The sequence below is a fragment of the Schistocerca gregaria genome, chromosome X, assembly GCF_023897955.1.
Source record: "Schistocerca gregaria isolate iqSchGreg1 chromosome X, iqSchGreg1.2, whole genome shotgun sequence".
Taxonomy (NCBI): Eukaryota; Metazoa; Arthropoda; class Insecta; order Orthoptera; family Acrididae; genus Schistocerca; species Schistocerca gregaria.
Window position 1 is genome coordinate 712,320,850 of NC_064931.1, and position 72,089 is coordinate 712,392,938.

Genomic DNA, 72,089 nt, shown 5'->3' on the forward strand with positions numbered 1-72,089 from the left:
TATTAATTCACACTTGTGCCGTTTGCATCGTCTGGCTTTGTAAAGATCGCTGATAAAAATTGAAGTTCAGTCAACCAACTGTTTCCTTAGTTAAAAGAACGAGTTTACCTGTTTCCTACACAGTCCTTGTTGGTGCGTCGAATATTATCGTTTTGTGAGGTCGATTCGTCCCTTGTAATAGGTTCGATGTGTGGAATCTTCGACGCAGGGAACGGAAGATTATGTATACGATATTCTGCTGAACCTTCACTTCTTGAATCTTATCTCTTACTTCTGCTTTCTCTTTTGTCTTCTCTTCTCTTCTGATAATGTCAAAGAAATCGCGTCTTCTTTGAAAAAATAGTTATTTCACTGTAACCATGCTGCTATGATAATTAGCCGGAAACTTTTTCGTTTCACATGTCTCTGCACGCTCAATGCTTCCATGGTCACCGTACTGAAATTCTCTTCTCCACACCACACATTCCAATTATTTACTACACAGAATACTACCTCATTTCTATAAAATTATCACTTTCTTCACCAATAAACAAACACGTCCCTTTGCCCGTCCTTAAAATGCCACTTTGGACCTTCAACTGTCTCTCTCATTTCTCACTTGCAATGTAATTAAAGTTCGTTCAGATGCGCCTAAGTAATCACGTTTGTATATATTCGTGTATCTCTACCTCTGGCGCAAATATACGGTCACGAATATTTTTCTTCAGGATCCCGAAAATGTGGAAATATCAAGGGCAGAGGTTGGGGCTGTATTGAGGATTTGTAATGGCTTACCAAGGAACTTCCTCAGTGTACTCGAAATAACTATTACAAATGCCAGTCTATATACTGGTAAGCTTGTTGTGAATACGTTACACAAATTTCGCTGAAAGTCCTAACTTATCCTCCACTCGATCCCGATATCTACCCACGTGATTTTCATGTTTTTGAAATACTGAAGAAAGACATTCATAACCATCGAATTGTTTTGGGCAACCGTAAACACATTTCCATAAGAGTACTGACAGACTCGTCTCACAGCAGGATAAATGTTTCAACAGTTACGGAATTTACTCTTGAAATAATAAAATGTTTACTTAATTTTTCCTCAACTGTCTTGATTTCATGGGCTGCCTCTTATGAAACAGCCTCAATGCCACTGAGTATAAACATCCTCAGACAGGTGTAGTCCATTTACTGTCATTACATCCAATGTTTATCCATCACGAGCGGCCTTCCGAACTATCTTAAGTAGGTTCCTATTAGAAAAGGCATTTAGCAATGTTCAGCGAGGTATCTTACCTTGAGTAACTCTTACAAATTATTAATTACTCCTATCGATATCTGTATGATTATCATCTTCTCCAAATACACTCCTGGAAATGGAAAAAAGAACACATTGACACCGGTGTGTCAGACCCACCATACTTGCTCCGGACACTGCGAGAGGGCTGTACAAGCAATGATCACACGCACAGCACAGAGGACACACCAGGAACCGTGGTGTTGGCCGTCGAATGGCGTTAGCTGCGCAGCATTTGTGCACCGCCGCCGTCAGTGTCAGCCAGTTTGCCGTGGCATACGGAGCTCCATCGCAGTCTTTAACACTGGTAGCATGCCGCGACAGCGTGGACGTGAACCGTATGTGCAGTTGACGGACTTTGAGCGAGGGCGTATAGTGGGCATGCGGGAGGCCGGGTGGACGTACCGCCGAATGGCTCAACACGTGGGGCGTGAGGTCTCCACAGTACATCGATGTTGTCGCCAGTGGTCGGCGGAAGGTGCACGTGCCCGTCGACCTGGGACCGGACCGCAGCGACGCACGGATGCACGCCAAGACCGTAGGATCCTACGCAGTGCCGTAGGGGACCGCACCGCCACTTCCCAGCAAATTAGGGACACTGTTGTTCCTGGGGTATCGGCGAGGACCATTCGCAACCGTCTCCATGAAGCTGGGCTACGGTCCCGCACACCGTTAGGCCGTCTTCCGCTCACGCCCCAACATCGTGCAGCCCGCCTCCAGTGGTGTCGCGACAGGCGTGAATGGAGGGATGAATGGAGACGTGTCGTCTTCAGCGATGAGAGTCGCTTCTGCCTTGGTGCCAATGATGGTTGTATGCGTGTTTGGCGCCGTGCAGGTGAGTGCCACAATCAGGACTGCATACGACCGAGGCACACAGGGCCAATACCCGGCATCATGGTGTGGGGAGCGATCTCCTACACTGGCCGTACACCTCTGTTGATCGTCGAGGGGACACTGAATAGTGCACGTTACATCCAAACCGTCATCGAACCCATCGTTCTATCATTCCTAGACCGGCAAGGGAACTTGCTGTTCCAACAGGACAATGCACGTCCGCATGTATCCCGTGCCACCCAACATGCTCTAGAAGGTGTAAGTCAACTACCCTGGCCAGCAAGATCTCCGGATCTGTCCCCCATTGAGCATGTTTGGGACTGGATGAAGCGTGGTCTCACGCGGTCTGCACGCCCAGCACGAATGCTGGTCCAACTGAGGCGCCAGGCTGAAATGGCATGGCAAGCCGTTCCACAGGACTACATCCAGCATCTCTACGATCGTCTCCATGGGAGAATAGCAGCCTGCATTGCTGCGAAAGGTAGATATACACTGTACTAGTGCCGACATTGTTCATGCTCTGTTGCCTGTGTCCATGTGCCTGTGGTTCTGTCAGTGTGATCATGTGATGTATCTGACCCCAGGAATGTGTCAATAAAGTTTCCCCTTCCTGGGACAATGAATTCACGGTGTTCGTATTTCAATTTCCAGGAGTGTATTACGGTATGAATAGGGAACAGTTTTCGGTCACATCTGGGAGTGAGTCCGGTGGTTAATAGATAGATCCAGTTGTAAAATTATGTCCACACTTGATAGTCAGTCTTGCCTAAATAATCTGGCATGCTGCTTCAATTTGTACCTAAGCTGATCCGAGTTTGTTGTCTCTTGCGACAAATACAGTACTTCAGTTTCCCATGCGCTTATACTTTCGATGTACACTTGCATTTACCACAAAAATTCTCATCGCTGTAAATTTCAATGTTTACCTAAATTTCTGTACCTGGAATCGCGTGAAATCCTTCCATTTTTACAAGCGCTTCCTATCATTGCACGTTTTTGTGAATGCTTCGGTAGCTGATCAGGGTAAAGTGGGTGGAATGTCGCCTAGGCTTAAATCCGTCATAAGTATCCAGCTCACCGTCAGCTAGATGGATCTGATTTCGGTTTGTAGTGCGCCAGTGACGCATTTACGGAAGCCCTACAGATTTCGAAACTACAGCGCTAATCTATTAAGTCCCAGTACCTTTCAGCTTGACACGCAAACAAGTCTTTGGTTGACGCCACGCACTCGTCTCAGAACAAGGAGTCCGCGATCAGTCCTGCCGAGAATGCTGCATATTGTAAGCTTCGTTGAAACTCTGTGAGCAAGAGCGTGGATTTAGACCCCTGCAGCTCTTCTTCATCGATTTTTTTTTTATATTTCGTCTTCTACTCGGCAAACACTCACTGCTCCACAAACGACTTGCTTGTTTGCCAGTTATGCCTCTATCACTTGTGTTTATTGCTTATGATTCCGTCAGTCACTGGATGAACATGCTGAATTTTACTTTCAAATGGAATGCAGGATTAAAATGCCGTTTGGCTAAACCGTGAAGAATACTATGTCATGAAATCCCTGTGTGAAGTAATAGGACTTCATTTCAATATTTACTTGGTTCACATTCCACAGGAACCACTAATCATATTCTGATTCCAGTACAAACTCAAAACGACAAATACAAAATGGCTTACGTAGGAGGCAGCAATAATTGCTATGTATGAACTCAGGAACATGTTTAGAGGAATAATCTCAGAGACAACCCGACAAGACATGAACAGTGAACGTCAAGAACACTGAGTACAAGTTCTCAACACAACAAAAGTGGTGAATATCTTCTAACTGTACTAATTTAACATGCTGTGGGAATATATAATACAGATTAAAATATTCATACTTTAACATTCTCTGTAGTCTTACTGAAGCACATTTTAATATTACTCGATAGATGTCACTGTCAATGGACAATCACTAAATAGCACCAACAAACCTGCTACTTTTTTCGCGAATATAATCAATTGCTACACAAATACTATCGTTTAACGTACACGACCCCTCCTCTCCAAACATCCCACCCACCATGAACCATAGACCTTGCCGTGGTAGAGAGGCTTGCGTGTCTAAGTGATACAGATAGCCGTACTGTAGGTGCAACCACAACTGACAGGTGTGTGTTGAAAGGCCACACAAGCAAGCGGTTCCTTAAGACAGGCAGTAGCCTTTTAAGTAGTTGCGTTGGCAACAGTCTCGGTGATTATGATCTGGACTTGTGTGCTGGTCTTGGTGTGCTGGTACTGCGAACGGCTGAAAGCGAGGGGAAATTACAGCCTTAATTTTTCCGCAGGTCATGCATTTCTACTGTATGGTTAAATGATGAAGGCACCCTCTTGTGTAAAATATTCCGGAGGTAAAATAGTTCCCCATTCGCATCTCCGGGCTGGGACTACTCAGGAGGACGTCGTTATCAGGAGCAAGGAAACAGCGAAACAGGCGTTCTACGGATCGGAGAGTAAAATGGCATATCCCTTAATCGGGCAGGTAGGTTAGAAAATTTAAAGAGGGAAATGGATAGGTTTAAGTTAGATACAGTGGAAATTAATGAAGTTCTGTGGCAGGAGAAACTGGACTTCTGGTCAGTTGAATACAAGGTTGTAAATACAAAATGAAATAGGGGTAACGCAAGAGTAGGTTTAATAATGAGTAAAAAAAGTAAGAACACGGATAAGCTACTATGAACAGCAGAACGCATTATTAAAGCCAAGATAGACACGAAGCCACACTCATAACAGCAGTACTAGTTTATATGTCAACTAGCTACGCTAGTGAGGCGACTGAGGCAGTATATGATGATATAAAAGAGATTATTCAGATGAGATTAGATTACATTCAGTTTTCGTTCTATAGTCCCAAAAATGAGATGATTCTCGTGGGTGTGGGACATGTGGGAAAGAATATCGTAAAAACATAAAACATTTGAATGCACTACTTACTGTCCTCATCATTTGTCAGGAGATTTACAGAATTAATATGCTGTCAAAATGATACATTGTTGTGCACTCTTAATAAATTTATCATACACAAAGTACCTAATCTTGACTGTTGTGACCAAGTGCTGTCAAAACTGAAATCTTATAAACATTTTTACTTACGCTGAGCTCGCAGTCCGTGTTAAGATATTCATCTATAGAGGAAAAGGACCTGCCTATCAAAGTCTTTCAAACTCTGATTAAATCGTGCTTTATCTGATACCAAGTTTTTAATCTTTACTGGCAATTTATTGAAAAATTTGTTCCTGAATATTGGAACCCTTTTTGGACGAACGTAGGTGTTTTAGGTTTTATGTAGATTATTCATTTTCCTAGTGTCGATTCTATGTATTGGAAACAGATATATATTACTTGCAACAAATTTCATTAAGGAATATACTGAGAAGCAGTGGTTAGAAAGTAAAGTTCCTTGAACAGATTTATACATGATGTTCTTGAATTTACGCCACAACTGATTCTTATTACAAGCTTTTGCACGCTATAAATTTCTTCTCGGTCTGATCAGTTACCCCAGAATATGATCCCGTATGATATAATAGAATACAAGTTAAGCAAAATATGCAAGTTTATTTATATTTACATCTCCTACATTTGACATCATTCTCACTGTAAATATAAACATTTTTAGGCGTTTCAGAAATTCTGTGGTATGAATTTATTATCGAGATGTAACCCCATAAATTTAACACTGTCAACCTCTTCGATCTCCATGTCTTCGTATGTTATACACAGGTCTTACAGGTTCTGAAGTGCATATAGTGGGTCTTTTCAAAGTTGAATGGCATTGGATTAGCTTTAAACCATTTATCAATGTCAGTGAAAATTTGATTAGCAGCTATTTGTAAATCTGTACTTGACTTCCTACTTCTTATAGACAAGAGGTCATTAACATACACAAGAAAAAGTAATGAACCCAAGATGGAACCTTGAGGAACACCCCATGTAATTAATTCCCAGTCAGATGAAGACTGACTGCTTACTGCACAGGTATTTCTCAATGACACCCTTTGTTTCCTGTTAATTAGGTAAGACTCAAACCATGTCGCAGCATTGCTGGTGACACCATAATTTTATAATGTACATAAGAGAATGCTGTGTTTCACACAGTCAAAGTCTTTTCATAGGTTACAGAAAATGCCAGAAGCCTCTGAGTTATTATCTAATAAATAAATCACGTTCTTACTGCAAGTGTAAATACGTTTCTCTGTATCAGAACCCTTAAGAAACCCAATCTCTGACATGGAAAATATATTATTTGCAGTCAGAAAATTAAGGAGACGCTTGAAAACTACCTTTCCCAATATTTTCGAAATATCCGGCAAAAGTGAAGTAGATCGATAGTTTGATAGTATCTCTTTATCCCTCATATAGTAAAGAGGCTTAACTTCAGCGTATTTTAGCCAGTCTAGAAATGTTCCGCTGATATGACATTAATTACACAAGTAAGTTAAGAGAGAACTCAACTCGTATGAGTACTCTTTCATTAACTCCGTTGATGTGTGATCATATCCACTAGAATACTTAGATTTAAAGGATTTTATAACGCATGCCATTTATTCAGGAAACATGAGTGTGTTTTCCATTTTACTGAAGTTATTTTCAAAGACTAGCCCCACCTGTCTCTGTCTTCACTATATCCCATACAGTTTTTATTTTATTGCCGAATGTAATTCACATAGATACGAGAGCCAAAAATTTAATAGGCATGGAAACTTTAAAGAGGTAGGAATTTAAGGAGATGAGACTTGGATAAACTGCAAGAACCGGAGGTTATGAAAGGAGAAAATATAAAAATACAGTAAATGAAGCAAGCGAAAAGGAATATAAACGTCTAACAAAATGAGATCGACATGAAGTGGAAAATAGCTAAGCAGGGATGGCTAGAGGGCAAATGTAAGCATGTAGGGGCATACATCACTAGAGGTAAGATGGATAATGTCTACAGGAAAATGAAAGAGTCTTTTGGAGAAAAGAGAAATACCTGTATGAATATCAAGAGCTCAGATGCATAACAAGTCCTAAGCAAAGAAGGGAAAGCTGAAAGTTAGAAGGTGTATATAGAGAGTCCATACAAGGGCGATGTACTTGAGGGCAATACTATGGAAATGGAGGGGGACGTAGATGAAGATAAAATGGGAGATATGATACCGCGTGAAGAAATTGACAGAGCGCTAAAAGACTTAAGTCGAAACAAGGAACCGGAAGTAGACAATATTCCATTAGAACAACTGATACCCTTGGGAAAGCCAGCCATGACAAAACTCTACCATCTGGTCAGCAAGATGTATGAGACAGGCGAAATACCCTCAGACGTCATGAAAAATATAATAATTCCAACCCAAAGAAAGTAGGTGTTGACAGGTACGAAAGCCGGGTGCTGTGACCGAGTGGTTTTAGGCGCTTCAGTCTGAAACCGCGCAACCGCTACGGTCGCAGGTTCGAATCTTGCCTCGTGCAGGGGTGTGTGTGATGTCCTTAGGTTAATTACGCTTAAGTAGTTCTAAGTTCTAGGGGACTGATGACCTCATATGCTAAGTCCCATAGCGCTCAGAGCCATTTTTTTAACAGGTACGGAAATTACCCAACTATCATTTTAATAAATCACGGCTGCAAAATACTAACACAAATTCTTTAAAGTAGAATGGAGAAACCGGTAGAAGCTGGCCTCATGGAAAATGAGTTTGGATTCCGGAGAAATGTAGGAACACGCGAGGCAATACTGACCCTTCGTATTCTCATGAAAGATAGTTTAAGGAAAGGCAAACCTATGTTTATATCATTTGAAGACATATAGAAAGCTTCTTACACTCTCTCTCAAATTCAAAAGGCGGCTGGGATAAAATACAGGCAGCGAACGGCCATTTATAATTTGTATAAAAGCCTGATGGCAGTTATAAAAGTAAACGGTCACGAAAGGGAAACTGTGGTAGAGAAGGGAGTGAGACGGGGTTGTAGCCTACCCTCGATGTAATTCAATCTGTATATTGAGCAAGCAGTAAAGAAAACAAAAGAAAAATTTGGAGTAGGAATTAAAGTCCAGGGAGAAGAAATAAAAACTTTGAAGTTTGCTGATGACATATTAATTCTCTTAGAGACAGCAAAGCGCTTGGAAGAGCAGTTGAAGGAACTGGACAGTATCTTGGAAGGAGGGTATAACATGAACAACAACAAAATCAAAACAAGGATAATGGAACATAGTCGAATTAAATCAGGTGATGCAAAGTGTATCAGATTAGGAGATCAGACACTGAAAGTAATCGATGAGTTTTGCTGTTTGGGAAGCAAAATAATTGATGATGGCCGAAGTAGGGAGGATATAAAATGTAGACTGTCAATGGCAAGAAAAGCGTTTCTGAAGAAGAGAAATTTGTTAACATGAAGTATAGATATGTGTCAGGAAGTCCTTTCTGAAAGTATTTGTATGATGTGTCACCATGTATAGAAGTGAAACATGGAAGATAAATACTTGAGATAGGAAGAGAATAGAAGTTTTTGAGATGTAGTGCTACAGAATAATCCTGCTCGTTAGGTGGACCAATCACATAGCTAAGGTAGAGGATAGAGTAGCATGGAGAGCTGCATCAAACCAGTCTTTGGACTGAAGAACACCATGCCAACAACAACTTACACGTGGGTAGCCCCCCTTCTGCTCCAGGCTATGTAATATGTCTTGAACTCACATAGGGATATACACGCATAATCGCATAAAGCAGGTACAGATACACAATGGTACAATATTCATGTAGGTATTCAGATGGATAAATAATTTCTCTGTTTCGACTACTGAACTTCGGTGTGTCAACACAATTTACTTCATTGTTAATAAGTAGAGCTAAGAAATTATAAATTAACACGAATTACAGAAATTATTGAACAAACTAAATTAAAATGTCAATTACAGTGAAACCTGCGTCGTGAAGAGTTTATCAAAAGAATATGGCTGCAGAGTATGGAATCTTGTTAGTTAAGTTTAGTTTTGAAAATACAGTTTGATGTGAAACTATAAAATGAACGAAGTTTACCAAACAAACTGCTTATAGCAGCTGATGGAAACAGTAGTGATTCATTTAACACTTTTATCCCGTGAAAGCATGCTTCCGCTGCTTTATTTAAATAGTGGAATGAAGAATTTGATGAGATAAAATAATGCGTGTTACCTAAAACTCGAATAAATTAGCGTTTCTTGCTCTTGTTCTGAACTATCTCATTCAGTTTCATTACTCTTCATTGTCATTTATCCCTACGTGAAGTGTGCTACATAATGTTTGGGACGAATGTAAATAACCACTGATGTGTCGTATATAATGGCTACCAGTAGGGAAATATAGTTGCTCTCTCACCTGAGATGTACCTACTGCAGCAGCTGAATAATGCGGGAGCCATAATACAATTTTTGTTCACGGGAGTACGATAAGCTCATGACGAGTCTTATCGAAAACGAATAGATTAACTCATATAAAAGCTATTAATTCACACTGTTGCTCCTGTGCATTGCCTTGTTTTGAAAAATTCTGTGATAAGAATTGTACTCCATCCAATCTCCTGTTTCCTTAGTTAAAATAACAGATTTTTCAGTTTCGTACACAGTCTCTGTCTGTGCAGCGTATATTTGTGATGACGATTGGTCCCTTCTCACACATCCGATGTCTGGAGTTATCGACGCAGGAAAGAGAAGATTATCGAAACGATGTTCTGCTGAATCTTCAGTTCTTGCAACTTATCTCTTACGTCTACTTTCTCTTTTGTCTTGTCTTCTCTGTTAGTAATTTAGAAAAAATCGTGTCTCCTCGTTTTTTTTCTATTTCACTGTAAAGTTGCTGCTATGATAATTAGCTAGAAACTACTTCGTTTCACCCCTCATTTCATGCTCAGACTACTTCCATTCTCACCTTACTGTATTCTTCTTCTCCGCTGGACACATTCCAAATATTTGTTTCACAGAATACTACCTCATTTCCGTAAAATTACCGCTTTCTTAACTAATAAAAAGGTATGTCCCTCTGCCCATCTTTTACCGCTTTCCAGCTTCAACTGCCATTCGCATTTATCATTTGCCTAGTAATCAAAATTTGAGCAGATTTGCTTGATAAATCATGTTTGTACCCAGGCCTGTATCTCCATGTCAGGAGCAAATGTATGGTGACGAATATCTTTCTGCAGGGCCACGAAGATATGGAAATCGTAAGGATAGAGATTGGGGATTTATGGGGGATGAGGAGGGACTTACCAAGGAACGTCTTCTGCGTAGTCCTATTACATCACACGCAAAGTTGATGACATTTATTCTACTACAGATTATCGAACGGCAGTTATCGACAAGCACTTGTCGTGGACGACAAACAGCATTTTAACCCCGCTGTACATCTGAAAGTAACATGCGCAGTTTCATCCAGCGACATAGAGACAATGACTGAATCATAACTAATGACCGCAGCTTACCTGGCAGAATTGGTATTTCGTTTATGGCGAAGAGAGGGTTGTGCCGAGTGGAAGACGAAACTGAAAAAAATTGAAGAATAGTAGATGTAGCAGTCTTAATCGACGCTATTGCTCACGGAATTTCGTCGAAGCTTACAATATGCAGGATTCTCCGCGGAACTGATCGCGAACGCCTTGTTCCAAGACGAGTGGTCGGTGACAATAAGGGACTTCGAAGATTCTGCGACAAGCTGGACAGGGCTAGGAGCTCCTAGATTAGAGCTATAGGTTCGAAAACGGTTGAGTCTCCGTAAATGGGACATGGCGCACTGCAAGCAGAGATGAAATCCGCCTAGGTGATGGTGTGTCGGATCCATACAATGGTTTTTCATCCTATGAGCATTCGTCAAAATGTCTGGAGGTCACACGATACAAGGTACAGAAATTTAGGCAAAAATCAAAATTTACAGCGGTGAGAATTTTTGTGGTATAAGCAAGTGTACACCGGAGGCGTTAGCGTATGGGAAACGCAAGTAGTGTATTTATCGCAAAGGGTAACCAGCTCGGACCATTTCTGATACAAACTGAAGCTGCATTTCAGACTATTTGGGCAAAAGTCAGTATCAAGTGTGAGTACAATCAAATAAAATGATCTATTTATTTACTACCGGGATTATGAACAAATGTAACCGAAAACCTTAAAGATAAATTCATCTCGTGAGCATGTATGTTGCTCATTCATAGTGTCATGATTTGAGATGATTTTAATCATAAAAGTATCGATAGGAATAATAAAATATTTCTATGTGTTGGTCACGGTTAGACACCTCGCTGAAATGCCTTACCTAATAAGTAGCTTATTTAGATAGCTCGGAAGCGCATTCTTGAAGGAAATTTATTGGATATAATGGCAATAAATGGGATAGACCTATCTGAGTACGTTCATACTCACAATGGTATCAGTGACTTTGACCCGGTTGTAAAAAAGGTGAAGCCCACGAAAACAGCGTTGGGGAAACCGTAAGTAATCCGAGAGTATTTGGCGTAACTGTTTAAACATGTATCCTGCTGTGATACAACACTTCGAGGCCATTACGGAAAACTGTTTGTGGATACCTATGGTGCCATAAATGTAGCAAGGCGGACTCTTCCTCATCCAAAGGATATCAATGTCCACGAATGTCTTTCTTGTGTACTACAAGAACATGTATATCACATGGGGAGAGATCGGGGTCGTATGGCGAATGTGTAAAAGCTCTCAGCGAAACTTCTGCAGCGTGGGCAAAACTAGCTGAGCAATATGTGGCCGGACATTTTGTTGCGAAAGCTCTTTCGACTACACCGATAAGATTTTTTGTAAGTCCGTACTCATCTTCCATACAGACCCGAAATCTTTCCTTCCGATTTACCTGTTTTCGGGGCTTGAAATAAGATATTCGTATCCACAGATTTGTTCCAGATGTAGTGATGCAGGTCTAGGTTCAGTCAGTTGTGAATTTGCGCAAATTTTTATTTCGCGACAAGTGATAGAAGAGAATGGCAGCTTAAGATAGTAAGTGGCAGCTTAAGGATGCGCAAAGGGACTTGTCCGTTTATTAGTGCACAAAGTGGTTATTTTTCAGAGAAGAGGTAGTATTGTATGTGAGTAAATAGTTTAGAAGCCTAACGGGGAGAAGAAAATTGCAGCCCTAGCGTTTATTGCCTATTAATCCGTCCTTGTCTGCAAGTCGCTGGATGAGCCTGTTGAAATTTGCTATGAGATGGAATCTCATTCGTTGTACACGACAAGTGCTGGTAGATAACTGACATTTACCAAACCGTAGGAGAATACTATGTCACCAAATTCCCGTGCTAAGTAGTAGGTCTTCATTTCACTGTTCACCGTTCAATTTGATTCGACACGTGCATATACACACGTAAGCTCATAAAGCAAGTAAAAATATAAGATCGTAGTAGTGTTTATGTACCTTTGTACGTAGATAAATAATTTCTCTGTCTTGACGATTGAAGCACTGTGTGGAAACACAGTTTGATTCACTTTTAATAAGAAGAGCAGTGAAGTTACAAATTCCTACGAATTACTGAAAAATATTGAGCAATGTCAACACCACTATGTATAGATCTGTGCCGAAGCAACTGAAGTGGTGCATATCTTAAAACAGTAATAATTCAATATGCCGTAGGAATATGTAACACTGATAAAATTATTAAACCTGGAATACTTTCTGTAGTACTAGTGAACCACGCTTTTATACTACTCGATAGAGGTCACTATCAATCAACGCTCCCGAAATCACACCACCAAGCCTGACACTGTTTCGCCAAAATAATTCAGTACAACACAAATCTGTACTTTCGCCTAACCTAAATGTGTCTAGCCTTCCTTCTGATATTGACTAAGACAGATGACTTGGTTCCACACATGCGTATTTTCGGTTACATCTGGGCGTGAGTCTGGTGGTTGATGGTTAGATCCTATTCCAAGATTATGCCCAAACGTGATAATGCGTCTTCGTCTAATCATCTGGCTTGCAGCACCAAATTCTACTTCAGCTCAAAAATGTTTCAAATGCTCTGAGCACTATTGGACTTAACTTCTGAGGTCATCAGTCCCCTAGAACTTAGAACTACTTAAACCTAACTAACCTAAGGACATCACACACATCCATGCCCGAGGCAGGATTCGAACCTGCGACCGTAGCAGTCGCGCGATTCCAGACTGAAGCGCCTAGAACCGCTCGGTCACACCGGCCGGCCTACTCCAGCTGATCTGCATTTTTGTCTCTTGCGATAAATAAACCACTTCTATTTCCTATACGCTTATGTTTTCGATATACGCTTTCATTTACCACAAAAATTCTCGCCGCAGTTAATTTCGATTTTTACCTACATTTCTGTACCTTTTATTGTGCGAACTCCACGCCTCCTTACAAGTGCTTCCAACTCTACGTTGTTGCGAATGTTTCGTTAGCTGATCAGGGTGAAGTGGATTTAAAGTCCGTAGGACAAAAAACCATTCTCAGTATCCCATACACCATCATCTAGACGGCTCTCATCTGGGTTTGTATTGCGCCACTGACCCATTAACGGAGACCCTACAGTTTTCGAACCCACAGTATTAATCTAGGTACTCCGACACAGTCTTCAAAGTCTCTCTGAATCACACCGCCCACTGGTCTCAGAACAAGAGTTCCGCGATCAGGTTCTGTGAGAACGCTGAATATTTCAAGTTTCGTTGAAATTCCATAAATAAGGATGTGCATTTAGACTTTTGCAGCTCCTATTCATAAAATATTTTATTTTCAATTTCGTCTTTTCTACGTAACACTCACAGCTCCATAAGCGACATGAACATTCTTCGAGGTAAAATATCAGTTGTGTTTGCTGCCTATCTTTCAGTCAGTGTCTGCAAGTCGATGGATGAATCTGCCGAACTTTACTTTCAGATGGTATGGGATTAAAATGTAATTTCTCCTCCATGACAAATGCTTGTCGATAACTACCGTCGGCGAAACCGTATTAGAATCCTGTATGAATTTTTTTGCCGTGAGAAGTGATAGGACTTCATATCACTTTTCACTTGGTTTACACTCCAGTGCAATCACGAATTCTGTTCTGATTCCATCACAAACTCAAAATTAAGTATTCGAGATGACTTAGGTAGGAGACAGCAGTAGCTGCTACATATCAAGGCAGAAACATGTTCAGAGGAATAACCTCACAGATATTCCGATAAGATATGAGCAATGAACGTCAACCCCACTATGTATAGACCTGTCTTGGTGCATATATTAACACAGTAATAATTCTGTAAGCTGTCGGAATAGGTAACACTGATAAAATTATTAATACTGGAATACTCGCTGTAGTACTATTGAACCACACTTCAATATTACTCGGTAGAGGCCACTGTCAATGAACACTCACGAAATCGCACCACCACACTTGACAGTGTTTCGCCAAAATAATTCAGTACTACACGAATAGTACAAGGGGCTAGTCTATCTTCTGCTCTTGACTATGACAGAAGACTTGATTCCACACACGCACATACACACATAATGACGTCAAGCAGTTGCAGATATAGAATCGTAGTAGTATTTACGTAGCTGTTTAGATAGATAATTAATTTCAAGGTTTCGATGACTCAGGTGGTGTGTGTCGACACAGTTTGCTTCACTTTTTAGAAGGAGCGCTATGAATTTACAAATTAATAGGAATTATTGAAAACCATTGAGCACTTTGATTTAAAATGACAGTCAGAGTGAAACTTGCGACATGAAATGTTTATCGAAAGCTTATGGCTGCAAAGTATGGAACCATGTTAGTTAACTTTTGTGTGATATGAAATAAGAGAATAAAAGAATTTTTACAAAACAAACATAAACTTCCAATCTGTTTATGGCAGCTGCTGGAAGCGTTAATGATTTATGTTACGCTTTGGTCTTAAGCTAACATGATTTCACTGTTGGAATTAAATACTGGGATATGAAATATGACTGAGAGAAAATTATCGAATATATTTTCGTTCTAAGATAACTTATTCAGTTTCATTGTTCTTCGTTGTCATCTATCTCAAGGTGATGTCTGCTACATTATGTTTCGTCGAATGTAAATAGCCATAGATGTGTCGAAGATAATGGCTTCTAGCAGGAAATTGTAGTTGCTCCCTCACCTGAGATGTATGCTCTGTTGTAGGTGAATATTTCAGGAGCCATAGTAAATCAGATGTCCGCCGTAGAACGATAAGTTGGCGATGGGTCGAATCAAAAGCGAATAAATTAATTGAGAAAAATGCTATTCATTCACGCTGTTCCTCTCACACATCGTCCAGCTTTGTTACGTTCGCTGATTCAGTCAACCTCCACATTTAAAATAACGTGTTGCCTGTTTCATACACAGTCTCTGATGGTGCAACGTACATTCTCGTATTGTGTTGACGGTTAGTACTTGCTTACACTGTCGATCTGGGGAATCTTCGAAGCAAAACTAAGAAGATAATCGAGACGATGTTCTGCTGAATCTTCAGTTCTTGTAACTTGTCCCTTACTCCTGCTTTATCTTTTATGTTCTCTTCTCTGATGACAATTTCGAAAAAAATCGAGTCTCATAAAGTTGGCTATTTCACTGCACGATGCTGCTAGGATAATTAGCTAGAAACTTTTTCCATACACCCATCTATGTGTGCTTAAACTGCTTCCATTGTCACCGTCCTCCAATTCTCTTGTCCACGTTTCACAATCCAGCTATCTACTACACGGAATACTGCCTCATTTCCGAAAAAGAAACTGCGATTTCCTAGCCTCAAATATCTTTTTCATTCATCACTTGCTTCTTAATAAAAATTTGCCCAGATTTTCCTCAGAATCATGCTTGTACCGAGGCCTGTATTTCCGCGTGTGGGGCAAATCTACGGCCATGAATATTTTTCTTCGGGGCCCCGAAAATACGGAAATCGTGAGGCGAGAGTTCGGTGCTGTATAATGGATGTGTAAGGGTTTACCAAGTATCTTCCCCAGCCTAGTCGAAATAACTTTGGCAACAAAATGCCCGTACACATATTGCTAAGCTTGTTTTGAGTATGCTGAAAAAGTTTCTCTGGAAGCTCTTACACATCCTCCACACGATCCCGATCTCTCCACATACGATTTCCATGTTTTTCTGGACTCAAGAAATATATTCGTGCCATCGATTGCTTCAAACAAAGAGGACCATGCTCTGCTACAATCAAGGTACTATAGGCCACCGCAAATGTTTTTGCGAAATGGTACTGACAGTTTTATCTCACAGCAGGATTAATTTATTAACAGTTATGGACATTATTACTCTTGAAATATTAAACTGTTTACGTACCTTTTACCCAACTGCCTTGTTTTCACGGGCTACCTCTTATACAGCCGCCTCAAAGTCGCTGATACCGTTCTGAGTTTGAACATCCTAAGGCAGGTGTAGTCCATTTATCCCCAGTAGATCCAATGTATTTACAACACGAATGGGATTCCGAACAATGTAAAGTAGGCACTTTATGGATAAGACGTTAAGCAACGTTTAGCGAGGTGTCTTACCGTTACCAGTTTTAAAAAATGTTTAATTTTTCCTATCGATATCTGTATAATTAAAGTCTTCCCCAGTCATGATAGCAGGAATGGGGAACGTACATTTTAGTGAGATTAATTTTTCTTTAAAGTTTCCGGTAACATCTGGGCATGAGTCCGGTGATTACTAGATGGATCCAGTTATAAGATTATGCCCACACTTGATACCGAATCTTGCCCATACTGAGTATTTCTCAAATAATGTGGCATGCAGCTTCAATTTGTATCTCTGCTCATCCGAGTTTGTTATCTATTGCGATTAAAACACTACTTCCATTTTCCATACGCTTATGCCATCAATATACACTTCGATTCACCAAAAAAATTCACACCGCTGTCAAATTCAATTTCTGCCTAAATTTCTGTACTCTGTGTCGTGTGAACTCCACACCCTTTCACGAGTGCTTACAGGCCTTGGACTTCTTGTGAATGCTTCGGCAGTTGTTCAGCGTGAAGTGAATGGAATGTGGCCGCAGCCAAAAAATTCTCGTAAGTTCAAAATAATGGCTCTGAGCACTATGGGACTTAACATCTATGGTCATCACTCCCCTTGAACTACTTAAACCTAACGGCAACACACAACACCCAGCCATCACGAGGCAGAGAAAATCCTTGACCCCGCCGGGAATCGAACCCGGGAACCCGTGCGCGGGAAGCGAGAACGCTACCGCACGACCACAAGATGCGGGCTTCTCGAAAGTATCTCACACCATCATCTACATGGATATGATCTTAGTTTGCAGGAAGCCACTGACAAATTTACGGAGACTACAGTTTCGCAGCCAACAGAGCAAGTCTGGGAACTCCCAGCGATGTCCAGCTTGCGATGTATTACAATGTGTCACTTCGAAGTCTCTAGTCTACGCCACCCTCTCGTTTCAGAACAAGGTGTTCGCGATCAGTTCTGGAGCATAATGCAGCATTTTCCAAGCTTCGTTGACATTCCGTGAGCGACGACGTGGATTAACACTTCTACAGTTCGTATTCATCAAATATTTTTTTTCAATTTTGTCTTCTGTTCGGTACAACACTCAGTGCTCCATAAACCACATGCACATTCTTGGAGGTCTCATTTGTGTCTGTTGCTTACGAATTCGGCAGTCTCTTCGGGTCGCTGGATGAACGTGCTGAACATTACTTTCAGATGGAATGCGTGGTTAAAATTTCGTTTCCAATGCTTGTAGATAACTTCCATTGGCTAAACCTTAGTCGAATGCTATGTCATCGAATTCCCGTGTGAAGTAATATGACTTCATTTCACAGTTCATTTGGTTCACACTCCACAGGAATCACGAATCCTGTTCTGATTTCGTCACAAATTAAAAACAACAAATACGTAATGGATAACGTAGAAGGCAGCGGTAAGTACTATATATGAAAGCAGAAGCGTGTCCAGAGGAATAAACTCGAATACAAGCCTAGAAGATGCGACCAACGAACGTCAGCACCACACAGCGCAGAACGTTCTCGATACAACTAATGTCGTGCATATCTTAAAACAGCAATAATGTAATATGCTGTCGGAATAAGCAACACTGACAAAAGTATTAATATTGGACTATTCGATGTGGTACTACTCAAAGACTTCAATATTACGCTCACGAAATATATATATAAAGGGTGAATCACCTAACATTACCGCTGGATATATTTCGTAAACCACATCAAATACTGACGAATCGAACCACATCAAATACTGGCGAATCGATTACACGGACCGAACGTGAGGAGAGGGGCTAGTGTAATTGGTTAATACGAACCATAAAAAAATGCACGGAAGTATGTTTTTTTAACACAAACCTACGTTTTTTTAAATGGAACCCCGTTAGCTTTGTTAGCACATCTCAACATATAACCAAATACGTTATCAGTACCGTTTGTTGCATTGTAAAATGTTAATTACATCCGGAGATATTGTAACCTAAAGTTGACGCTTGAGTACCACTCCTCCGCTGTTCGATCGTGTGTATCGGAGAGCACCGAATTACGTAAGGATCCAAAGGGAAGGACCTTAGGTACAGAAGAGACTGGAACCTGGAATAGAGTGTGTCCCAACATGTCAGGCCAATAGATGTTCAATGTGGTGGCCATCATTTGCTGCACACAACTGCAATCTCTGGCGTAATGAATGTCGTACATGCCGCAGTACATCTGGTGTAATGTCGTCGCAGGCTGCCACAATACGTTGTTTCATATCCTCTGGGGTTGTAGGCACATCACGGTACATATTCTCCTTTAACGTACCCCACAGAAAGAAGTCCAGAGGTGTAAGATCAGCAGAACGGGCTGGCCAATTTATGCGTCCTCCATATCCTATGAAACGCCCGTCGAACATCCTGTCAAGGGACAGTCTAGTGTTAATTGCGGAATGTGCAGGTGCACCATCATGCTGATACCACATACGTCGACGCGTTTCCAGTGGGACATTTTCGAGCAACGTTGGCAGATAATTCTGTAGAAACGCGATGTATGTTGCAGTTGTCTGGGCCCCTGCAATGAAGTGAGGACCAATGAGGTGGTCGCCAATGATTCCGCACCATACATTTACAGTCCACGGTCGCTGTCGAGGATTGTCCACGGACCAGTAATGCGTGTTCCGTAGATTCACTGCCCCGTGGTTTGCGAAACCCGCTTCATCCGTAAACAGGTAGAACTGCAACGCATTCTCTGTTAATGCCCATTGACAGAATTGCACTCGATGATTAAAGTCATCACCATGTAATTGCTGATGTAGCGACACATGAAACGGGTGAGAGCGGTGACGATGCAGTATGCGCATGACACTACTTTGACTCAGTCCACCAGCTCTCGCTATGTCCCGTGTACTCATGTGTGGATTCATAGCAACAGCTGCTAACACACCAACTGCACCCGCTTGTCCTATTACGGGCCTGTTACGGACCCGTTTGCGTGCTACGACCATACCTGTTGCATACAGTTGGCGGTAGATGTTTTGCAATGTGTTGCACGTTGGATGCTCTCTGTCCGGGTACCGTTCTGCATACGCCCTGCAGACTTCAGCTGCATTTCGTCGACACTCGCCATAGATGATTTCAAATGGTTCAAATGGCTCTGAGCACTATGGGACTCAACTGCTATGGTCATCAGTCCGATAGAACTTAGAACTACTTAAACCTAACTAACCTAAGGACATCACACACATCCATGCCCAAGGCAGGATTCGAACCTGCGACCGTAGCAGTCGCGAGGTTCCGGACTGAGCGCCTAGAACCGCGCCTAGAACCGCGAGACCACCGTGAGTATCAACTCCGCCTTTTCAGAGTTCGAATACACCATGGTCACAGTTCCCACAATACTACACTACCACAGACGTCTGGTAACACGCTGTACTACAGTTGGTGTGCGTGTGGAGACGAATACAGAATAACAATAGCATCAAGCGCTACATGCGGACACTGTGACAGCTAGACCAAACCACAACAGTGCACTACAGCCACACTCGTAAACACGGTCGTCATCGTAAACATGTCCCTGCAGATGCTGCTCGCCGACCGTGGCCCTTGTTTGTTACAACACGCAACTGAACGTCGGAGGTTTCAAGCGTCAACTTTAGGTTACAATATCTCCGGATGTAATTAACATTTTACAATGCAACACACGGCACTGATTACGTATTTGTTTATATATTCAGATGTGCTAACAAAACTAACATGGTTACATTTTAAAAAAACCTAGGTTTGTGTTAAAAAACATATTTCCGTGTATTTTTGTCTGGGTTGTATTAAACAGTTACACTAGCCCCTCTCCTCACGTTCGGTCTGTGGAATCGGTTCGTCAGTATTTGATGTGGTTTACGAAATATATCCATCGGTAACGTTAGGTGACTCACCCTGTATATATAATCCAATATACACGTACACTGAAGATCCAAAGAGACTGGTACACATACCCCATATCGTGAAGAGCCCCCGTCGAGCACGCACAAGTGCCACAACACATGTGCCATAGACTCGACTAGTGTCTGAAGTAGTCCTGGAGGGAAGGGACACCATGAATACTGCAGGACCTTCCATAAATCTCTAAGAGTATGAGGGGATGGAAATCTCTTCTGAACAGCACGTTGGAAGGCATCCGAGAAATACTCAATAATGATCGTGTCTGGGGAGTTTGGTGGCCAGCGGCATTGTTTAAACTCAGAAGAGTGTTCCTAGAGCCACTCTGGACGTGTGGGCTGACGTATTGTCCTACCGGAATTTCCCAAGCCCCTCGGAAAGCCCAATGGACGTGAATGCACGCAGGTGATCGGACAGGATTCTTACGTACGTGTCACCTGTCAGAATCGTATCTAGACGTATCAGGGTTCACATGACACTGCAACTGCACACGCCCCACACCATTACAGAGCCTCCACCAGCTTCAGCAATCCCCTATGGATACGCAGGGTCCATGGATTCATGCGTCCATCAACTTGAAACAATTTGAAACGAGACTCGTCCTAACAGGCAACACGTTTCCAGTCATGAGCAGTCCAATGTCGGTATTGACTGGCCCAGGCGAGGCGTAAAACTTTGTGTTGTGCAGTCATCAATGGTACACGAGTGGTTCTTCGGCTCCGAAAGCCCATATCGATGATGTTTCGTTGAATGGTTCGCACTCTGAGATCTGTTGATGGCCCACCATTGAAATCTGCATCAATCTGCGGAAGGGTTGCACGTTGTCACGTTGTATGATTCTCTTCTGTCGTCGTTCGTTCAGTTTTAGCAAGATCTTTTTCCGGCCGCAGCGATGTCGGAGATTCGATGTTTTACCGGATTCACGATACACTCGCGAAATGGTCGCTACTTTGGCGATGCTATGTTCCATAGCTGACTATAACACCACGTTCAAACTCACATAAACCTTGATAACCTGCCATTGTAGCAGCAGTACCCGATCCAACAACTGCGCCAGACACTTGTTACCCTATATAGGCGTTGCCGACCGCAGAGACATATTCTGCCAGTTTTGTATTTCTGTTTTAGAACACGCATGCCTACAACAGTTTCTTTGGCGCGTCTGTGTATAATCGTAGTCGTATTTATGTGACTTTGTAGATAGGCAATAATTTCTCTGTTACGTTGACTGAAATGCAGTGCGTCAAAACATTTTGCTTCAGTTTTTCATAAGGAAAGAAATGAATTTACAAATTAATACGTATATTGAAAAATATTGGGCAATCTGATTTAAAACGACAGTCAGAATGAAATGTGCGGCATGAAATATAGATCGAAAGTTTATGGCTACAAAGTATGGAACCATAATACACTCCTGGAAATTGAAATAAGAACACCGTGAATTCATTGTCCCAGGAAGGGGAAACTTTATTGACACATTCCTGGCGTCAGATACATCACATGATCACACTGACAGAACCACAGGCACATAGACACAGGCAACAGAGGATGCACAATGTCGGCACTAGTACAGTGTATATCCACCTTTCGCAGCAATGCAGGCTGCTATTCTCCCATGGAGACGATCGTAGAGATGCTGGATGTAGTCCTGTGGAACGGCTTGCCATGCCATTTCCACCTGGCGCCTCAGTTGGACCAGCGTTCGTGCTGGTCGTGCAGACCGCGTGAGACGACGCTTCATCCAGTCCCAAACATGCTCAATGGGGGACAGATCCGGAGATCTTGCTGGCCAGGGAAGTTGACTTATAGCTTCTAGAGCACGTTGGGTGGCGCGGGATACATGTGGAAGTGCATTGTCCTGTTGGAACAGCAAGTTCCCTTGCCGGTCTAGGAATGGTAGAACGATGGGTTCGATGACGGTTTGGATGTATCGTGCACTATTCAGTGTCCCCTCGACGATCAACAGAGGTGTACGGCCAGTGTAGGAGATCGCTCCCCACACCATGATGCCGGGTGTTGGCCCTGTGTGCCTCGGTCATATGCAGTCCTGATTGTGGCACTCACCTGCACGGCGCCAAACACGCATACGACCATCATTGGCACCAAGTCAGAAGCGACTCTCATCGCTGAAGACGACACGTCTCCATTCGTCCCTCCATTCACGCCTGTCGCGACACCACTGGAGGCGGGCTGCACGATGTTGGGGCGTGAGCGGAAGACGGCCTAACGGTGTGCGGCACCGTAGCCCAGCTTCATGGAGACGGTTGCGAATGGTCCTCGCCGATACCCCAGGAGCAACAGTGTCCCTAATTTGCTGGAAAGTGGCGGTGCGGTCCCCTAGGGCACTGCGTAGGATCCTACGGTCTTGGCGTGCATCCGTGCGTCGCTGCGGTCCGGTCCCAGGTCGACGGGCACGTGCACCTTCCGCCGACCACTGGCGACAACATCGATGTACTGTGGAGACCTCACGCCCCACGTGTTGAGCAATTCGGCGGTACGTCCACCCGGCCTCCCGCATGCCCACTATACGCCCTCGCTCAAAGTCCGTCAACTACACATACTGTTCACGTCCACGCTGTCGCGGCATGCTACCAGTGCTAAAGACTGCGATGGAGCTCCGTATGCCACGGCAAACTGGCTGACACTGACGGCAGCGGTGCACAAATGCTGCGCAGCTAGCGCCATTTGACGGCCAACACCACGGTTCCTGGTGTGTCCGCTGTGCCGTGCGTGTGATCATTGCTTGTACAGCCTTCTTGCAGTGTCCGGAGCAAGTATGGTGGGTCTGACACACCGGTGTCAATGCGTTCTTTTTTACATTTCCAGGAGTGTAGTTAAGTTCAGTTTTGATAACTCAATTTGATGTGAAATGATAAAATAAACGATGTTTACAAAACAGACTTAAAGCTCCAAATTGCTGATGAGAGTTCATGCAAACAGTAAATATTAATTCTACATATTGATCTCAAGTAAGTGTAATGTCACTGCTTCACTAAAATAGTAAGATACAGCATTTGACTGCGAGAGATAAATCGAATATATCTGACTTGCTTTTGTTCTGAAATAACTTTCCAAGTTAAATTCTTCTTCATTGTCATCTGTCTCTACGTAAGTCTGCCACATAATGTTTCCCCCCATGTAAATAGCCACTGATGTGTCGAAGATAATGGAAGCCAGTAGCGAAAAGTGGTTGGTCCATCAACTGAGATGTATCTGCTGCAGCAGCGGAATTTCGCAGGAGCCATAGTAAATCAGGAGGACGATACGTTGACGATGAGTCGTATCAAAAACCAATAAATTAATTCAGGAAAGCGGCTTCCGGTGAAACTGCGTTCTTCTCGAGTGTGCTCTCAATTATGTGACGGAAAGTCATTGAGTAAAACATAAGTGATTTCTGGCTTCCCAAGATAGTGTTATAGGGTCTATGCTATTCCTTATCTGCATGAAAGACTTAGGAAACTTTTTCAAATTACAATGAAATGAATACCCCTATGAGCAGGCGTCTTGGGTTGTTTGCAGATGATGCTGTCGTTTGTCGTCTAGTAAACTCTTCAGAAGATCAAAATAAATTGCAAAAAGATTTAGAAAAGATATCTGAATTGTGCGAAAATTGGCAGTTGACCCTAAATAATGAAAAGTGTGAGGTCATCCACATCAGTGCTAAACGAAATTCGTTAAATTTCGGTTAAACGATAAATCGTCCTAATCTAAATGCCGCAAATTCAGCTAAATAGATACGAATAACAATTACGAAAAATTTAAATTGGAAAGAACACATAGAAAATATTTTTGGGAGACAAACCAACGACTACCTTTTATTGGCAGATCTCTTAGAAAATGTATTAGATCCACTAAGGAGATTACCTGCACTACGCTTGTCCATCCTCTTTTGAAGTACTGCTGCAGGGTCTGGGAACCGTAGCAGATAGGATTTCCGGAGTACAGAGCGGCACGTTTTGTATAAATGGAGGAGAGAGTGGGGCGGACAAGATACGGGAATTGGTATGGGCACCATTAACACAGAGACGTTTTTCTTTGCGGCCGAAACATCTTACGAAATTTCAAATATCAACTTTGTCCCCCGAATGCGAAAACATTTTGTTGACCACGACCTATGTACGGGTAACGATCATCATAATAAAATAAGGAATCTCAGAGGTCGCACGGAAAAATGTAATTTTACGCTTTTTCTACGCGCTGTTTGAGAGTAGAATAATAAAGAATTGTTGTGAAGGTGACTCGACAAACCCTCTGCAAGGCACTTAAGTGTGATTTGCTAAGTATTCATGTAGACGAAGATGTAGAAAACTGCTATTAATTCACACGGTTGCTCCTAAGCATCGTTTTGCTTTTTACATTTCGGTGATAAAAATTGTAGTTCAGGTAACCTCCTGCTTCCATCGTTAAAATAGCGTGCTCTTTTGTTCAGTACACAGTCTTTGTTGGTGCAGGGCATATCCTCGTTTAGTGATGACGATTGGTCCTTTCTCACTCTTTCATTCTCAAGAATCTTCGACGCAGGAACCAGAAGATTAATCAAAGTAAGTTCTGCTGAATCCTCAGTTCTGGAATCTTACCTCTTACGCCTGCTTTCTCCTTTGTCTTCTCTGTTGATAATTTCGAAAAAATCGTGCCGCCTCTTGAAATTTGTTGTTTCACTGTGACAATGCTAGTGCGATAATTTCTTCGCTCCACCCATATGTGTACGCTTAAACTGCTTCCATTATCACTGTAGTGAAATCCTCCTTTCCACGTTATACATTCCAACTACTTTGTACACACAGTACTACCTCATTTCGTCAAAATTATCACTTTCGTTACTAACAAACGGAGACGTCCTTCTGCCTGTCTTTTAACTGCCAATTCCCTAATTCAACTGCCCTTTTTATTTATCACTTTCCTCGTAATAAAGATTTGCTCAGATTGGCCTCAGGAATCACGATTGTGCCGAGGCCTGTATTTCTACGTCTGAAGTACAGGGTGTTTAAAAAATGACCGGTATATTTGAAACGGCAATACAAACTAAACGAGCAGCGATAGAAATACACCGTTTGTTGCAATATGCTTGGGACAACAGTACATTTTCAGGCAGACAAACTTTCGAAATTACAGTAGTTACAATTGTCAACAACAGATGGCGCTGCGGTCTGGGAAACTCTATAGTACGATATTTTCCACATATCCACCATGTGTAGCAATAATATGGCGTAGTCTCTGAATGAAATTACCCGAAACCCTTGACAACGTGTCTGGCGGAATGACTTCACATGCAGATGAGATGTACTACTTCAGCTGTTCAATTGTTTCTGGATTCTGGCGGTACACCTGGTCTTTCAAGTGTCCCCACAGAAAGAAGTCACAGTGGTTCATGTCTGGCGAATAGGGAGGCCAATGCACGCCGCCTCCTGTATGTTTCGGATAGCCCGAAGCAATCACACGATCATCGAAATATTCATTCAGGAAATTAAAGACGTCGGCCGTGCGATGTGGCCGGGCACCATCTTGCATAAACCACGAGGTGTTCGCAGTTTCGTCTAAGGCAGTTTGTACCGCCACAAATTAACGAAGAATGTCCAAATAGCGTGATGCAGTAATCGTTTCGGATCTGAAAAATGGGCCAATGATTCCTTTGGAAGAAATGGCGGCCCAGACCAGTACTTTTTGAGGATGCAGGGACGATGCGACTGCAACATGGGGCTTTTCGGTTCCCCATATGCGCCAGTTCTGTTTATTGACGAAGCCGTCCAGGTAAAAATAAGCTTCGTCAGTAAACCAAATGCTGCACACATACATATCGCCGTCATCAATCCTGTGCACTATATCGTTAGCGAATGTCTCTCGTGCAGCAATGGTAGCGGCGCTGAGGGGTTGCCGCGCTTGAATGTTGTATGGATAGAGGTGTAAACTCTGGCGCATGAGACGATACGGCGACGTTGGCGTCATTTGGACCGCAGCTGCAACACGGCGAACGGAAACCCGAGGCCGCTGTTGGATCACCTGCTGCACTAGCTGCGCGTTGCCCTCTGTGGTTGCCGTACGCGGTCGCCCTACCTTTCCAGCACGTTCATCCGCACGTTCCCAGTCCATTGAAATTTTTCAAACAGATCCTTTATTGTATCGCTTTTCGGTCCTTTGGTTACATTAAACCTCCGTTGAAAACTTCGTCTTGTTGCAACAATACTTTGTTCTAGGCGGTGGAATTCCAACACCAGAAAAATCCTCTGTTCTAAGGAATAAACCATGTTGTCCACAGCACACTTGCACCTTGTGAACAGCACACGCTTACAGCAGAAAGACGACGTACAGAATGGCGCACCCACAGACTGCGTTGTCTTCTATATTTTTCACATCACTTGCAGCGCCATCTGTTGTTGAAAATTGTAACTACTGTAATTTCGAAAGTTTGTCCGCCTGAAAATGTACTGTTGTCCCAAGCATATTGCAACAAACGGTGTATTTCTATTGTGGCTCGTTTAGTTTTTATTACCGTTTCAAATATACCGGTCATTTTTGAAACACCCTGTATATCTACGGCCACGAATACCGGTCTTCAATGCTCGGAAAATATGGAAAACTCAAAGGAAGACTTCGGGTCTACATGGAGGATGTATAAGAGCTTACCAAGAAATTTGTCCATCGTAGTAGAATCAACATTGGCAACAAAGTGCCCGTCCACGTATTGCTAAGCTTGTTTTGAGTACGCTGCAGACGTTTCATTGGAAACACTTACACATACGACCTCGACCTCTCCGGATGTGATTTAGCTGCTTTCTGAGGACTGTAGAAAGACACAGGTGTCCTTCGATTTACATCGGATGAAGAGGGGCACACCTTGGTACAAACATTGTACCATAGACATCAGAAAAACACTTTTCAGTAAGGGCATTGAGAATCTTGTGTCATAGCATGTTATATGTTTCAACAGTTATGGCGATTACTCTTGAAATAATAAAGACTTTCCTTTCGGTATCTTCAACTGTCTTGCTTTCACGGTTTGTCTCACACCCTCCGTCGGAGGATCGAGTCCTTCCTCGGGCATGGGTGTGTGTGTTGACCTTAGAGTAAGTTAGTTTAAGTACGATTAAGTAGTGTGTAAGCTTAGGGACCAATGACCATAACATTTTAGTCTCATAAGACTTTACCACAAACTATTTGCTGTCTCACAGACAAACGATCAAAGTCACTGACACCATGTTCAGTATGAATATCCTCAGATAGGCGTGGTCCATTTATTAAAATTACATCTACACATACGTGGATACTCTGCAAATCACATTTAAATGCCTGGCAGAGTGTTCATCGAACCACCTTCACAGTTCTCTATTATTCAAAATTTCCTATAGCGCGCGGAAAGGACGAACACCTATATCTTTACTTGCGGGATCTGATATCCCTTATTTTATCATAGTTATCGTTTCTCCCTATTGAGGTCGGCGTCAACAAATTATTAGGAGAAAGCTGGTGACCGGAATTTCGTCAGAAGATTCCTCCGCAACGAAAAACACCTTTGTTTTAGGGACGTACATCCGACTTTCTGGATCATTTCAGTGACCCTCTCTCCCATATTTGGCGATAATACATAAAGTGCTACCCTTCTTTGAACTTTTTCGATCTACTCCGTCAATCCTATCTGCTAAGATTCCCACACCACGCAGTAGTATTCTGAAAGAAAACGGACAAGCTTAGTATAGGAAGCCTCCTTAGTAATTCAGTTACATTTTCTACGTGTCCTGCCAATAAAACGCAGTCTTTCCTTAGCCCTCCTTCCAACATAAGTTTTTCGTAATTGTAATTCCTAGGTTTTTAGTTGATTTGACTGATTTATCGTGTAACTGAAGTTTAACGGATTCCTCTTAGTGCCCATGTGGATGACCTCACACTTTGTTTATTTAGGGTCAATTGCAAATTTTCGCACCATGCAGATATTTTTTCTAAGTCGTTTTGCAATGTGTTTTGATCTTATGATGCCTTTACTAGTCAATAAACGACAAAGTTATCTGCAAACAACCTACGACGGCTGCTCAGATTGTCTCCTAAATCGTTTATATAGATAAGGAACAGCAGAGGGTCTATAACACTACCTTGGGGAACGCCAGAAACCACTTCTGTTTTACGCGATGACTTTCCGTCAATTACTACGAACTCTGACCTTCCTAATAAGCAATCACGAATCCAGTCATATAGCTGAGACGATATTCCATAAGCACGCAATTTCACTACAAGCCACTTGTGTGGTACAGTGTCAAAATCCTTCTGGAACTCCAAGAATACGGAATCAATCTGAAATCTCTTGTAAATAGCACTGGACACTTCGTGCGATTAGAGCCAGTTCTGTTTCACAAGACCGATGTTTTCTAAATCCGTGTTTACTGTGTGCCAATAGCCCATTTTCTTTGAGGTAATTCATAATGTTCGAACACAATGTATGTTCCAAAATCCTGCTGCATATTGACGTTTATGATATGGGCCAGTAAGTTAGTGGATTAGTCCTACTACCTTTCCTGAATATTGGTGTGATCTGTGCAACTTTCCGGTCGTTGGGTATGGATCTTTCGTCGAGCAAACGGTTGTATATGATTTTTAAGTTTGGACCCATTGTATTTCCATCACGAGTGGCTTTCCGGAGTATAGGAACTAAGTACATTTTAGAAGGTGTCTTACAATGACCAAAGCTTGGAAATGTTTAATTAAGCCTGTCTATATCTGTACTATTAAAATCTCCTCCTATGATGACAGTATGATTGGGGAACATACATTTAAGCGAGATGAGTTTGTATAATTTTCTGTAAAATCTGGGTGTGAGTCCGGTGATTAATGGTTAGATACTATTCCAAAATTATGCCCAAACTTGATAATGTGTCTTGACCTAATCATTTGGCGTGCAGCAGCGAATTCTACTTCAGCTGATCCACCTTTGTTGTCTCTTGCGATAAATTCTATTCCTTCTACCTATGTATTTTCGATATACACTTTCATTTACTACAAAAATACTCGCCGCTGTCAATTTCGATGTTTATCTACATTTCTATACCCCTAACTGTGTGAGCTGCATACCTTCTTACGAGTGCCTCCAACCCTTGTACGTTGTTGCGAATGCTTCTTTAGCTGATCTGGGTAGAGTGGATGGAAAGTCCCTAGAATCAAAAACCATTGTCGGTAGCCCGCACATCATCATCTAGACGGCTCTCATCTGGATTTGTAATGCACCACTGACCCATTAACGGAGACCCTACAGTTTTCGAACCTACATCGCTAATCTAGGAACTCGCAGACCTGTACAGCTAGTCACACAATCTTCAAAGTCTCTGGTTCATAGCGCCCACTCGTCTCAGAACAAGAAGTCCGCAATCAGTTCTGCGGAGAACGCTGAATATTGTAAGCTTCGTAGAAATTCCGTAAATAAGGCCGAATATTTAGACTTATGCACTTCCTATTCATAAAATATTTTTTTTCAGTTTCGTCTTCTACTCGTCACAACACTCACAGCTCCATAAACGACACGCGCATTCTTCGAGGTAAACCGTTATCACTTATGTTCGTTGATTGTGTTTCAGTTAGTGTCTGCAAGTCGCTGGATTAATATGCTGCTACGGTCGCAGGTTCGAATCCTGCCTCGGGCATGGATGTGTGTGATGTCCTTAGGTTAGTTAGGTTTAAGTAGTTCTAAGTTCTAGGGGACTAATGACCACAGCAGTTGAGTCCCATAGTGCTCAGAGCCATTTGAACCATTTTTTGATTAATATGCTGAACTTTACATTCAGATGGGACTTAACATCGGAGGTCATCATTCCCCTAGAACGTAGAACTACTTAAACCTAACTAACCTAAGGACATCACACACATCCATGCCCGAGGCAGGATTCGAACCTGCGACCGTAGCAGTCGCGCGGTTCCGGACTGCAGAGCCTAGAGCCGCGTGGCCACCGCGGTCGGCTGGGCTTCCGGACTTTGTAACCTAGTTACTTTTTAGAAATGGCGTTTAGATATGTTTAACAAGGTGTCTTACGATGACCAACACTTACAAATGTGCAATTACTACTATGTATATTTGTGATTAAAATCTTCTCCAATACTGACAGTATGATTGGGGAACATACATTTTGACGAGATGAGTTTTCCTTTAATGTTTTCGGTTACATCTGGGCGTGATTTCTGTGGTCAGTAGATAGATTCAGTCATAAGGTTGTGCCCACACTTGATACTCAGTCATGCCCGAATAATCTGGCATACAGCATCAATTTGTTTCTCAGTGGATCCGAGTTTGTCGTCTCTTGCGATAAATACTCCACTTCCATTTCACATACTCCTATGCTATTCATATATACTTTCATTTACCACAAAAATTCTCACAGTGGTCAATCTCTATTTTTATCTAAATTTCCGTACCTTGTATTGTGTGAGCTCCACATCTTTTGTACTAATGCTTCCAATCGTACCTTGATGCGAATGTGTCGCAGCTGATCAGGGTCATGTGGACGGAAAATGGCCCAGATTAAAGAAAAGTCCTGAGTGACTAAGTTATGTTAGGCCCTATATTTGAAAAAAAAATTAAGTTGTTTTGTTGCATTGGGTTTCTCTGGGCTTGCTCTACGTTGTTCCTGAAGCACAAGGCTTTAAATCTAAGTGCAAGCAATCAGTTATAAGGATAAAAATGTTCTCAGATAACAGTTTCCAAATCGGATGCAAAAACAGATTACACCGGGACCCACCACTTTCTGAAAAATCATAATTTTTATTAATGTCCTGAGTTGCTGTAGTGACTCTGAACCTTGCTTCAGAGCAACAGCATTTCCGGACAAATAGTGTTCAAATGGGGACCAAAACCATATCTTGTGCCAGCTCAGAATTTTTGGAAAAATAACCATAAATAACACTTGTTCAGATTTGTTTCAATTGCTCTGAACAGCAAGGTCGTTACGTTAATAATACTGAATTAAGCGGTAACAAAATTAATGGAATTAATGTAGGAGATAAAAGGAAATAATGCTTAGAAAGCTACAAGCCCGGTTTAGATTACTCCAAAGAGGCAGTCTTCTGAATAAAATTGTAACCGAAATGTAAACGGGTGATGTCGTGAGGTTTCATTCGATTGACATTGGTAATGCACTCATTGACAGGGTAGAAATATCGGAGTAAGAGCATGCAGGAAGGATTGCAGATTGTCAATTATCTTTACATCCGTTTAATTTTCTACAGGTTTATGTCACGTTTAATACACCTGTTTTTGAAATTTTAATGTTTATTTTAGTTTTTATAGGTGAAAACTTTTTTCGTAATTTGTTGGCATACCCTAATTAATTACGTATGTCTGTGGTGTTTACGAAATTATTGTTCTATCCTACATTCCATATTTCTGTGTGATTCCTTCCTTTCAGTTTTTTTTACTTTTTTTCACCCGATGAACATTTTCACCCGTTTTATGCTTATAGTGATACTTAGTTCACTGCAGCTGAATCATCATCATATCTTTACTGTTAAACGAAAAGAGAAGTGTTTCCACTTTATCCCCTTTATCCTTTTGAAAAACTATTCAAAAGAGTTTAAGAAAAACATAATGATTGACTTATGTTGTATATTATAATCTACATTTAATGCTTCTGTAATTATTTAGTTAATTCATCACTGCTAACTTCGTTATTTTTCCTGTTATGTGTAACGTCTTCTGAAAGCCGTATCGCTTTCTTAACGGGTCTGTTTTAGTAAAACAAGAAGTACGTCTTTCTGTTGACATTATGCTGTATTTGCGTGCTGACGTAAAGACAAAAGACCGGATTGATCAAATGGTCTTCAATTATACGTATCGGTTTCACAGTGTTATCGTTAATTTCAAACCATTCATCACCAAATTATTAATGGCAGTATAATGTGCTACTGAACTTACATTACAGACTCCGTAACAATTAAAGATACCTACCTAAGTGCACGTAGATCCGCTGAGAGTCATAGTATACGGGAAAGTGTTGATTCTCACTGTGACGTTAGTGTCCCCTATCCACTCAAGAAAAAAATGCAGGCAGCATTTGACGCTTACTTGTAACTATCCATTATAGCTGGGACATACTTTTTTGACGCTTTTTAGTGTTGCTGACCTCGATAGCTTCTGCTAGTTTCTCATATCCGTGTTTGCTGATGGTATCAAACTCTAATGAGACTAGTAGTTTGCCCATGGTACTTTCTCTCTCTCTCTCTCTCTCTCTCTCTCTCTCTCTTTCTTTCTATCTTTCTTTCTTTCTTACGTCTGACTCATTTTTTTGTGAGATCCACACTGCTCTAGTCTTTAAACGTCCATTCGAACAAAATACAAAGAACTGAATTGACGTCAATGTCGATGTATTTCGCTGCTTGTTTAGGTTTCAAATGCTAGCTAAGAGTCCTGCTCGTCCAGTGTAAACCTGTTTACATGATCATATTTTCACAAAAAGATATACAAACTTGAAAGCACCTGTCGATGTGGTTTGAACTGTCCTATGAAATCTATCATAATGTGCTGCGTCAAAACGCACGGGTTACGTTCGCCTTTACTAGTGCTGAGCATCCTATGTACGATGTATTAAGGGAAAAAAATGTTGTAGATGAGCCGCGAACGTCGACGAAAGAACAGGTGACGAGCGCGCGTGACTTCTGCGATGCAACAACTCGCCATCGCTGGATCCAGAGATGCTGCCTGAGCGACGCGCAGCAGCCGGCCGCTGTCGTAGAGAATCGACAGCAGCAACGAATAATTAATTAATGGTCAGAAATTGGCGTGGCGCCACGTGTTTGTTCGTTTTAAATGGTTCCTATACTATGACATAAAAAATTAGTTATTTCCCATGTAGACCTCGCACTGACTAAGTGGATATATCGGTGTGCGTCTAGGTCTGAGAGTAGAGCGACCCACTGCGTGATGTAGTGAGGCACGTCAGCTGTCGGTTAAGGCTTGGGAGATGGAAAGGAGTTTCAGTTTGTGGGTACCAGTATTTTAATTTCTGTACAGTTCGCGGAGTCAGTGTGTGTATTTAGTCTGTTACGCCCCTGCTCATATACGTGGCTGTGACGGTTCTTTCCTCCCAACGCTGAGCAACGGAATATACATAGATTCTGTGGATTTCTGAATAGTCGCTAGTGATACACTGGTTTTGGCAAATTTAGGCGCACGAGCTATCAGTTGATTGTCATCTTGTGGACAGTTCCGGCCGTAAAGTTTGCTGTGGTAAATCCAGCTTCAGCCTGGTTAGAGAGAGAAGTAGATTGTAGCTGTTGTGTTTTTGGGAATCGGTGGAACCGATATCCAGTCCGTGTTGTACGATTAGTGGTCGCGGCTCACCCAGAGGTAACTGCGTTGTTAGCCGTTTTGTTGAAGTGGTTTGGTAGTAGTTGGTGTGTGTGTCGAGAAGGGAAAGCCTCGAACACATGTTCGTAGTTGTTGCTTAAATACCACTATCTTAAAGCAGACCGAGAATTGGCTCGAATAGATACGAACTGTGTCACTATATTGTGGTAGACTGCACCAGCAGTTGAGTGGATAAGCGACTTGAAAATAAAGGAACCATTTGACAAGCAGCACGCAGCTAAACAAAAACTTGATTAGCCAATGTGACGAGTGGCCGAATTCACGTAGGGAACCTAGCGGGTCAAGTATTGCCAACGCCTGAAGAGGTTCCGAATTGTTTTAAATTGTCACTTAAAGTTAGATTTAAAGTGGCGGTAGCACTTAGGGATTTTGTTTAATTTTCTTTATTACTGAATTTCCGTGTAGTATTTGATGACCGCTTCACACTTACGCAAATGAAATTGTATTGAAATACCTAGAGAAAATAAATTCAAGTATTCTTAGGTTGACATAAACCTAACGTGTATTTAGTTAGTATCTGGTGTGTGTTTATATATTTTATGAGAAATGAAAACGGTGAATTCCATAGATATTAATACCGCTTACAGGACACAAGTGTACGCTGGTATTTGTAAGTTTGTCTAATCAAAAGTTCATTAATTGAGTGGAAGCACGATAAATCTACAGAGGGTAGATATTCTAAAAAGTTAACACGATTTCATTGATGGAAAGAGTGTCTAAGTAAATGCAAGTAGAATTGAAGTTGTAATTTATTACGGGAAGGTCAACGACTACACCAAGGACAATGATCAGTAAATCTGTGAAGTACGTGATGTATTATTTACATAGCAACGCTAGGTTATGTGGAAAGAGATTTAGTGGTAGCATAAATTATTTCAATTCTTATTGGTATTGGTGGAAGCGTCTTAATACAATCTGGTCATAACACGACGATATATGGAATATGAATTTTGCAAGTATTTAAAAAGTTACGAGTCTTGTACAGAGAAAATGTACTGCGTCGTGAGAATTTCATTGTATGGGAGAACAATTCCAAGATATATGTGACATTTATCTCGACGTAATATGAATAGGTACTGTATTTAAAGAGATTTGTTGATTTGATTTGACCAGTAGTTTAGATAACGGGAGTGGTTATCTAAATTGGTCTATCTCGTAATTACTGCCTGATATTGGTTATCATTGTCATTAGAATGTTTGGATGTGTCTGTAATCGTGTACGATCCATTGTCGTTTTAAGTTCGATCTTGGGTACCGCCAGTCGGAGAGTTACAATAAATAAATGTGGTGGCCAGTAAATGCACAATACTATAAATCCACAAGTATTAGTCACAACAATTCATTGACCTTTGTCCCTAATAGACTCGAAAATATTATCATGCAGTAGAACAGTGGTACCGACCTTTCTAGTTTTACAAGATGTGGCCATCCGTAGCTCATGATGTGGATTTGATTAAGTACTCTTCATTCTATTGGCGGCCATTTTGATTGAGCCACTTGTGTTCAAATGTTAACACATGCGAGTTTCCTATCGATGATTCTACTCCATCTTTAGTAATACAGTTTCCTGAGTGTTTTGTTATCAACTCTGATTTCTTCACTTCAGTGTTGGTTAATTTTTTCCACGGATTCTGCAACATTAAACGTTTAACAGCTGAAATTTCTACGTTTAATTCTGAAACTGCTGAATGCAACTGAAAGTTCTTAAACTGCTGAGTGCAACTGAAAACACTGTTTCTTTGCTTGTTTTTGTCATTTCAACAGTGACCTACAGAATTGTCCCTGACCAATACAACTGAAACTTATTCATTCATATATGGCCCACAATATATATACACAACTCAATCTGACTGCAAATAATTAACACAAAAGAATGGCCCTGAATTAGAAGAAATCCTAACAATAACCTACACTTTTTTATGATTCATTCACCTCACAGACAAACTTCATTACTCGAACTACAGCGATAGCAGCAAGCAGCAACTACAGCCAGCTATATGAAAGTTTCTAACTATTGTAGGCTCTAACTACTAATAGGCATATGGTTAGCAAAGGAAAGATTTGTTGCTGAGTAAACAATGTATTTAGCAGATTATAACTTAATCATGTGACATTCAGTTCAAAAAATTATATAATCGTCAATAATTCCATTACCCAAGTAATAGCAGATACATCTGTCATCCTTTTATAGTCTATGTCCAACCAGTACTAAATCTCCATGACGGGCACACGTCCAAATGGTCTGCTCGCGCTAACACTTCCAACCTCCAACACTGCCAACTATTAACCGCTAATTGCGAGTCCAACCAGTCACAGAGTCTCTTAGCGAGCGCGCAGAGTGCTGTCAGTGATATTAAATCAGTCTATAGCGCTGTCAACACACAAACATGTAAACAGGCTATTTACCCAGCTCTGTACATTCGACAAAATACTGTGTGACATTTCCACTTCATGTCGTTTATGGTAACCACTAGCGGACTGGTCAGTGTTATTAGATAATTGTTGACTCCTTTGGCCCAAGCTAGCTTGGAACGTCCTGAACATAGTTTCAAATGATTAGTTATGAATTTATCGACTGGCATTGGCTGACTCTCGTTTCATAACAAGCGATGTTTCAGATCATTAAATTCTCCCTATATTGGGGACGAGGTAGCATTTGAAGTCCGAAATCCAAATATGTGTATCATAACACCCGAACAAAGGGGAATATAATGCAACATTGTTTTGATGCTACTCCCTACAGATGGTGCATAATAAGGATTTATATCATTCCCCATTGTGCAATATGCCCACGATCTTCTTCTCTTAAGGACTCATTAACTGAAGTAGTTGCTCATGCAACAATTCCGGATTAGCAATCGTTACTCTCGCCGTTATAATCAAAATATTCGTTTTTCATTTCACTTGCTTCGGTTTCCACTATTTTGAAGATATCCGGTTCTTATCTCGTTATGCGGCCCAGTTTTTTAAACACTTCCTCACACAAACAGGGATAGTCGTCTTTGTGCTTACCACACGTTTGTCTGTTTGAAACGATGACGGTAGATTTCACCATTTCTTGAAAGTGATTTCCAACGTTTCTAATACTTTAAAATGCTATTTTGAAATAGTACAGATGAAGACTGGAACTTCAATGAAAATGTTTAATTGGTGGCTCTAAATTAAGAAGTAAATTTTCATCTCGTTTCCTTCTTCTTCTTCTTCTTATTATTATTATTATCATTGTGTCAAAATTGTCGTTCTGGAGAAATGTTGAGAACTAGAGCATGTCAGAATAAACTTAGAAATTATATTTCCTCAGAAAAGGGAGACTGATAAGAAAATAGTTATTGTTCCCACGTTAATACTGTTTATTTGTTGGCACTGTTCGATGTGAGGATATTGCGTTCAATACAACTACACAGACACACAGCAAAGAAAAAAGACAAAAGTGTACAAATGGTAGTTGATAAAAAATAGTTTTAATTTCTATTTCAGTAATATTTGTTTCGTGGTATAGTCGTCCTGGAGCAATGTGCGGAGCATGTGGAGCAACTCAATGCACTCTTCGAAAGAGCAGCTTTTCAATAATACAGGTGTAGTGCAAAAAACTTATTTTGGTTACCTATTCTAGACTACTAGTAGGCTGACTCTGTTATTCAGAAGTAACGTTAAGTGTAACAAGAGCAACTCGTAAAAGAGCCGATTTTCGAATAATGGGAGGTTGTGGCAAATCTGTTTTTGCATCCTCTTAGAAAACGATTTGCCTGGGGACACTATTGTTCCGAAGTAACAGAGCAACTAGAGCAACTGAGAGCGATCACAAAAATTCCGATCATTCAAAAACGGGGGGCTGATGGAAAATCTGTTTTTGCTTCCCATTTGAAAAGTGCTTGTCTAAGAACATTGTTATTCTACAGCAATGTTTAGAAAAACTAGAGCAACTCAGAGAGAACATAAACAAACCGGTTATTCAAAGAGTAGAGCGAATGGAAAATTTTGTTTTTGTTTAAGTGTTTGCTGGTTTTCATATTTGCAGGTGTGTATTTCTGGAGCAAAGTAGAGAAACCTCAGAGCAAGACGGAGGAACAAAAGAAATTAAAAAAAAGTGTCAGAGTTGGGGGCTATCTTCCCTGAGGCTGGAAGAGTCAACTGGTGGGTGGAATTGCACTCTGTCGACTCCACTCATGAGAGTAGGTTCCATCTGTATGCGAGTATGGCATCGACACGGTAACTTACCTATTCTGGGTGCATGAGCTTGCGACACACAGATGTCGTCATAGACTTCATGGTTTGGGGAACCATCAGTTACAACTCGCAGTCACGTTTCGTGTTTCTGCAGGGTAATGTAACCAATGCCTGCTACATTGCACAGGTTGTTATACCTTTGCTACCACCATTTCTTCGACAGTAATGTGATGCTCCAAAAGCACAAGATAGTGCACGTCCACATACTGCTACTACTACGTAACTTTGTCTTCATGGTGTACAATGACTGTCCCGGCCAGCAAGATCTCTCACCAATCCAACACATACGTAACATGGTGAAGGCGATACTCACCCATCCTCTAGAGCCTGCAATAACATGTGGCAAATTGCAACAAGAGGCGCTAGATGCTCGGGACAGTCTATTTTAGGAAGTTATTCGGCACCTTTATGATCGTTCGCATGCGTTAATACACCCTCATGTTGCTGCCTGAATCTGGGAGTGTGGGTGGGGGGTGTACACTGCGTATTAATGAAACTGTTTGAGGGAAGCATTTATTTTAACATGTTTCATTTGGTCTGAATTTGTTATCGTTTACTTATAATGGTGAATTACCTGTCACATCACTTGTTAATAGAGTGATTTTGTCCTTGTGGGTGTTGCTTTGTTGTTTTTCCGGTAGTGTGCATTTATCCCACTGTGCGACAACACCATCAATGCCTTCATGGAAAAATGTTTGCGGTTACCTACGGAACAATGGTTGTATCCAGGCGTGCACTTCCCCGTCCGAAGAAAATCGACGGCCGTGAATGTCTTTCTTCAGTGATCCTAAAATATAGAAATTTGAACTCGAAGATCGGTACTGTCTGTAGGATGTGTAAGGGCTTCACAGCGAGACTTCTGCAGCGTAGTCGAAACAATTTGGGCATCATATGGGCGGCCATTATCCTGCATCAGAAATGATAGAGTCCGTCAACATTCCTGAGAGTTCGAACTTGATGGCGAGCTTCAGTTTTTGCAATGTGTCCAAGTATCACTCGGCGTTTCGTGGCACCCTGTTCCAGAAGGATAATGGGCAGAGGGCCCTTGCAGTCAAAGAATAATTTCATCGTGACTTTCCCGGAGCTGGTCTACATGCGTCTGAATATGTCCGGTGGGGTGAACCGATGTGATTCCATTGTTGGCTTCGACGCATGCTCTCCGGCTCAAAATGATGACATCATGTTTCATCTGTCGCTACAATACGGAATAGAAAACTATATTGTTCATCGTCATACCGTTCCAGGTGCTCCAGTGATGTCGACATTCTGTTCCTGCTCCTCTGTCAAAATAGGTCAAATGGCTCTGAGCACTATGGGACTTAACATCTGAGGTCATCAGTTCCCTAGAAATTAGAACTACTTAAACTTAACTAACTTACAGACGTCACACACATCCACGCCCGAGGCAGCATTCGAACCTGCGACCGTAGCGGTCGCGCGGTTCCAGGCTGAAGCGCCTAGAACCATTCGGCCACAGTGGCCGGCTGCTCCTCTGTCATGCTGTGGAGAACGCACTGCACATATATTTCCCGGAACATCAGATGCTCTGTCACGATGGTGGCAGCATTACCGTGACTGACACCCAAAATCAGCCGAATGTTTTCCACCGAACGCCGTCGGTCATTTCTGACGGGAGCATCCACTGCAGAAGTCACAGGAAGAGTAATAACACGATGAGCCTCTCCTGGTGGACTGATGTCTCTCAATGATACCCGACCTTGTCGAAATCGTTTATTCCATGCAAACGCACGTTCACGTGATAGGCAGCGTTCGCCATATATATCAGTCATTCGAGCGCGAATTTCACTTCCTGACACTCCTTCTGCAATCAAAATCCCGACTACGGCTCGCTGTTCCTGCTTCCTGACCTCCAAAGTGTAATCGGACGCAGACGCGACTCGCTCACCTCACGTCGAGCACACCTAACCGACGAATCGCAAAGCAATGAACGTTTACGGCCTTCCTTACTAATTCGCAGTAGAAGGCACTTCTATACACACACCTACCTGCATTACCAACGTCTGTGCCATGCTCGTTATTTAGCCTCTCTCATTTTCATTTGACTGCCCGTTTTAAATTACTCTTAATTCCACTATTTAGCGGCTTACTGGAAACCTAATTACTAATAGACTGCATATAATAACTGCCAGACAAATTAAAGGCGTATCCTATCAGAAAAGAAGAATGTCTAGCAGGATCAAGTTGCTGCATTAAATGATCATTAAACTAGCCGAATAGTAATTAGTTACTGACGATAATTTTCAAGTACAATGGCTAAACGAGAAAACAGATGTTTCCAACTGGAGGGAACACACGGCAAAAATTTGCCTTTGCTGCAGCATTTACAGGCAGAGTTCCAACAGCAAGTTTTTACGAAAAAATTATGAAAATCTTATCTCTCATCAGCATTTAACGAAAGTCATCCATATTTGTGTTCTGTAATGTTTTCAGGGGTATGAGCTTCAGATTCAAAAAATATCGTTCAGTTCACGTGCTTCCTCGACTACGATACAAATACGTTCATTTCTTTACTTTCGAGTGGTACGCTTTCAGTTCGTTTATTTACATTTTATAGAAGCTAGGTTTACAGGAATTACAAAAGTGAATGATTCTGTCACATCCAAGACTTACTTTGTAAAGTCTACGTTTTTGTCATGTTGTAAAAGATTTATTTTATATCTTCAACACTGACAACGTAATGGCAAAATTTACAACAATTCTATCAGAAAGCAAAATGCTTTCGTTAATAAAGTAATAAATAATAATGATACACTACTGGCCATCAAAACTGCTACACCATGAAGATGACGTGCTACAGACGCGAAATTTAACCGACAGGAAGACGATGCTGTGATATGCAAATGATTAGCTTTTCAGAACATTCACACAAGGTTGGCGCCGGTGGCGACACCTAAAACATGCTGACATGAGGAAAGTTTCCAACCGATTTCTCATACACAAACAGCGGTTGACCGGCGTTGCCTGGTGAAACGCTGCTGTGATGCCTCGTGTAAGGAGGAGACTTTGATAAATTTCGGATTGTAGCCTATCGCGATTGCGGTTTATCGTATCGGGACATTGCTGCTCGCGTTGGTCGAGATCCAATAACTGTAAGCAGAATATGGAGCCAGTGGGTTCAGGAGGGTAATACCGAACGCCGTGCTGGATCCCAACGGCCTCGTATCGCTAGCAGTCGAGATGACAGGCATCTTATCCGCATGGCTGTAACGGATCGTGCAGCCACGTCTCGATCCCTGAGTCAACAGATGGAGACGTTTGCAAGACAACAACCAACTGCACGAACAGTTGGACGACGTCTAGAGCAGCATGGACTATCAGCACGGAGATCATGGGTGCGGTTACCCTTGACGCTGCATCACAGACAGGAGCGCCTGCGATGGTGTACTCAACGACGAACCTGGGTGCACGAATTGCAAAACGTCATTTTTTCCGATGAATCCAGGTTCTGTTTATATCATCATGATGGTTGCATCGCGGTGAACGCACATTGAAAGCGTGTACTCGTCATCGCCATACTGGCGTATCACCCGGCGTAATGGAATGAGGTGCCATTGGTTACACATCTAGGTCAACTCTTGTTCTCATTGACGGCACTTTGAACAGTGGACGTTACTTTTCAGATGTGTTACGACCCGTGGCTCTACCCTTCATTCGGTCCGTGGGAAACCCTACATTTCAGCAGGATAACGTACGACCGCATGTTGCATGTCCTGTACGGGCCTTTCTGAATACAGAAAATATTCGACTGCTGCCCTGGCCAGCACATTCTCCAGATGTCTCACCAATTGAAAATGTGGGGTCAATGGTGGCCGAGCAACTGGCTCGTCACAACAAGCCAGTCATTACTCTTGATGAACTGTGGTATCGTGTTTAAGCTGCGTGGGCAGCTGTACCTGTACACGCCATGCCAGCTCTGTTTGACTCTATGCCCAGGCGTATCAAGGCCGTTATTATGGCCAGAGGTGGTTGATCTGGGTACTGATTTATCAAGATCTATGCACCCAAATTTCGTGAAAATGTAATCACATATCAGTTCCAGTATAAGATCTATGCACCCAAATTTCGTGAAAATGTAATCGCATATCAGTTCCAGTATAATATATTTGTCCAATTAATACCCGTTTATCATCTTCATTTCTTCTTGGTGTGGCAATTTTAATGGCCAGTAGTGTAGTTTATTATATATAGGGTTTCCACATTATCTGTTGCCCTCACATGCTATTTGTAGAGTGTGAGTACCGCAGCACATTGGGTGGAAGCTGGTTGAAAAATGGAGTTTGGGACCGAATAATTATGTAGTAAAGAAAATTTTGTATATGCTGAAGCCGGCCGCTGTGGAAGAGCGGCTCTGGGCACTTCAGTCCGGAACCGAGCGATTGCTACGGTCGCACATTCGAATCCTGCCTCGGACATGGATGTGTGTGATGTCCTTATGTTAGTCAGGTTTAAGTAGTTCCAAGTTCTCGGAGACTGATAACCTCAGATGTTAAGTCCCATAGTGCTCAGGGCCATTTGAACCATTTTCGTATCTGCTGAGAATTTAACGACAAACTGGACTTATTATTTAAATCTTAAGTATTTACTCAGCATGACGTACGTGAAGTTAGCAAATAATCAAAGACACCTGAGGAGATGTATTCAACAAATGTCTACGAGTAACAATCGGAATCACGACAGGCTCTTCAGTTGTCGATAAGGACGGAGTTGATGCCCACATTGAGCTGCTGATTTTGTAATCGCCGATGTGGAGCAGATCGATGAGAGGAGGAGACGGACGTAGTGTGAGGCCCCAACAATCCGGCGGGCAGTGCTCGGAGCAGCGCTCGGCGGGCCCGCGGCCGACAGCCGCCACCGGCAGCCGTATTGATCCTCTGCCAAGTCAGCCGGCACACCGCTCCCGATACACTCCATTATCTCGCCCAGTTTTTTTTTCTTTTTTTGTGTACTGCTCCTAGCATTTTATGAACCATGACTCAAACACCCAGGAACATGACAGTTAAGCAATTTCTCTTACACTGATAGCGATGTTTACCTCGTATAGTATTCAGTAACTTGAATATTGTTGTGGAACTTTGTAAAAAAATTGTGCAGTATTTCTAAAAAAAAATCTAGCAGTTTGTTAGCGCCATCAAAGAGGTCGTGCCTTTGTATCGGAAAAATAATAGTAAAAATATCTAGCAATATAACAGCGTCATCAAAGAGGTTTGGCAAGCCGACATGGAGGCATCTCAGTTGTGAAAGCTTGTACATCGAGAAATGAGTGCAGCCGAATTACAGATTCCTTATAATGAGGTTTTTAATTTTTTACATATCACATTGCTTAGCGTGTAAGACATTGGACACAGAAATCAGAAGACCGGAATTCATACTCCAATCCTCCTGTCATGAAATATTTTTGCCGTAATTTCCATAAATTGCTTCCAGTTACAGTCGTGGCGAATTATTTGAAAGCGACACTGTCGAATTCCTTCCGCATCATTCCCCAATCCAAACTTACGCTGAGCCTCTAGTGTACCAGACATTTACGGCCATAGTAACGATCATTTTGTTTCGTTTTTAAGCAGAATTTAAATTTTTATTTTAAAAATTTTCAGGTATTGTCATTTAAAGTAAAAGAATACTGATATCAGCTGTTTTCCAAATTGTATTACTGACTACTTCTGTGATAGGCTCTCTATCAATCCAGAATGCAAATGGCAACCGGTGGATTTTGAAGAGATTTAAAAGGGCTCCAGTGACACTGAGAGTGGATTTCTCTCTTTTTTTTTGTTTACTGCAGTTCAGATCAGCGTGACAAACGTGCAAATAAGAGAAATGGTCACAAGATATGAAGGAAAAAGTAGTTAACTGGTAAAGACTACTGGAAGAAAAGAAGGGAATAAAGGATTAGTTGTTGAAATTGGCACCAGGTCTTCAGTTTACCCACCTGAGAAGAAACAAAAGCGGCTATAACCAATATGCTGGTCATATAATTTAAAATTTCAACATTCTAAGGTGTAAATGGATCAATAAATAATAAATAAAGGCAGCCACCAGTTGCGGAAAGCCGGCCGGTGTGGTCGTGCGGTTCTAGGTGCTTCAGTCTGGAACCGCGTGACCGATACTGTCGCGGGTTCGAATCCTGCCTCGGGCATGGATGTGTGTGATGTCCTTAGGTTAGGTAGGTTTAAGTAGTGCTAAGTTCTAGGCGACTGATGACCTCAGAAGTTAAATCCCATAGTGCTCAGAGCCATTTGAACCGTTTTTAGTTGCGGAAGGTAACAGTCAAAAGCTTTTGACCTAGGTTGCAACCGATATAAAAGGGACCACTTCAAAAGTCCTATTACCTACAAACAAGTATATACAGATAAATGCAACGTTCAGACGATTAGGATTTTATGAGAAGGCAACATAGGTACAGTGGAGGTTATTACAATATGCAGTAAAAATATGTCCCCTTGTCATCGTAAATGCAACCTGTATCGCCATGAGCGAAACACAGCAGAGTGGCAGACTGGCCACTGGGCACTGATACATATAAAAAAGGCCAAAAGTTAGTAATTATTATAGTAACAAACAACTTACGTTTTACATGCTGATGATGATGTGCCGCCAATAGGGTTAGTCATAATTAAAAATGACTATCGTAAAAAGATCCGTCTGGATTTGTTATGCATATACATAGGATGTTGCTTGTGCGACCAGTAACGGATAAACATGGAACTGACGGAGCAACATTTATGTAAGAACAGAACTTTAGAATACTGCGCTTAGACAACGCTAATACACTTTGCGGTCTATAGCCGAAACAAACAACTGATGTAACTGTACCATACGCTAAACTAGAAACATTTTTACAACCAAAGTTCTAAAGACTGTGAGTGACAGAAAGCATTAAAAAATAGATACAATAAGATTTCTAGGGTTATGAAAATTGCATGGGAAGTGACTTCATTATACAGACATGTGTAACATTTTATAAGGAACGCTTAGGAAGAGTTTGGCGTTCAGAAAGCATTATAGGAGCCCAATGTAAAAATTATGTTCATTCCAACAAAGGATGAAAATAGTAGAGGAAATTTTTATTTTTCAGTTGCAGTTGCTCGTTCATAATTGAATCCTTATTGTTAAAAACATGTTTAAAAATTTAAAGTTCTTCCAATAATGTCATGGTCTTTTACGAGTGTACTTGCGACCAAAAAGCAATTCTGGTATGTGGGAGTCGTAGGTTTTTCATAATCATGCCTTTTGCTTTTTTATGGAGACATTTCCATGGAATATTTCATCCCCTTACACATATTTTTTTAATATCTAACTGAGAAGTGAAATAGCAGTTTTCATACATTTAGTATTAAACATTTTTTAAAGTAACGAAAAATTTTGTTACAAATGTTTCTTCTCCTATTTCACTTCCTTAGGGCCTGAATTTAGAAAAACTATGACAAACGGATTTTCCTATTTCTAACAGAGAAGCCACACACAAATTTTCATAGATTTAGCTTTGAAAATGCTTACGTCATGAATTAGTTTCACATAACTTTTCATCCCTATTTCACTCCTTTATGGGGGTTAAATTCCGGAAAACAATGAAATACATATTTTGTTATTTGAAAAGTCAAATACCATTTTTCATAGATATAGCTTCAAGAATCGTTCTTTAATAATGATGTATTTTCAAAAAAAAAAAAAAACTTTCACCTATTATTTTACCTCCTTAGTGGTTGAATTTTCAAAAATACTCAACAAGCATTTTTTTTAATTTCTAAGTGAGAACTCAAAGACCAACCTTTGTAGCTGTAGTTTCAAAGTTAGCTTACTGGCGACATATTTGCGAAAAGCTTTTCATCCCTATTTCACCCCCACTGCAGTGGAATTTCGAACAATCCCTTCTGAAACGACGCCTCCCACCCCCTCTGCAAATCCCAGGTTTCTTTCCTTAGCAGTTTAGGCTGGGCAATGATGAGTCAGTAAATCAGTATGACCATTACAAGTTGTATTTCCCAAAATAAACATGTGTTTGTTTTTCATTTCTGACTAAGAAACCAATTCCAGTTTCCGTAGACCCAGCTTTAAAAGTGCTATCACTATGAAATATTTCCATAAAACATTTCACCCTCTATTTCACACCCTTAAAATGTTGAATTTTCAAAAAACAGTGGACTGCATATTTTTAATTCTAGCAAAGAAGTCAAACACAAATTTTAATAGATTTAGCTTCAGAAATGCGTACATAATGAAATAATTCCATAAAAACTTTCATCCCTTATTTCACCCCCAGTGAAACACACATATTCTAGCAAGAGCAAGCTTTGCCTGCACGGGGAGCGACTTTAAACACAATCTTTAATGCTAGCAGCTAACTTCAAACGTAAGTTATGATACTGGAAATAGCATCCGTACTTTACATAACGTCAATGTAAGATTCCCTATTACCTCAGTTTACATATTTTAAAGCGTGTATTCTGATGATGCTCTCGTTAATTTAGAGACGGAAACGGGCAAATAAGAAAATACTGAGTGCAACTTCTGGCTGCTTCAAAAACATTTTTTTTATTTCTAACAGAGAGGCCAAATTCTAATTTTTATAGACTGAGATTTAAAATACTTTATACTGAAGTGTTTCATAAGACAAATCATCCCCTACTTCACTTCCTTATGGGTTGCACAAGAAAAAACGCTGAAACACGTATTTTTTAATTTGTAAACAATAAGTCAAATACGAATTTTCATGGCTGTGGCTTTAAACGTACTTTGGTAGTTTTGTAGTAATGATGTATCTTCAAAAAAGTTTCACCCAATATTTCACCCCCCTTGGGGTTTAAGTCTCCAAAAATGCTGAAACATGTACCTCTTTATTTCCTACCGAACCACCAGATACCAATGTTCGTAGTTCATTACTTCAAAATTGCCTTAATAGCTACATACTTCTCGAAAAACATTTTATCCCCATTTTTATTTTTGGAATTACGAAAAATCTATTCTTAAATGATACCTACCGTATAAGATCAACACTGGGCGATGATGAGTCCGTCAGTAAGGTCATTACATTTTATGCATAGAGACTGATTGGATAATCGTCAGTTCTCCGTGACGCACTATTTAGTTTGTTTTGAAACTGTCCATCTCATTTGTATAAGGAATAGGAATTCGAAAGTATTGTTGTTCCTCCCCCCCTTTCCTTTCCGGGAGAAATTTCTATGAAAGCCCATGAATATACCTAATACATAAGCTGAACATATTTCCAATGGCATAAAAATACAAAGTGGCTGTTTCCTAGAGTCACTGTCACTACGTTTGTTTACTTGAGGTTTGAACGACAATTAGGAGTATAGTTTGTTGAACTTTCAAAACATTCCGTCACACTGATAGAAAAAAGGGTGTCGCAGAACTTAGTGTGACAGACTGTGTAGTTTCGCCAGTTCACATGGGATGATATTTAACGGCTAATTGTTTTATTCATATTTTGGAGAAGGGTAGTGTTATTGAATAAATGTTTTAATTTAATCATTCTAACCTTACGTGATAATAAATGTAACTTTTGTAACATCCATTCAGTATTAAGGTTAGCAGGTTACCACTTAAATAAGCAATAAAATGTCTGTTTCTAGTGGCCTCTAAAATGCATTAAAATTAAGGGTGATGCTCAAGAAGATCCATTGGGGAATAAGACTTTAAGAGTGTAAACGTGACTTTATATGTTATGTAATACACACATCAGAAAAAGTATTGCATCTCCCCGATTCCCAGAACTCCTGAAGATAGACGTTGACTGTGGATATTGTATCACAGATACAGTCCCTTTGACTTTTTAGAGATGTCACTAAACCCGCCTAAAGATGTAAGCAATCGTGCATGAGCAGTGCCTATTAGAGACCGGGGGGGGGGGGGGGGGGGGGGGGTTTCCGACAGCTGAGAAGTTCCAGTCATTCCACCAGGAAGGAGGTACACAGCTCGTGTTGTCTGTAGTTCAACCATGCCTAGACGGTCAATACCGCGGTTCGATCGCTCCCGCATTGTTACTTTGTGCCAGGAAGGGCACTCAACAAGGGAAGTGTCCAGGCGCCTCGGAGTGAACCAAAGCGAAGTTGTTCGGACATGGAGGAGATACTGAGAGACAGGAACTGTCGATGACATGCCTCACCCAGGACGCCCATGGCTTACTACTGCAGTGGATGACCGATACCTATGGATAATACCTCGGAGGAACCGTGACAGCAACGCCACCGTGTTGAATAATGCATTTCGTGCAGCCACAGGACGTCATGTTACGACTCAAACTGTGCGCAATAGGCTGCATGATGTGCAACTTCAATTCTGACGTCAATGGCGACCACGACACCGCTCAGATTTGCATCACGTTCTATTCACCGATGAGTGTTGCATATGCCTTCAAACAGACAATCGTCGGAGACGTGTTTGGAGTCAGCCCGGTCAGGCTGAACGCCTAGACACACTGTCTAGCGAGTGCTGCAAGCTGGAGGTTCCCTGTTGTTTTGGGGTGGCGTTATGTTTGGCCGACGTACGCCGCTGATGCTCATGGAAGGCGCCTTAATGGCAGAACGATACGTGAATGCCATCCACCGACCGATAGTACAACCATATCGGCAGCATACTGGCGAGGCATTCGTCTTCATGGACGACAATTCGCGCCCCCATCGTGCACATCTTGTGAATGACTTCCTTCATGATAACGACGTCGCTCGACTAGACTGTCCAGCATGTTATCCAGACATGAAACCTATCGAACATACCTGGGATAGATTGAAAAGGGCTGTTTATGGGTGACTTGACCCACCAGCTGAATCTCCGTGGAGGAGTGGGACAATCTGAACCAACAGTATCTTGATGAGCTTGTAGATAGTGTAGATAGCATGTCATGACGAATACAGGCCCGCATCAATGCAAGAGGACGTGCTACTGGGTATTAGAGGTACCGGTGTGTACAGCAACCTGGACCACCACAACTGAAGGTCTCGTTGTATGGTGGTACAATATGCAATGAGTGGTTTTCATGAGGAATAAAAATGCCGGAAGTGATGTTTATGTAGATTTCTATTCCAATTTTCTGTACAGGTTGAGGTACTGTCGAAACCGAGGTGATGCAAATCCTTTTTTTTTTACGTATGTATATAGAATAATGTTCGTAAAAGAACGGAAAACATTTCATTACTGTGTTACAGGGATGTAATTACCACGCCCACATGATATGTTGTATGAGTAAGAGGGAAGCCACAGAGAAGCCATCCTATACCTATGCCTAAATATATGATTTTGCTTTTGACTCAGATTTCATTTCGGTAATAGTTCTATACGGCTTCCGATCCTTCCCTGAGAAGCCAAACCAAAAAATTGTGCATTAAAGACGCAATTTTGAGAATACTGCGAGACTGTGTTCATCCGGAAAACAGCAAAAATTGAAAGCATAGTGAACGAAACAGAAAACTGTTGAATATGGTGAAATCACGTAAATCCAATGCGGTGGACGTGTTAAGCCAACGGCAATACACCTTGTTCAACTGAATAATATGGGTAGAAGTCTCCCATAGTGTTGACATTTAGAGTTCACCTTGTCATCTGACCATTCCCTGTGATGGAAATGAAGCAAGGAATTAACAAGATTCTGTGAAAGTGTGTTAGGGCTATGTTCAAGTCCACATCTGGTAGTTGTTTGCAGCTATGAATATGAAATTAAATTAAATTAATGATACAGCTCAAGGTTAAGCGGTCCACTGCGTAATGGCTAGTGCGGTACCACTTAAATTAGTCAGCACTTGTAGATTGACAAGTACGGTGGCAAGCGTCACAAAAACTTCCGAATTCTGTCGCCGAATTGTTAGCTGTACTAGGAGGCATAGCCTCAAGAAAAGTTAGGCAAATTGTATGATATGGTCAGATTACGAGAATGCGGTTGCTCTTAGCGCACGAAGTAAGACGCTGCAAGGTTACTTCACCCAAAAATTTACGTATGACGAAGGTCAGTTGCTTGGATCGTGGCTTCATGGGTGTGAAACAACTGGAAAGGGAATGTTACATGACCACTGCTTTCCTTAGATAGGGCAGCCGATTAATTTTAAATTTCAAATAAAAACTACAGCATTGAGTAAGATTTGAACAGTGACACTGCAATCACATCTTTCAGTTTTTCATTCAAAGACAAAAACTTTAAAAAACAAGATAATCCACAGAAACAAAACTCGCCACACCCCAGTCACACTCTTCAGTTTACCCGTCGGAGCTAATGAGTCAATGAAACAAAAATATATCTGCTAACTGCCATACTAATACCCTCAACGTTCAAAATGGTTCAAATGGCTCTGAGCACTACAGGACTCAACATCTGAGGTCATCAGTCCCCCAGTACTTGGAACTACTTAAACCTAACTAACCTAAGGACATCACACACATCCATGCGCGAGGCAGGATTCGAACCTGCGACCGTAGATGTCGCACGGTTCCAGACTGAAGCGCCTGGAAGCGCTCGGCCACACTGGCCGGCTCCTCAACGTTAATAGTTATCTTGCTGTAATGAGTAAAATATTGCAGTGACGTGCTATTTCTGAACGGGTATACCTTCTGGAGCAAGGTTCCCAGACTTTGGTACACGTACGATTGGCGCTGTACGAGGACATTTCTGATTTCAGGTGGTTCGCGTACAAATAAACAGAACACGTTCTGCTATAAGTAATATTATTAACTTACGTTACGTTATTTGATAGTAAGTAACTGATTGATAAGAGTAGTAGGTGTATGATGTTAAGGGGGGATGTAATGGATTTTGGTCCAAAAATAAAGGTTTTTCAAAAATATTATTTTCAACATCTACACAGTTTAATCTATGTTGTGTGTGAGTTTTATCGTGATAGCTGCTTTAGAAACGCCTGTAAATTGTTAAACTGATTGACTGTGCACTGGTGGCCACTCCCACCTTTTCTGACATTTGGGAAACTGCTCGCTTCAGCGGAATTTTTGTCAGTGTGAAGGCTATTTTATTTCGATGTCTTTGGTTGGTGTCTATATCTCTTGCTGACATCTACATCTTTACCTGAAAACTTTCTAGCAAGTCGTCTACGTTTTGACACATTAGTAGGCGGAAGACTGAATTCGCTAACCTCTACATGGAAGTCAAGAATTATGCATAATGGGTGGTGCAAAAACTGTGTTTAGGAAACGTAGGTTTCATGAAAATCGGTTTACCAACAGAAAAGAGGAAGGAGCTCGAAATGAAGAGCATTAGCTCTCAGCTTCATCATCGAAACTTGAGGCAGGAGAATTGTACAGGTTCGTGAATGATGTTGATATGGAGACCACTGGATTCAGACTTATTGATTTAGAATTCCTCTGCCAGGCTATAAAGTTTTCATGTTCATATGTTAGCTGTAAAAATACGAAATGCATGATTGTCGTTGAAGAAAGAAGAGTGGGAATAGCTTTTTAAATTAACTTGTAATTCGTGTGCTTATGAATTTTCATTTTACTCCTCCTAAAAATCTGACGATGGTACCTATGAAGATGCCTTGAACAGGGCAGGGAAGAAGGTAATTTATTGTGTGGTTTTCTGAACAGGCCTCCATCTTGTAAAAGTTTGAAAATATAAACAAAGAAATTTCTGATGCTGTATGCGATACTGCCAAAATTTCTATAAAGAAAGCAGTGGAGAAATAGATGGAAATAAACCAAAACGAAATAGAGCCTGGGGTAGATATTCATGACAGTGAATCTCCTAAAAAGGTTACTGACCTGCGTGTGTCTGTAGATGGGACCTGGATGAAAATGGGTCATACATCTCTGAATGGAGTTGCATCTGTTTGTGGTATTGACTCAGGTAATGTTTTAGACACAGAAATTATGTATAAATACTGCCACCAGTGTGCAACAAGGAGAATGTACAACAATGAAGATGGTGAGAAACTGTGGCAAGAAAAGCATGCAGTAGCATGCTCCAAAAATTATAGTGGCTCAAGTGGGGGCATGGAAGCTGCTGCAGTTGTGAGGATGTTCTCCAGATCTGAGGACCAGTATGGTGTTAGATATACTAAATACTTTGGTGATGGGGGCTCATCTTCGTTAAAAGCTGTAACAGATAAAAATTCGTAATATACAACAATAGAAATGTTGGAATGTGTTGGCCACATCCAAAAGAGGCTTGGTGGTAGGCTTCGTCACTTGCTGAAAGAGAAGAAAGGTGAAGTACTTCCCCTAGGAGGAAAAGGCATGCTTACTCTGAAAGAAATTGTTTCTCTTCAGTTTTCTTATGGAAGAGCTATCAGGAAAAACACAAATAATTTAGAGGCAATGAGGCCTGCAGTGTGGGCAATTTTTTTCCACAAACTATCCACTGAACAACCACAAATGCACAACCTGCGTCCGTAACACCATTGGTGTAAGTTCAACAACAGAAATGAGACGTATTCACATAAACACTCATTACCAGAATCTGTTATGAATGCAATTAAGCCCACATTCAGGTTTCTTGCAAATCCTACTTTATTGAGGAAGAGTCTTCACAGAAAGACACAAAACGCAAATGAAAGCCTCCAAATTTTAATTTTGATTAGACGATCAAAAACGACATTCGTAGGACCTGAAGTACTCAAAATAGGTGTCTATGATGCAGTTTTATGTTACAAAACGGAAATAATGGCAGAATTGAAGTGCTGAATAGATTTGGTATGGATCCTGGTGTGTTTACAACAAAAGCATTTTACACCATCGACGAGAGCAGGACCAAGAAAGCTAACAGACCAGTGTCTTACCAGCAAATACAGGCCAGGCAGATTCGAAGAGGAGAGAAGAGAAACCTGGAGGATGAGGAGCATCAGTATGGAAGATTTTAAAATTGAGGTAAGCTTATTACATGTAGAAGTATGAGAAGAAAATCTTTGAACCTCATTTGAGCTTTTTCTCAACTGTTACTGTACGAAATAGTCAGGAACTGTTCGCAACGTGTTGCTGTCTCCCTGGAGCTAATAAATACGAGATCCTGACATTACATTCAGATTTTTAGATGATTGATCTAGGAAAAAAATTTAATTTGGACGTGTAAAATCAATAAAACTCTGTTAATGATACAATTAGTACCATACAATAATGACAGTGGTCTTATAACCATCTCAGGTCACTACAATAAAAGTTTCAGGTTAACTACATGATTAGCGTTTAAGTTGCGACATTTTATAAAAAAGACAATAAAAAAATTAAAAATTCATATTTTTGGAAAAATAATAATCCTCCATATTTTATTATATTTTTCCGTTAGAACACGACTCTTTTGCTTTACACATGAAAAATTTTAGATTTGAACACTAATAAATATTGTTGTAATGGTTTTTTAATGAATGTTTATATTTTCTGTTACATCCCCCTCAAAGAAAATGGATTTATTCAGAATATTTGTTTTGGACTGGAAGCAGCAGAGAGGAAGGTCAGATTGTACCCTTCCCACACCACACTTCATTAGTCGTCGCTGCCTTGTACGGGAATAAGTCAGCCTGTTTTGACGTTGTAGATATTTTGATTGAAACTTGTCACTGGGTATACGAAAATTTTCGTGCAGCTTTGCAACTGCTGCCAACTTAAGTGTTACACCAGTGTTGACGCTGCAGTAATCACTACGCAGTGAAAGGTTTATTGCTGTTATTGTCACTTTTTTGGGCGTTATGTTTAATGGTATCGTTATGCGAAGAAAACTTGCGTCTGGAACCAGAATGTACGTATTACAATGACCTAATTGTTGACTACCATAGATCTGACCTGAACTTTAACTTGATTGTGTGACTTACACGCCATTGTGGTTAAAATAACCATGAATCGATTTCTAAAGCAGGAAGCTTCTTCTGTCGCCAAGGAAGCCGTTAAGAAACCTTAAACAACACGTAATCGCAAATATGATGAAATCTACCTACAGTTTGTCATTATAGTCAATGCTGGTACAGAAACGAGTTAGAACCGAATTCCCCAGTGCGTTGTATGCTTAGAGTCGCTTTCAAATCAAAGCATGAGGCCTTGTGTTTTTTAAAACGTCAGAGCTCTAAGCAATCCGACTTAGTTGCCAAACCCACAGATTTTTTAAAACAAAGGAAATCTGGGTTTTGTAAAGAAGACTCGAAATACACGGCCAGTTCATTATTATTAATAATAAAAATAATAATAATAAATTGGTAAAAACCTCATACATAGCGAGTTATGGAATTGCAAAGAGAGGAAAACCACACACAATTCGTGAGTGTCTCTTATTGCCCGCGACTAGGGTCATGGTCCAAACAGTTTTGGGGGAAAAAGCGGCCAAAGAAATACAAAGAGTTTCGTTATCGGCCAGTCGGTGTGGCCGAGCGGTTCTAGGCGCTTCAGCCTGGAACCTCGCGACAGCTACGGTCGCAGGTTAGAACCCTGGCTCGGGCGTGGATGTGTGTGATGTCCTTTGGTTAGTTAGGTTTAAGTAGTTCTAAGTTCTAGGGGACTGAAGACCTCAGATGTTAAGTACAATAGTGTTCAGAGCCATTTTGAGTTTTGTTATCCAACAATTAAGTGTACTGAAGACAAGTCTTCTAGTTTTGAAGAAACGTTGTTATTGCAACTGCAAGAGTGCACTTATTTCGTTCTTCAAGAATGCGCCAATGTAGACGTGACAAATATGGCGCAGTTACTCCTGTTTGTACGTGTTTACTATGATGAAGCTGTAAGAGAACAGCTTTTATTTTCAGATCGCTTACGTCAAGCGTTACAACAGAAAACATTTTAAATATGGTTGCCCTTTATGTGTTTAAATCAGGTATTCATTGGTAGAAATGCGCTGGTATTTGTAAAGAAGGGGCCAAGGCAATGTATAGTCACTTAACACGGCTGACAGCAAAAGCGAAGAAATTTGCACCTGTTTATCGAAGTACACACTGCTTAATATGCCGAGGAGCATTACCTTCCAAGTGTATGCCTCAGGCCTCGAAACTCATTATATTGTTTTGACAGCCGCTGTAAAGATTATAAACTTCATCAAGGCGAAGGCTCTAAACTCACGGCTACTCACTCTGTTTGTGAATATATGGGAGGTAAATTTAAATCCCATAGTGCTCAGAGCCATAAATATAAATGTTTGCTCCTTCTTTCTAAAGTATGATGGATCTCCGCCGAAAGATTTTAAACGGAATGTTTGTACTGAGGTCTGAGATCTTTATGTTTCTCAGGGACATAAACATTGGTATATTATTCGACGAGTTTTTCCGCTCATGGTAAGTTGTTATCTATATCGAACTATTTCGCTGGTAACTTTGACATACTTCATATTTTGAATACGAGTCTACAAGGAGGCGGCACAACAGCCATCTTAGCAGATGAAAAAAATATCGCCTTTCAAAACAAAGTTGACTCCTTTTAGTTCACAAGTGCTGAACAATAACTTTTTAACATTACCTACTCTTACATCATTTTTGGAAGACATTGAACTAGCTCCTATGAAAAATTTAGTTAGAGACCCTTTCACGAAGATTACACAAAATATGACTGGATAAGAAATCCATTTTCAGCAAAAGTACCCGAAGAAGTAATCACTAAAGAAACTTTCATCGATGTGACTAGCGAGAGCTCACTGGGAGGTGCTTTCAAAAAGAAATATATATTTTTATCATTATTCCTCTCTTACTTCTTGTATATTTGTATCAGAACCAGCTTAATTTAGTATCACATTATTTGCCAATGAGTGTCACACGTGCACATGAACGATTCTGTAAAGAACATACTTCCACTAAGCCGTATAACTTGTGCATGTCACATTTCTAGTGCGCATAGTCCTTGACTGACACGACGCATAAACAACACGTGTGGTGTCATCGCTGAGGAAGATGGCGAAAATTATCCCCCCGTACCTCTGAGACAGCCGTCGCGCAGCCTTACGCACCCAACCTCCCCTCTCCCTCAATCTAGGGTTCGTTATAGAGTCCACAAGCTATAGTGGTACACCCCAATTTCTGAACTATCGTGTGTTTCGCAGTGGCAAAGAGTCGGGAAATCCCTTTTCTGCAGGATTACCAAAGTCGGTCTGATGAATTTTTAAATATTTCATTCTATGTAATTTCTCACTTATAAGATTATGCATAGGAAGACACGTGTTTTAGAAAATCGTCATACTTAGACTACTTTCTATTTTTTCCCTTGATGTACAGCATTTATTATTATTTTAGTCGTACAACGCCACAACATTTCAACACCAATCATTTCATATGTTTCTCGCCTCTCTTGTTTAACTGTCATTGGTCTATCAGCTCAAAAAGGAACTTCGCAAGTACAAATTAATTTTTTTTTCAAAGATAAGTAGCACAACTGGAATTACTCACTGAAGAAATTAAAGAAAGTTGTGAAGATGTTAAAAATACAGCATTATGTGGTCAGTTCAAAGGATACGTACGATTGTGATAACGTTAGTCCATGCCATTTCCATCTGTGAAACGTGACACAGAAGTAACTTAAGCGATGCTGAGTGATTTGAAAGATTAACAACATAACGGTAACTGTGTAGAGAAAGAAAGCATCTGAAATGGACTATCATATAACGCGCAGTCTACCAGCGCTAAGTACAAGTGATTTACGGAGCGATTTACATAAACATCAATAAGTGTCACAAATTTCTACTGCAGTCCCTTCATTTCCATTCATTTGTATACGGATTTTCAGTAGTACAACTAGCATTCCAATTCTAAACGTTAAAACAGTTTATGATAGTTCAGCTGAAAGTATTTTGGGATATTATCTTGAATGGACATCTAGTACTTGAACAGACCTGAAGACCCCCGTCCACCACCGGGAAGAATAAACTGTCTATAGCCCTGCGATTTTGTATCATAACAATGATTACTTATTACTGTCAATTAACAGAATACACATACGTCAAACAGGAAACCGTTATAGTTGTTTTGGTCTTCAGTATGAAGATGGGTATGCTGCTGATCTCCGTGCTACTCTGACCTGTACAAGTCTATTCACCTTCGAGTAATTACCGCAACTTACATCCTTCTGAATGTGCTTACTGTATTCATCTCTTGGTCTCCTTCTACGATTTTTACTCCACGCTCTTCCCTCCAGCACTAAATTGGGGATCCCCTGATGTCTCAGAATGTGTTCTAAATCTCTTTTCCCCTCAATTATATCTAGAACCTCCTCATTAGTTACGTGCAAATCAAAAACAGGAACTGAAAACGTAAAATAGCAGTTTACATAATAAAACAAAAATATATGCAAAAATAGTGAACGTTTGGTTATATGAAGTAGGTATGTTGCACATACTTCGACAGCACATGGTGTACAGCTCATTTTACTAAAATGGTGTTACAGAAACCAACTTTATTACACATGGATGTTTGTTGTGTGAAGGCTTCTTTAATTTGTGTTGTAACAAATGTTTTCATTTAGCAAAATTCGTTAAAGATGGTGGGGTAATTTGCTAATTTTCAAAATTTACCGAAGTTGGTTATACAGTTTTCAAGAACGTTAATTACGCATCAATTTTCATGATAAACATATTTCATGGTTTCGAATCTATTCCTACATTTCGGGGTGTGTTTTACGACGTAAAAGTGAATTTGGGTACAAACCAATAAATAGGTATTGCAATATTTTGACCATTCTGTGCACCCGCCAAGTTTCGCCAAGACCGTTCATTGACACTTGAGAATGTTCCCTTGTGAGTGGCGGCAGGTCGCCTTTCTAGATGAATAATGTTTTATACTCCATAGGACAGGGGCCGTAGGCGTCTACGGCGTGAAACGTCTGAAAGCAAGCACCCTGGAACAATCGTCGGAAGAGTCTAGGCCGGAGGATGGAGTGTTATGGTCTGGGGAAAGTTTTCGTGGCATTCCCTGCGTAATCTCGTTACTCTGGTAAATGCAATGGATCAACTCAAATATGCATCTATCCTCGGGGAACATACGTGGTGTGTCTAAAAAGTTCTGTGATTGCTGTCATATCTGAACAACAACTTGGCGCATGTGTGCATGGATGCGCATAGGTCTTCAGAGACTTGAGGAGAATCGATACCCTGCATACAATGCATGTGACTACCTGACTAAACAGACTGCGATCAGTTTAACGTAGTCAGTGTGAGAGGAAGTGCACAGCGCAATGGAACAACGTGTAAACATCAACATCTGCTACAAATGATGGAAGACTGCAACGGAGGCACACATGGAATGTTGGTGCAGATGTACGGGAGGGAATCAGAAAATGTGTTTACGAATGGTTTAAACGCTTCCGTGAAGGTAAGGATACAACTGAGTTTGAGTCACGTTCAGGTCGGTCATCGACAAGCAGAACCCCAGAAAAGATCGAGAAGGGCGACAAATGCCGGCACAAGATCGGCAACGGACTCTCAAATTGATTGCTGTGGAACTTGGCATTAGCCAGGACACGGTGCACGTCATAGTCCGCGATGATTTAGGTAAGCGGAAGATCTACTCCCGATTTGTGCCGCACAAGCTCACAGACGAGCAGAAAGCAAAATGGATGGCAACTGCTGGTGATTTCATTTCCATGTGTGAGCAGGATCCATTGCTTCTGAACATCGTCGACACGGGAGTTGACACCTGGTGCTACCAGTTAGATCTGGAATCAAAACGGTAATCGATGTTATAGTGTTCACCGTCTTCCACGCGACTTGCAAAAATCAGAGGTGAAAACACTGCTGATCGCCTTCTTCGACAACAACGGCATCATCCACAAGGAATTTGTCCCTGCAGGTCAAACCACTAATGCTGCATTTTCCTAGCCCGTTTAGAACCGATTGCTACAGCGTATCCGGAGTGTTCGACCAGAGTTTCACAGGGCTGGAAAATGGACACCGCTCAATGAGAAAGCCCATGCATAATGCGCGATCCGTGTGCGCCAGTTCCTGGTACCGAAGATGGTAACTGTTCTTGAACACCCTCCGTACCCCCCTGATCTGGTTCCTGCGGACTTCTTCCTGTTTGCTCGCTTAAAGGCGGCCATGAATGGTGAACGTTGTGTCGACGTGAATGCCATTAAAGACCATGTGACAGTCGTTCTACCATCGAGTCCACAGGAGGCATTTGCTGATAGTTGCTAGAAGCTGTCCAAACGTTGTCGAAAGTGTGCTGTAGCGGGTGGCGACTATTTTGATAAAGAAGATTTACTTGTATCTTTTGTTTTGTTTGTTGTCTGATTAGTATTCACCGAACTTTTTAGACGCACCACGTATCCCCGGCCTACATGCAGTTCCTTTTTCCTCGGCACGATACTATCTACCAGCAGGTCAGTGCAACGTGTCACATAGCTCGCAGTGTATGTGCATGGTTCGAAGTTTAGCGCACTACTCTGGCTACCAAATTCCCCAGATTTAAGCCCAATGGAATATCTATGGGACCACCTCGATCGCGTTTTACGTGCCATGTGTTTTCAACCGAGAAACATAGCGCAGCTGGCTACGAGACTGGGGTCTGGTTCCTCACCTCTGCGAGTACCTTCCAGAACACCATAGATTCTCTTACTGCTTGTCTCGCAGGGGTCTGTGATACAAAAGGTGATTATTGAGGCTCTTGACCGGTGATCATGTTAATGTGACTGTACAGTGTAATTGTCCCTTATGAAAGCACCACCTGCGGAGAGGCAACGATTGACGTTTAAATGCAGCAACTAGAAAACGTTCAAAGGGCGTTTCCCTCTCTAGCAATACGAAACTGTTTTGTTCGAGATGCGCAGGGTAAAACTCCACCTCTTGAGCCTACTAAAGTGGAACAAACCAGGTAGTGCAGCATTGCCCTTGTTTTCAGTATGAATTATATTTCCATCCAACATTTGTATTGTGTTGTTTGTTGACGTTATATGCCAATTATGGTTTAAATGGCTTTGAGCGCTATGGGACTTAACATCTGAGGACATCAGTCCCGTAGAAATTACAACTACCTAAACCTAACTAACGTAAGGACAGTACACACATCAATGCCCGAGGCAGGATTCGAACCTGCGACCGTAGCGGTCGCGCGATTCCAGACTGAAGACCCTGGAACCGCTTGGCCACAGCGGCCGGCTGCCAATTATGGAGTGATACCTTTAACAATATGGACCGAATTCTTACACAATCCCAGTCAAACTAAGTTATTACTCGGCCTGTAATGACCTGATATTGACGTGACATTAAATTTGTAACTTCTAACATCCTTACATATCATTTACAGGATACTATGCCATTTACATAAGTAATCCAATCAAGTCCTCCTCCATTTTATGTCCAATGTCCTGTACGGGAGAGGCAATACATCGGTCTCGTTAATGAAACATTCGATGGATTACATTTCAATTGGTGTGCAACGGTATTTGTATTGACGAAACGAGATTAGGAGACCTAAGAAAGGATGTCAGTTCGTCATTCGCTTTCAGTATGGTTTCAATGAGTACCATACCACGGTTTCAGCCCACTGTCAGAGGGCAATATACGAATATTTCCTGCTCAGTAAACACCTTGTTGAACTTCTTCCTAAAATACAAACGTCAGTTACAAAACGTGAGCGTAGACGTTGCAGCAACAACTTCGAGGAGAAGATTTCCGATTACGCTTTCTGAGGCTATTGCAATCTTCCTTGCAAATAAACGTTTCCTTTATCGATTTGGCCCCTCATTCTCAACTCCACTGATTCAGAACGCTGTGTCTCTCATCGAAATGCACGTGTCTGTAAAACCTGTGTGTAAGCCTGTCAGGCCTTAGTACACTATAGTATGGTATAGTATATTAACTTTTTCGTACCGGAGACATTTTCACTGTGATAAAAGTTTTAACATCATTACAGAAGGAAGCTATATAATTTATTTTCTTTTCTAGTTGTCCCGCAGCATGCATCACAGCGAAGAACAATATTTTCTTTTTCGTATACGCTTATGTTGTACTATTCATTTACTTGCTCGTAGCGACACAAGTTACACAACGAGCTCGTTTTGGCTTTTTGCCATTGTCAGTCGTACCTGTGAAGATGCTGTATGAGGTATAACACTGGTCCTAACACCTATGTTAGTCTGTTCCTACGCATGACTCTCTTACGTCTTGGCTGGTATGGTCCATCCCACACAAGATGAGAGTTAACAATAATGTACCATACGTAGACATAGACTAAAAGAGACGCAAGAAACAATAATGTACCTACTCTACCACTTCACACGACCGCTTGATGATGAAAAATCGCTGAAACGAACTCGTAAGGACATACGCTATGTGATCAAAACTATCTCGACACCCCCAAGAACATACGTTTTTCATATTAGGTGCGTTGTGCTCCCAGGTACTCCATATCAGTGACCTCAGTAGTCATTACATATCCTGAGAGAGCACAATGGAGCGCTTCGCGGAACTCACGGACTTCGAAAGTGGTCAGGTGATTGGGTGTCACTTGCGTCAAACGTCTGTACGCAAGATTTCCACACTCTTAAACAACCCTAGGTCCACTGTTTCCGATGTAATATTAAATGGAAACGTGAAAGGACACGTACAGCACGAAATCGTAAAGGCTGACCTCGTCTGATGACTGACTGAGACCGCCGACAGTTGAGGAGGGTCATAATGCGTAATAGGCAAACATCTGTCCAGACCATCACACAGGAATTCCCAGCTGCATCAGGATCCGCTGCAAGTGCTTTGAGATTTAGGCGGGAGGTGAGAAAACTTGGATTTCATGGTCGAGTGGCTGTTCATAAGCCCCACATCACGCCAGTAAAGGCCAAACGACGCCTCACTTGGTGTAAAGAGCGTAATCATTAGACGACTGAACAGTGGAAAAACGTTGTGTGGAGTGACGAATCACTGTACACAATGTGGCTATCCGATGGCAGAGTGTGGGTATGGTGAATGCCCGGTAAACGTCATCTGCCATCGTGTGCAGTGCCAACAGTAAAATTCGGAGGCGGTGGTGTTATGGTGTGGTCCTTTATTCCATGGAGTGGCTCCACTACGTCGGGCAAAAGGAGGTCCGACACTATATTAGGAGGTATCCTATGACGTTTTTCACCTGAGTGTGTAGAAAAACCACGGAAATCCGAAGTCACAATGGCCGGAGAGAGCACCAGTCTCCGTTCTCCCAAATGTAATACCAGTTTAGACGCTGTCTAAAATGTTCTGTTATTAATGCGTATTTTGGCAAGTCAGTTCGGTAAAAAGAGAAACATTTATACACGGTTCATTGAAATTTAGTGCGACTGTTCGATGCGTCAGTGGCAGAAACTGCTATGCCTATCATTTTATTCTCACTGTTTCCTGTTGCTATTTGTTTCCTTTTCTTTATTTTCTTGTTTCTATTGTGAAATCATGCCGTTCGGCTGCACGGCATGACTAGCCCATCTGACGATTTCTATAAGTAATTTAGCTCAGTCGGCTAGTGTGGCCGTGCGGTTCTAGGCGCTTCAGTCTGGAACCGCGTGACCGCTACGGTCGCAGGTTCGAATCCTATCTCGGGCATGGATGTGTGTGATGTCCTTAGGTTAGTTAGGTTTAGGTAGTTCTAAGTTCTAGGGGACTGATGACTATAGATGTTAAGTCCCATAGTGCTCAGAGCCATTTGAACCATTTGATATAGCTCATACTACTACTACTACTACGTGATCAGGCCCAGTGGACCGCACGCATCTACAAGTTTCCTCCTCCACTGTATTCTGTCCATTTGCTGCTATCCGCCATTCGTCCACATCTATTAACATTTGTTTTAAATCTTCATGGAATCCATCCCTCCAACGCTTCTAGCGTCTCCCTGGTGGTCTCTTTCCAGTAGGTGTGAAATCCAGGAGTTTCCGAGGCCATCTGTGATCCTCCATCCGGGCTACATGGCGGGCCCACTGCATTCGTTTGGCTTTCACAGCTTCTGCTATGTTGGGGTGCTGGTATAGTTCCTCAAGCTCTTGGTTGTATCTGATCCTCCATTCCCCTGTATCGGCATCCAGAACCGGACCGAAGATCTTCCGAAGCACTTTTCTCTCAAAGACAAGGAGCTTATGGAAGTCCTGTTTCCGGATACTCCATGTCTCACAGCCATATAGAACAACAGGCTGGATCAGGGTTTTGTACAGACGAATCTTGAACTGTCTGGAGAGAGATTTGGACCGAAGCAGTTGTGCTAGGCTGTGGTAAGATCGGTTTCCTGCTTGTATTCTGGCATTGATCTCTGCTTCACATGACGAGTTCTCAGTTAAAAGTGCCCCTAGGTATTTGAATTCTTGCACTCTCTTGTAGGAATGGTCCCCAACCTGCAGTGATTTGTAGATGATCAGCAGTCTGACAATGACCACCCGTCATAACGAGGTACTCTGTCTTATCTTCGTTTATGTTTAGCCCAAATTTGCTGGCAGCCTCCTTTAGTGCTTTGGTCATTTGCTCCAACTCCTCTTCCGACCTAGTGAGTAAACAGATGTCGTCTGCATAGGCTAAGTATGCCAGTCTCTTTCCTTCGATTTCAGTCCCTTCGTTCTCTTGGAAGGTCTCGTGTACGATCTTCTCGAGGGCAAAGTTGAACAGGATAGGGGACAACCCATCTCCTTGCCTGAGTCCTGTCACAATTTCAAATTCATCAGTTACGCGATTTCCCATCTTCACCTTTGCATGTGTTTCGTTCAGACAGATCTTTATCAGATTGATGAGTTTCTCTGCTATGCCAAACTCCCTTAAACAGTTGATTAGGCTCTTGCGATGTATGCAATCATAGGCCTTCTTAAAATCAACGAATAAAATATGCAAATCTTTACCATATTCACCCAGTTTCTCAGTGAGCTGCCGGAGACTTAAGATGTGATCTACTGTTGACCGTCCTGGCCGGAAACCTCCCTGGTAGTCCCCAATCACCGATTCTGCCACTGGCTGAATTCTATGTATGAGGCAAATGGACAGGATCGTATAGCAGACGTTAAACAGGGCAATTCCTCGATAGTTGTCACATTTCGATTTGTCGCCCTTCATATGTATTGGACAAATCAGAGCTGTTTTCCGTTCTCCTGGGAGTTCTTCTTTGGTCCATATTGCCTGTATCAGTCGGTGTATTTTTTCTGCAAGTTTCACTCCTCCTGCCAGGATCATTTCAGCCTGTATACCATCTTCACCTGGACTCTTATTCTGTTTAAGGTGTCTGATTCTGGTTTTTATCTCATCCACGGTAGGTGGGGGATAGTCTGCATCGGCTGTAATTCGGTACTGGAAATCAAACTGCAGTTCGGGTTCATCACAATTTAGCAGCTGTCGAACGAACTCTTTCGATCTCTCAGCTATGTCCCTATCGTTGGTCAGAATCTTATCACCGGAATCATTGATAAATTTCTGCTTGGCCTGGTGACCTTTGCATAGGTACTTCACCCTCAGAAACATTTCCTTCGTCTTTTGTCCTCTGAAGTCTGTTTCTGCTTCAGTGATGATATTCCTTATGTATTTCCTCTTTGCTCTTCTCAGAATTGCTTGTGTAGTTTTCCGGACCTCCTCAAATTGTGCTTTGGCCTGTGCCAGATTTGTCCCCTTCAGCCATTTATTCATGGCTTCCTTTCTCCTTTCCAGGGCATCTGCACATTCCTTTCCAAACCAGATCTTCTTGCCCACTGGGTTTCCCATGAGTATTTCCTTTGCTGTATCCCTAACTGAGCTCTGGATGTTTCCCCACATTAGTTCGAGGTCCTGATTCGCGTCCACTTCACTGAATGCTTCAAAGCGGTTACTAAGTTGCAACTGCTATCTGGTCTTCGTTGCCTCATCTTTCAGTTTCTCCACATGGTGCCTTTCCACTCTTTTTAACTTAGGCCCCGTTCTTCCTTTACACTGTATGTTTAAACGGCCACTGACCAGGAAATGATCACTTCCACCTTCGGCACCCCGCGCTGTCTTAATGTCTAACACCCATCTCTTGGCTCTGAGATCAACGGCCACATGGTCTATTTGATTTACAGTTCTCCCATCTGGTGATACCCAGGTTCCTTTATGTATGTTTTTTCGCTGGAAGTTTGTGCTAGAGATGAACAACCCTAATTATGTAGCGAAGCTGATAAACCTAACTACATTGTCATTGCTTAGGTTGTGTAGACTGTGCCTACCTGTTGTGTCTTGGAATATCTGTTCTTTCCGAACTTTGAAATTCATATCACCAAGGAGGATCCTCAGGTGTTCATTTGGTATAGCGTCCGTCACTGCCTCCAGCTGTGCATAGAATTCGTCTTTCACGTCACATTCGCTCTCCTCCGTGGGAGCATGACAGTTCACAAAAGTCGCCTTAATATGTTTTACTTCAATTGTTAGAACAGATATTCTTGGGTTGACTGAAACGAATTCTGAAACATTAGTGGCCAGCGTCTTACTGACCACACAGAATTGTACAGTTTTCAACATCAATGCTCCCAGCATCGTCCCACCGGATTTCTTGCAGTGCCACTAGGTCTAGTTCGTACCTCTGTATTTCCTTGACCACACTGATTGCAGCTCCTGTCTTGTACAGACTCCTTACACTCCACGTTCCAGATCGTATACCGTTTCTTTGCCATTGACGTCGTCTATTTTTGTCAGTAATGTTCCGAGGCTTACTTGTAGTCTTGAAAGCATGTTTAAGTTTTTACGGAGAGAGGGTGCTGGCCTCCCGTCCAACCTGCAGTGTTACCCTCACAGCTCACGGGACTGCTTTTCTTAAGGGGTGGGCTCCCCTCAGGAGTTGGGTTATAAGTAGGAATAAGAAAATTGGAAAGACGCCCTCGGGCCTCGAAACCTAATACCGTTGGGGCCGAAAAAGCAAGAGTTGGCCAAGGGAGGCCGACAGGGAAGGAGAAAGAAGGACCTGACACAAGTAAATGGAAGCAATGTCAGGCTCAGCACGGGTCCCCGCGGTCGCCACCCGTGTACTTCTAGCTGAAGCCCCTGGGAGAAAATATTAGATACCCCCTTAATACATCACACTAATTGCTTTAGATAGCTATAGATGGTGTATAGTTCGTACCAGGATGAAATATGACGCTACACAGCTGGCACTTAAACTCATCTGTGTGCCAAGCGGTAGTACGAAATCAACTAAATAAGAAGTGTCACGTGGAGACGTAACGGTATGTGATAAGGGAGCTACACTATTTTGATGTATCCATGAGCACACCATAACTGAAGTTGCTGTCCGATATCCCCACAAAGAATGGTATACCACCTGCTGCCTTGAAATTAAGCTTAAGACCAATGGTTATAAAAAGATTCTAACCGTCAGTGACTGGAGACCCGGTGACAAAGATGGCGATTTGTCAATCACTATCGGCTTCTAACTCTACCGGAATTGCTGCTGGAAGCGGAATCACGTCCATCTCAAACAGCTACAGAACGACCTTTGGGATGAGAATTGCATCCGAAGTACATTCAGAGTCGGGTATCCCGCAAAAGGCCACTGCTCATAGTACCACATAAAGCTACACATCTTCATCGGGCCAGACAACAGAGATAGAGGACAGTAGTTAATTGGGGGCGTATACGGTGAACCGATGAGATGCAATTTTACATCTTTCAAATAATGAAAGGTCTTATAATGCGTTTAATCCGCAGTCTGTGTAGTGTGTAGTTCAGGCTGCAGGTGTGTCTGAGATGTTTTATGGTTGTTTATCGTACTATGAACTCATCAAATTCATTCAGGTTACAGTGAGTACGAAGAAAGGTGTTTATTTCAACATTATCTGTGACCAAATGTGGCGCTTTTATCTATAACAACGTCTACATATACTCCGCAGGCCACCTGACGGTATGGGGCGTAGGGTACCTCTGATACCTCTCCCTGATCCCCTGGCCCTGTTCCATTCGCGAATCGCACCTGGGAATAATAATTATCGGCGAACTTCTGTATTAGCTCCAGGTTCTCCTATTTTCACGTCTTGGCCATTTAGTGAGACGTACGTATGTAGGAAGAAGTAACATGTTGTCTGCCTCTTCCCGGAACGTACCATTTCAGAATTTCAGTGCTAAGCCTCTCTGTAACGCACAACGCCTCTCTTGTACCGTCTGCCACGGAGTTTGTTGAGCATACCCGTGCCCCTCCCGCACCACCAAAACGATCCCGTGACGAAGAGCTGCGATCGTCGTTGGATCTTGTCCTTCTCTTTTGTTAGTCGTATCTGCGAAGATTCCCAGAATAATGAGCAATGTTCAAGACTTTTCTTTAAGATTAGCCCTATTAATTTCAGCCTGGCATCTGATTTTCCTGCTGTGTGTTTTACGTGGTCATTCCACTTAAGGGTTACCCCTATAAAATTTAGTGTGACACTGTTTCCAGCAATTTGTCATCTATGGTGTAGTTGTACAGTAGCACAATTCTTTCCTTATGCATGCCTAATAATTAACGTTTAATTACGTTCATGTTTAATTGCCAGTCCCTGCACCATTCATCAAATCTCTACAGATCCTTTTGCAAATCCTAAAATCTTCTGGTGTTCTACTTTGTTATAGACAACCGAATCATCTATGAACAGCCTTATTGTCTGCTGTACCTACCACACTTACTTGAAGTACTCTTGAAACTGCCTTTACCTATGTCGATTTTGTTCCGATAAAAGCGACGTGTTGAGCACAGACTGCTATGAAGTCTAGAGTCGAGTCGCAGATGTGGTCGATAATCGGTAAGATAATATTCTTTTATTAAAACAGCAATGCGCGCAGTGTCATAACCTTCCATAAATCAGTGAATACAGCGTCAACCTGAGCGCCGATGTCTACAGAACTGTGACCCTCCTGGAGGAATACAGCAAACTGAGTATCCATAGATCTCCGTTTCCTGCATCTATATCGATTTTTATATATGACATTTTCGTCCCCAAATACATCACAATACGTGCACACAGAACCTTTTCCTAACTCTACAACATATACAGTGTATGTGATCAAAAGTATCCGGACACCACCAAAAATTCGTTTTTCATATTAGATGCATTCTGCTGCCACCTGCTGCCAAGTACTCCACATCAGCGACCTCAGTAGTAATTAGACATCCTGAGAGAGCAGAATGAGGCGCTCTGCAGAACTCACGGACTTCGAACGTGGTCAGATGATTGGATGTCACTTGTGTAATACGCCTGTGCGCGAGATTACTACACTCTTAAACATCCCTAGGTCCACTGTTTCCGCCGTGATAGTGAAGTGGAAACGTGAAGGGACACATACAGCATAAAAGCGTACAGCCCGGCGTCGTCTGTTGACTGACAGAGACGGTAGACAGTTGAAGAGGGTCGTAATGTGTGATAGGCAGAGATCTATCCAGACCATCACACAGAAATTCCAAACTGCATCAGGATCCACTACAGGTACTATGGCAGTTAGGCGGGAGGTGAGAAAACTTGGATTTCATTGACGAGCGGCTGCTCATAGGCTACACATGACGCCTTCAAAGGCCAAACGACGCTTCGCTTTGTGTAAGGAGAGTAATCTTTGGACGATAGAACAGTGGAAAAACGTTGTGTGGAGTGACGAGTCACGGCACACACTGTGGCCATCCGATGGCAGGGTGTGGGTATGCCGAATGCCCGGTGAACGTCATTTGCCAGTATTTGTAGTGCCAATAGTAAAATTCTGAGGCGGTGGTTTTATGGTGTGGTCAAGTTTTTCATGGAGGGGCTTCCACACGTTGTTGTTCTGCGTGACACTATCACAGTACAGGCCTACATTGCTGTTTTAAGCACCTTCTTGCTTCCCGCTGTTGAAGACCAATTTGGGGTGGCGACTGCATGCTTGAAAACAATCGAAACCTTTTCATAGCGCACGGCTTGTGGTGGAGTGTTTACACGACAATAACATCCCTGTAATGGACTGGCCGGCACAGAGTCCTGACCTGAATCGTATAGAACACCTTTGGGTGTTTTGGAACGCCGACTTCGTGCTAGGTCTCACTGACCGACATCGATACCTCTTCTCAGTGCACCAGTCCGTGAAGAATGGTCTGCCATTCCGCAAGAAACATTCCAGCAGCTGATTTACCGTATGCCTGGGTGTATGGAAGCAGTCATCATGCATAAGGGTGGGCCAACACCATACTGAATTCCAGCATTACCGATGGAGGGCGCCACGAACTTGGAAGTCATTTTCAGTCAGGTATCTGGATACTTTTGATCACATAGTGCAGACGTCCGCGATATAGGCCTAGAATTATGTGCTACTGTCCCTTTTTGAAACTGGTAATGACTTGCGCTCTTTTTCAGTCGCTAGGTAACCTTTTCTACTATGATATACGATAAACTACTGTTAGAAGGGAAGCAAGTTCTTTCGTGGACTCTGCGGAATGTTACACGTATCCCATGTGCTGCTGCTCTCTTTCTACTACTTAGCGATTGTAGTTTTTTTTCCGTTCCCCCATCACATATCTCAATATTTGCAATTTAGACACTCGTACAGTGATTAAAATGAGGGATCTCATTAAAGTCTTCCGTGGTGAAACCATTTCGGAAGGGCGATTTCAGCAGTCCGGCCCCTTCTTAGTCATCTTCCGTTTAGGTGGTAGTATGGTCAATGATTGACTGAACAGATGTTTTCGATCCTCTTACTGACTTTGCGTAATATCAAAATCTCTTTAAGTATTTTCTCAGATCGGTTGGCAAAATTTTACTTTTAAAATCACTGGACGCTCCGCTCTTTGCTCTGGTTACGGTTACTTACCCTTCATTAAGCTTTTGTTTGTCAGCTAGGTTTTGAATCCGCTTTAATATGTTCAAAAAAATTGTTCTGAGCACTGTGGGACTCAACATCTGAGGTCATCAGTCCCCTAGACTTAGAACTAATTAAGCCTAAGGACGTCACACACATCCATGCCCGAGGCAGGATTCGAACCTGCGACCGTAGCAGCAGCGCGGTTCCGGACTGAGCGCCTAGAAGCGCTCTGCCACCTCGGAGGGCCCTTGAATATGTAATGTACTCTTCCTGTTTACGTATCAGTTTTCAAACACGGCTATTAAACCATGGTGGGTCTTACCCATCCCTTAAGACGTTGCTCGGAAAGTACTTATGTAAGGCACACTGTTTCTGTAAATTCTCTCTGAAGTTCTTTACCAGTAGAGTTCCTGACGAAACTGGTTCATAAAAGCACCCGATTACCACTTTTATCCACCTTTGATATTTCACTTCATTCAGATCAGTTCACATGCGGAATCCCTAACAGCCTCACCAGATAGTACTGAATTCTTTACTGCAATAAATATTCTGCCACCTTTGAGGTATGACGTATCCTTACGATACTACAATAAATACTCTGCCACCTTTGAGGTATGACGTATCCTTACGATAATTATTCTGAACTGTATTTAGGAATTCGTTGCTATTTACTTCCGGTTCCAACCAAATTTCTGCCCCTAATAGAGTCTCGGCAGCATCACTTTTAATAACCGGAATTAATTCTGGAATCTTACCAGGTAGTCTCGTGTTGTTTATTATTATCAAATTAACCTTTTATATATACTGTCTGCAATGTCGAGTATTCCTGAGAATAATGTGGCCGATGAAGTATATACGGTTTCGGCAGGCAGTTCATCTATGATCCCGAGAGGAGACTTCTCTAATGTAAAAAAACAGTCATGGTTCAAATGGCTCTGAGCACTATGGGACTCAACTGCTGTGGTTATTAGTCCCCTAGAACTTAGAACTACTTAAACCTAACTAACCTAAGGACATCACACGCATCCATGCCCGAGGCAGGATTCGAACCTGAAACCGTAGCAGTCGCACGGTTCCGGACTGCGCGCCTAGAACCGCGAGACCACCGCGGCCGGCCAGTCATGAGCACACCACGCGTACACCACTAACGCTTCCGTCGTACAATGCACGCCTGAACTATTAAGCAGCCAACGAATCTACAGCCGATAGTGGAGGTTGAAAAATTCGGATCCGAGACTATCGCAGAATCATCTGATCCTCTCATTTACACCCTCCACTCTGCTCCACATCAGACGACCGCCATAGATCATGGGTACGAAGCTACAAATAGTTAGCTTAGCCTGCACCTCAAGTGCGATGCTGAGACGCCTTCAAATCATCAATCTGTCTGTAGGAACTGAGGATGGTTTCAAAACCCAAGCTGCAGGCGTCATTCGTGCCGATACGAGCCACTGTTTGCAGACGGTGGTACACGCCGTGTTCAGTAGCTGCCGTCAGAGCATCCCCCACATGTCGGATGAGACTTCCCGACAAAGATACCGAGTGTACACTGGCTTTCTCTCCCGTCCTGCCTGTTATTTCTATTAGGAGCTCCATAACCCGTCTAACACCGAAGCTCCTTATGATTGACTCACTTCAACTCTTGTCCGGACTGGTCAGAAATATGGGCAACTGGCCGGACAGGAGAGGCACGCCGTGCTGGCTCAGAAATGTTATAAACACAGGGAAGTACTTCGTACCCGTTGCCAAGACGTAAGTAGTCAGCTGGGCGGCCGATTCTAACGCATCACTGTCCGCCACTCTTCTCTCCAGTGAAGAAAGCTCGATCAGATAATGGGTATCGGAAGAAGCAGTAATGACGCAGTTCGAACGGACCAGATGTGTCGTGGAAATCGTTACAAGTGCCCCAACGTCGCTGCAGCTTTGAGAGATACCTCCGAGATTAAGGCGGAGCTCACCATCTGAAACATCGTCAATAGAACCGATGTGATCCTTTGGTGCAGAGCCGAGTGGAATGTCTGAATCAGAGGCTCAGGCAGTTCTGTGACCGTGCAGGCTGCATATTCCTTGACTTGCACCATCGGGTGGTGGGTTTTCGGGTTCTGCTTAATAGGTCAGGGTCGACTACACACAGGAGGTGGCTGCATGGGTAGCGGGGGCTGAGTGGGAGGGACTCGGCGGTTTTTTAGGTTAGAGGTTCTCAGGGAACGACAGAAAGATTGCACACCAAATTTTGGGAAGAATTTCGGACACCATACAAAATCTTAGAACACGAACAACAGTCGCCTCCTTATCAGTTAAAATAGAGGGAAGATCATGAGGGAGACCCAGTTCAACCCTCATATCGTGATATAAAACAAACTCAGTTAAAAGAAGTCGTGCTGACTCCTGTGTCCCGTTTCTCTGACATACTGGGGGCGCCTTCCAT